This window comes from Notolepis coatsorum, assembly GCF_963971535.1.
Source record: "Notolepis coatsorum genome assembly, chromosome: 20".
NCBI classification, from domain to species: Eukaryota; Metazoa; Chordata; class Actinopteri; order Aulopiformes; family Paralepididae; genus Notolepis; species Notolepis coatsorum.
In genome coordinates, this window is record NC_140184.1 from 15,770,552 (window position 1) to 15,842,640 (window position 72,089).

Genomic DNA, 72,089 nt, shown 5'->3' on the forward strand with positions numbered 1-72,089 from the left:
TTGATTAAACAGCTTTGTGATAGAATAAAAAAAAATGCACAGTGCATTTCCATAGCTGTGGATGAGTCCACTGACACCACTGAGAAGCCTATGTTCTGAAGAACCATTCATGTTTTTTTGAATACTTGAAACCGTTTTTTTGTGGAATATTTGATGCGGCCCAGCCTCACCCAGACTCTACCTCCAGCGGCCCCCAGGTAAATTGAGTTTGAGACCCCTGGTGTAGATAGATGGTGCAACATGTGTAATTGTGTAATTGTGTAATTGTGTATGTGTGTGTGTGTTCTGGATGTAACAGTACTGTATATCTACTCCAGTGCCGTCTGACAGATTCGGCCATCAGACGCTGCATGCTTGCGTGTAACAGAGATGTATGTTATTTAGTTAGGCCTACTGGACATTTTCGTTGACATAAGTAGATTTTTCCTTTTTTGTTTATTTATTAAGTTAATATAAAGCGTTTTTGAGGTTGTTAAATACACGCGTTTGATTTCTTTAAGTGGCGAGTGACGTCTTTTTCATGCTTATTTGAGAAGGGTCCAGCTGCACAGCCGGAGAGCAACGCTCTCAGGGCCGCGCTGTGAGGGCCACGCTGTGAGGGCCGCTCAGCACCGCCACCCACCCAATGGCTGAATTGGTTGGAGTATTGCAGCTTGGTCTCTGTGCACGAGACTGTGAGGGATGAGCGAAAACAATCTAAAGTAAGTAACGTTACGTTAGCATAACTAACACTTGAATAACTACAAATTAATATAAATATAAGAGAATTTGACAACAAAATTAACCATATGATGCCGCAAGGGATTGTGTATATAATAATTATTGTGTACTAATGGCACTAACTTCAACGTAAACTTTGTAGCCTAAGTAACTTGCAGCCCTGCAAAACAAAGTGTTAGTCCAACATTAACGTAGTTTAAAGTTCTGTTATATTTCAATTGCCTTACTTTACATAAATATAAGGTAACGGTATACTTTTGCTATGCTATACAGTATACACTACAGTCTATGTGGGTATGATGGTAATTAAGGAATGGTGAATATTATGTTTAATGTAAATATGTGTATACTGGATATGAAAAGCAGTATTATAGGCCTATAGCAGTATTGTACAGCAGTATTGTACAGCCAGCAATATTATACATTATTATACATGACTATTCTATGCAAGTAGCATATGTCTAAGCTATTTTACAGTATTATACATGAACTATGTGCAATATGCATAAGACTATGAGCTATATGTGGGTATGTCAGGTGGTCTTGTGGTCAAAGTTATGTATGTGGAATAGGGGTGGGGATCACCAGAGGCCTCACAATACGATACTATCACGATACTTGAGTCACGATACGATAGTATTGCAATACTAAATATATTGCGATTTATTGCGATTTATTACCTTTTTTCAACTGCAAAGTAAAACTTTGTCAACATGTTTTATCTAATAAAATAAAGTTCAGTCTGTTCATCTGACTTCAATAATTTTTATTGCAGAACATGGTATTTTCTCAAGCAGACCGATGTAAACACTGTAATCTGTGTTGCATGTACCTGACAAACTGAACAGTTTGTATTACAGTCATATTCCAACTTAACTGAATGCACATGTGTGCATGTGTGGAATACTGTACTATTACAGGTATTGAAATGAAAAAAAATGTATACACATATTTTTTTTATGAATAATTAAATATCGATACTTGCCGTCCCTGTATCGATACAGTATCGCCACGCAAAGAATTGCGATACTACTACGTATCAATTTTTTCCCCCACCCCTAATGTGGAATCATATAAGAACGTTCAATTTGACCAATTAGGCCCTTTTTTTTTATCCACTTTTTCTCCCATTTTCTATATTTTTCTCCCATCCCAATTTCGTATCATCCAATTCAACCCTCCCCTGTCGCGGACGCTGTTTCTTGCCTCCCACAAGCCGGCTGCAATGTGGACTAAGTCATACATAGCACAAGTCCCCTCCGGTACTTGAGGTAACAGCAGTCGCATCTTTTCACCTGCGCAGCTCGATCTCTCAGTGGCGAGGAGTAACGCGTGGGAGGCTCACGCTGCCCCAGACACTTCCTGATTCTACTGCGCAGGCACACCAACCGACCTGTAGGAGTCGCTGTCCACAACGCCCGATCCCCACCCATCAGTTTCCCACCCCCTAATACGGCCAATGTGTATTAGTACGGACGACCAGCTAAACTGAAAGCAAATGTGGAGCGCTGGGCTCGAACTGACGAGCCCAGCGTCTCCAGCATTTCGTGGCGAGCGCCTTGCCCACTACGCCACGTAGCCGCCACTTAGGCCCTTTATTTTTCTAGATGCATATCACCATTAAAAATGGTAAACCTTGATGCATCACATGCTGCCAGCACTTTCATTGCCCTTTCTGCAATGCATCCTTATTCAAACCAACAAGGTTGAGTAAGTTGAAGAACCACTTGGAGGTCCATTTTAAGCAGGCAGTTTCCTATGAAGGTAAAGTTGTCACAGCGCGGCCCTGAGAACGTTGCTCTCCGGCTGTGCAGCTGGATACTATTGGCTTGTGGTGGACAGCGCCTTGGTGCTGAAGTGTCATTCAAACTATCCTTACTTAAATATGACTGTGACGGGCGAAGACGGCACCACAGTGAACAGTAACAATGCAATTAATTAATGTCTTGTTGTAATTAGTATATACCCAATGTCATGCGTCTTCTTGAAGCGGATTCAGCTTGTTTTGCTCCGATTTGACATCCGTTTAAAACCCTTCTACTCCTATGGCATATTTAATTCCGCCTGGATCTTTTCTTTTTATTGTGCGCTGTAGCATTGTCAAAGAGTAATTGCTTTTGCCCTTTTCCCTTTGTAACTTCATCCTTTATCTTTCAATATCTTATTTGACGTTACTGTACGATATAAGTGTGTATTAAAAGACGGAGCTGTTAAGGCGTATTGAAGGTTTGTGTCCCCGGGCAAGCTATATTCACGTATTCACGTAACTCGCATATATCCTCAACTATCCTTTATCTTTCAACATCTTATTTGACGTTACTGTACGATATAAGTGTGTATTAAAAGACGGAGCTGTTAAGGCGTATTGAAGGTTTGTGTCCCCGGGCAAGCTATATTCACGTATTCACGTAACTCGCATATATCCTCAACTATCCTTTATCTTTCAACATCTTATTTGACGTTACTGTACGATATAAGTGTGTATTAAAAGACGGAGCTGTTAAGGCGTATTGAAGGTTTGTGTCCCCGGGCAAGCTATATTCACGTATTCACGTAACTCGCATATATCCTCAACTATCCTTTATCTTTCAACATCTTATTTGACGTTACTGTACGATATAAGTGTGTATTAAAAGACGGAGCTGTTAATGCGTTTTGAAGGTTTGTGTCCCCGGGCAAGCTTCATGTATTCACGTAACTCGCATATATCCTCAATTATCCACAACTCGCATGCGGGGAACATAGGACCCTTATTTCAGCGGGGAACATAGGACCCTTATTTCAGCGGGGAACATAGGACCCTTTTTTTGTGGAGGAGCGTTCGGGAGCGGGCGGGACCGGGGAGCATAGAACCTTTATTTCGGGAGGGGGGGAACATAGGACAATTTTTTTTGGAAAAAGCGGGGAACATAGAACCCGGGGAACATAGGACCCCATTTCATGCATCACCTCAAAAGCCCCGTTGTAACTATAGATACTGTGGCTAAACAATGAAGACACTTATATGCTCTTTTCTTTGGTCATAGACCTGTTCATATAACCTGAACTCCTGAGTAAACAAAATAGGTTACCCAATTTACGAGTAGCCTAATGTTTTTGGTGTTACATGTAATGCCAGTCAGCTAGCTAACTGGGCAAGCGAACGTAGCCCTCAAAGGGGATGCAGGGACCGCTGACGATTATACTAGGATAGTCCAGCAAAGTTACGTCCTGTTCATCAAGTCTCACAAATAGCTAACGTTAGATGGAATACACTATACAGCCTTCCATCTAAAAACATAACAGTACACTTACCACAGCCATGGTTGGCAGTGTTTCACTTTCTCCTCTCTGTGCGATGCCGATGGATGGGATGGCCATATCCTTCAGAAAAAGTCTCATGGTGCGGCTGGGTGGCGCAGCGGACATTGCGCTCGTCACCAACGCAAGAGACACCGGGTTCGAATCCGGCTGTCGGCGTTGCCTCCGGCTTGGGCCGGCCGTCATACTAACTCAATTGGCAGAGTTAGCGGGTGGGAATTCAAAGGGTGGTAGTCTGGCCGTTGTGAACAGCGACTCCTACAGGTCGGTTGGGGCGCCTGCACAGCAAAGTCAGCAAAATGGCGGGGGCAGTGTGAGCCTCCTACACGTTACTCCTCGCCAAATGAGAGTCCGTGCTGGCAGGTAAAAAGATGTGACAGGCTGCCTCCACATGTATCGGAGGGGACAGATGCAAGGCTTCTATCCTCCCTACAACCGGCGAGTGGGGGGCATATGCGAGCAACGATCAGGACAGGACAGGACAGGGAGAATTGGCACGAGAGGTCAATTGGGATGGGGAGAAAAATCACAGAAAAAGGAGGAGAAAAAAGTAGATACAAAAAATGGTTCGGTTTCTAAGTTCCATTTTTTCATAATAGTCATCTTGTGCAAAATTCTCTGAGCAAACGCGCTGGTTCTTGATTATTTCTGTTGGTGTGTTGGGATCTTTTTACAACACACAGAGACATGATTCGTGTAGTTAGTAAAAAAAATAGTATGCATCTGCTTAGAAAACAAATTTATTTAAAAAAATGTTCACGTGGTAAAGTCACAACATGTTTAAAGGAACGTTTTGGAGTTGTATTTGGAGTGTATTTCATGAGTGTTGGGAACTAGGCTACATAGAGGAACCTACTTCCAGTGAATGATGCTAAGCTAGGCTAACGGTGCGGGTGTTCCCTACTCATATTGCATGCACAGAGAAGAAAAGGATATGTATCTACTTGTCTAACTCCGGGGTAGATGGCAAATAAGCAAATTTCCCAAAAGGTTGGCGTGTTCCTTTAACTGGTGGAAGGGGCTTTCAGCAACTAGATGGTATTGACATATACTGTAACTACTGTAAATCCTTGATAAATAACTTGTGAAACACTGATGCTATCACGTTTGGTATTATTTGAGCCAACAATTAAGTGAGTGACATAAAAGCCATCACTTGGTTGTTAGATTCATTTTGGACTTGTAACAATGCTGTCTATGATATAGTTGTCAGGCCTTTTCAAATTGGGAAAGTCTGCTCAAATTGAAATAGCAATACAGGTCCAAACAATCAACCAATATGTTAAAAGGGGAAAGGTAGGTATGACATCGCTTTTCATGATTTGAATTTATTTACAAAATAATACTTGACTCCCTGATCAAAGATCTTGATTTCTTAAAGCCAAGAAAGCAAGTCAGGGGGCAGAGTGTCATCGATTAAGCATGTGGTTCACAACACACAGCGGTTCTGTTGCCTCCAAGAGGCAAAACAAAACCACCACACAAATGGCCTTGTATCCAATCCAGAGAGTGCAACATACAGCACAGACTAAATAAACAGACAGCAGAGGGTTCCTCTGGATGATCACCTTCTCTAAACATTAAGACACAAACACCACACTCAGAATAACCAATAGCAGGAGAGCATTGCAGTCCAACAAGGGCTGTGCTTTTTCTTTTTTTTGCATCTATGCATGCTTGTGTAGTTTAGCGGTATCAGTAGTAGTAGTAGTAGTAGTAGTAGTAGTAGTAGTAGTAGTAGTAGTAGTAGTAGTAGTAGTAGTAGTAGTAGTAGTAGTAGTAGTGGCTATGTGGGCCATCCATAGTTGAGTAGGGTGTGCATTGTCTTTCGAATTCCTCATATCCTCTGATGAAAGCTCTCCGATGTTATTGTTTATTTCGTCAGAAGGGAACATTATACGTATGAACTCCCCTCTCTTATCCTCTTCCTTCTCTGTCAAACAAAGGAGATGAAACAGTACAAGCATAATGCACAAATGACCATGCTTATTTGGAGTTATATCCATTTGCACATTTGTCTGTCTCAGACAGACCTACTGGTCCACTCCGCAAATCAACTTGACATAATTTCACCTTTTCAACCCAGTCATCAGGAATTGTGAGCCTACTGCTATAACGTGTTCGGTTAATTATTTGATAAGGTACGTACTTAAAATTCAGAACCACAGGATAAAAGTCAATCGACAATCAATAAATACTATTTTGGTAATGCATGGAAGAAACACATTTAAGTTAAGTTAAGTTCACAATAATGTACTTCTGAAGATGAATATACCTCATCTTGTATTATCTCTCATGCAAATATCATTATGGACACAAAACACTCCATTCATATATATTAAGTATGTTAAGTATTCAATTGTGAACAGCTTCTGATTTGAACATCAAATTAACAGAGCATAGATCACAGAGCTATGTTTAATCTCCAAAAATGGACTGACAAAGCTGCACCTTTGATGGTTAATTATTTCCCTGTTACACCGTGCTGCGTCTCACTGAGTAGCAGTAGCCTTTGCTCCTCCTGTCAACATTGTTCAAAGTCAGCAATGTTCCATTAGACTACAGAGAAAGTCTATTGAAGTTACTGGACTTGCTTCCCTTCTGCTTCTCTGCTCTAACCTGTATATTTAACCAGGGCAGTTGACTACATTTTTCATTTTATTTACAACGGTAGCTTTGGGGAAGTAGTTTCAGGGGGTGAGAAGGTTAAACACTTGGCAACTGCCCCTGTACAACCACAGCGGCGAGGCGCTCCCACTGGAGCTGTTGGTGATTATAGGGATTTAAAGCGGTGATCCGTCATTCTGATATCCTAACAAGGTTCTTGAGAAGCCAACAAGCGCCTTGCTTCTTGGGACTTTTCCTCCCCGTATGTCCATTATCAACACTTTTACAAAAGAAACCTTTCAAATGCTGCTGGTGTGCGTGCTCGAGATGTTCTCCATGCGCATGCGTACCACTTTCTCAGCGGGGGGCTTCGTGGAGAGGAGGCGGCAGGTGAAGACCTGGTGGCAGGCCTTGCGAAAGTTCTCAGACAGGAAGGCGTAGAGAATGGGGTTGACGCAGGAGTTGCCGTAGGACAGGATGTGGGAGATTATGCGGAAGGCGAAGGAGGCGTCGTTCAGGGGGAAGGTGCCAAACTCCACCCACATGGCGATGATGTGGTGGGGCATCCAGCAGATCAGGAAGGCTGTGACCACCAGCAACACCGTTTTGGCCGTCTGGACAGAGGTTGGAAGAAGAAGAGGAAGAAGGTGGGTGAGAAAGAGGTGGGATTATGGGTGGGAGTATGGGGGAGACAGAGGGAGGAGTAGGGGGGAGACAGAGGGAGGAGTATGGAGGAGACAGAGGGAGGAGTATGGAGGAGACAGAGGGAGGAGTATGGAGGAGACATAGGTAGGAAACGTATGGAGGAGACAGAGGGAGGAGTATGGAGGAGACAGAGGGAGGAGTATGGAGGAGACAGAGGAAGGAAACGTATGGAGGAGACAGAGGGAGGAGCATGGAGGAGACAGAGGGAGGAGTATGGAGGAGACAGAGGAAGGAAACGTATGGAGGAGACAGAGGGAGGAGTATGGAGGAGACAGAGGGAGGAGTATGGAGGAGACAGAGGGAGGAGTATGAGGGAGACAGGGGGAGGAGACAGACTGAGGGAGGAGTATGAAGGAGACAGAGGGATGAGTATGAAGGAGACAGAGGGAGGAGACAGATGGAGGAGACAGTGTGAGACAGAGGGAGGAGACAGAGGGAGGAGACAGGGTGAGACAGAGGGAGGATACAGGGTGAGACAGAGGGAGGAAACAAGGTGAGACAGAGGGAGGAGACAGGGTGAGACAGAGGGAGGATAAAGGGTGAGGCAGAGGGAGAATACAGGGTGAGACAGAGGGAGAAGACAGGGTGAGACAGAGGGAGGATACAGGGTGAGACAGAGGGAGGATACAGGGTGAGACAGAGGGAGGAGACAGGGTGAGACAGAGGGAGGATACAGGGTGAGACAGAGGGAGGATACAGGGTGAGACAGAGGGAGGAGACAGAGGGAGGAGACAGGGTGAGACAGAGGGAGGAAACAGGGTGAGACAGAGGGAGGAGTAGGAAGACAGGGAAGGAGACAAAACCATTGGATGTAAATATTTGATACATGGAAATGTTTCAGAAGAATAGCTATGAAAATAAAGTAAGATAAAAGGAAAAGAGCAAAGCACCATTGCACTACCTATTAGGGATGTCCGATATTATCGGCCTACCGATATTATCGGCTGATATCGGCATTAAAATGTGATATCGGAAAATATCTGTATCGGTTTTCAATTTTTATTTATTTTTTATTTTTTACATTTCTATAACCTTTATGCAAGCAAGTAAGAACAAATTCTGATTTTATTTATTGTCAAAAGTATGCATAATGTTGTGTTAATTCCATAATCACAGCACAGGCCTACTTCACTCCCCCTCCTTTTCCCCTCACGTCCTTCACACGCTCCTCTTCATCCCCCTCTCCATCCACTGCACACTCCTCCTCATCCTCTCCTTCTCCAGTCACCCCTTCCTTTACCCTCATACGCCCAGCTGTATTTCATCCCCCTAATTCGCATGCGGTCAGGCACCCCACTCTCCACAGCTGCACTCAATCCTTCCCTGATGGGGGGACTACTTCTACACCTCGACGCTGACCAGAAGCTGTCGTGGTATTAATTACCACTGCCCAGGTACGACGTCTCTGCCGAAAGCTCTGCTAGATACCAACCGTGTATTTACTCTAACCTGTTTCTCGCCTGTGCCCCAAAGGACCGCCGTCCCTGCCTGGACGTCACCTGTCCCCGAAGAGGAACACTTGTTCTCCCGCTGCAACACAGCAGCTTCCAAGACAAGCACCAGGACCGCTTGCTCGCTCACTGCCGCCACGGCAGCCACAAGACAGAACATAACCCCGTTCTATTCCCCCCAATTCCTGTGTTGCTCATTTGACATTAAACACCCTTGAAACCGTTCCTATCTCTTCTCATGTATTCAGCAATTGGGCTGTGCTCCAGACCCCAGTTCTCACACAACAAGAGATATGTAATGTTAATTACCTGAAATTATTCCGTTTTGGGGGGGGGGGGGGGGGGGACCCTGCATATATCGGTATCGGTTGATATCGGTATCGGAAATTAAGAGTTGGACAATATCGTTATATCGGTATCGGTAAAAAAGCCAATATCGAGCATCCCTACTACTTATACCATAGCAGCGTATTGTTTATTTTGATTATTATTATGCTAGGGTACTACTAGTCTTCAAATCCAGATTTAAAATAGTATGCATCCTCCTACCCACCGTCCTAATTCTCCTGTACCATACTGTGCGTCTGGGGACCTTGACCCTGCAGCCTGTCCCCTTATAGTGTAGCTGGTACCAGTCCCCTCTCCTAGTCCCCTGCCTCCATTAACCTGCACATCATCTCACCACCTGTTCCACTTCCACTGCACTTATATAATCGACTACACTACTAGGAACACACGGGTATAACCCCTGCCCCAGACAACAGCCTCCCCATTACTCCTCCTTCCTCAGCCTCCAATATATATATACAGTACATGGTGCTCTAGTCTAAATGACACATACACACACATTACACTGTGCTCTACATAACACATACATTACATTGTGCTCTACATCAGCGGTTCTCAACAGGGGTGCCGCGGCACCCTAGGGTGCCTCAGAGAGCTGCCAGGGGTGCCTTGATATAAAAAAAAATTAAAATAAAAATTCTTTTTTTTTAATTCTTTTTGGATTAGAGACAATTATCACTAAAGTGCTATAAAGATAGCACTTTAGTGATCCTTTTCTATATTTAAAAAAAATACATGATTTTCAGATTTTGAGAAATGGTCAAACGTATCCAAATATGGTATTTTCATGGAAAACAGTGCAGCTGCAACAGAGTGTAATATTATTTTATAATAATTGTCTGTAATTTTATTTAAAGATGCTAAAAATATGCTATTTGATTTACTACTACAAGCAGTGTAATGTCAACAGTACTACGCCATTTAGACCTGAAACACCTGTTAATAATGCATTATATAGCCTGCATATACACACAAATGTGTTTCCCGGTTTCTTAAATAAACATTATTTTGAAAGCAAGCACTTTTGACATCATTGTAGCAAAAAAGACAGGACCGGAAAAGTCTTTATCGTATGTAGGGGTGCCCTGGAATATTTTATTGAACACAGGGGTGCCTTGGCAGCAGAAAGATTGAGAACCCCTGCTCTACATGACACATACACACATTACATGGTGCTCTACATGGCACATACACATACATTACACTGTGCTCTACATGACACATACATTACACTGTGCTCTTCATGGCACATACACATACATTACTTGCTGCTCTTGTGTAGGCCTATGCACTAGTGGTTTTCAGGAGTCTGAGGACCCCCAGAAGAAGGGGGAATAGTTTTATTTCACTGTTTCCCTCACTAGAAACTGTGCAAGGTGACTGTAGCTCATTGAAAACGACTTTGTGTTGCACCTGCCCTGTGGAGTAGATTTCACTGAGCTTCAGTCAGTCTATAGAGACAAGAGCTCGACCCCAATGACTTTGCATTGGTCTGTGGCTAACTAGCTGGAGCCAGTATGAGGAACCGCATGGAATGTGCAAAGAAGGACTCTACCGATTAGGCCTGTCCCCGACTAAGGATTTGTATAGTCGACTTTGATTGGCCGAAATGTGCCGATAGTCGACTGGTACTGTAGTCGACTACCCCCCAAATGCAAAAAAGAAAATCTTTCTTATTTAAAAAAATTTTAATGTGTGAAGAAGCCGACTGAAGGCTTCTTGTCCTCTGCGAAAGCATGCAATTGGTCCACTGATGGATACATCTTGATATGTCTAGTGCAGGGGTGGCCAACCAGTCAGAGACTAAGAGCCACAAAAATTACTGTGGTACCACAAAGAGCCACACCATATACCAGCGTTTCTCAACTTTTTTTTCAGTCACGGCACCCTTCATGTGTTTATAGGTCTCACCCTCTGGCCTCTGAAGTTGCTAATGTCTTTTTTATTTGGGCCTCACAGGGTTAAAAGTACCCTGTGAGACCCACGGTTGCAAAATTACAAAATCACTTTTAGCCATTTAAAAAAATTATGTTTATTTAAAAAATGTTAAAGGGGAACTATTTTACTATTTCTTTCACTATTTGGGCACTTTTACACAATTCCTGTGAGTCTATGGAACACCTAGGTTTTTTTCAAAAAAAATGCATTGTTTTGTATTTCTAATCAAGTACTAAAAACCGCATTTTTCTACCTCAAGATCTTAAGCCGTTTTGAGGCTGGGCTCCAACCACTGTGTGGCCTGGTGCCAACTGCCACATCAACTGCCACATTATTATGCAGCTGAGAAATCTCTGACATCACAGATATGCACATTTTCAGATGACTCAGTTCAGTGAGGGTGAATATTGTGAGAGGAGAATTGGAAGAATTCGCCAATATGAGAATTAGAGACATATATCCTATTAATATAAGTCCACATAGCTATGGTAAACACTGAAAAAAGCCATTTATAAGATAGTTCCCCTTTAAGCACATGTATAGTCAATTGGTCCTGTTGTTCAGCCTCACAATGCTATTTGATAGTAAATGTGTTTATATGTCCCACCCTCTGGCCTCTGAAGTTGCTAATTTCTTTTTAATTTGGGCCTCACAGGGTTAACCTCTTAAGCCCGAGATATACAGTAAAAGTGTATATTTTCAGCATTATGTTTGTTTACCAATTATTTTAACTGTTATTAGTGAAATATAAGATTATAGAAATCTCAGGGCATTGAGTCGGAAACCGGCGCATATTGACCGGAGGAAGTGGCACAGCCAAAAGTGAGTGTAGTCTTTTGAAGGAAGAGACTCAGGGCTTTCAAATTTCGAAAAACTACCCTACCCAGCTCACACCAGCCCCTGTCAATCATCTGACTTCTGGATTTACTTTTTAATTTCTCTTATTTTTTGGGATTATCTCCCACAAACCTGAACGTTATTGCCATAAAAAAGAACGCAGTTAGTTTCTCTACCTTTCTGTGAACGTCTTGCAAAAAACGGTGTTGCAATATGATGAAAAATGGTGGAGAAATTTACATTATAAAAAAGATGGCAGAATTCAGTACTGTATCTACAAAACCTTCTGTTTAATCATCTTCTCTTTATTCATTTGCTTAGATTTTTTCAGGTCTGGTCAATTTTAGCATGGTGTTATTTACAGTCAAAGATAACAATTTTTTTAAATAGAATTGATATTCTCCTTTGGTTCATTACAATTTACTCAAGCCTAGTAACAGACACACTATTTCTGACTCTGATCCATATATGTCCCTAGATTCAGATACCAAGAACATGCAAATGGACCATTTAAAAAAAAAATGTAAATGTTTATTCTACGTCCTTATGGAATGACTGACATAAAAAAAAAAAGTAAAAAAAAAAAAAAAAAAAATATGGATGGAAGAGCCGCACATTGACGGGAAAAGAGCCGCATGCGGCTCGCGAGCCGCGGGTTGGCCACCCCTGGTCTAGTGTGTGAAATCCTCTTTCAGTGCCTCTGTGCCCCTTTTCTTAGCCAGTTAGCCTCGCTGGTATGTGCGTCATTAGCGTTAGCCACGCTTCTAGGCCTCTTTGCTTTTGGAAAGAATGATTAAAAAATAAAAATGATAATAATAATAATAATCATTTGTATCTTTTTTGTTGTTGTTTGCATTCGACTAAGAGGTTGGCAGTCGACTACGGCTCCTTTCGATCGATTAGTCGACTATTCGACCATCGGCGTATTTAGACCACTTTTACTGGGGCACGTGCCCCAGTATTGATCAGTTGTGCCCCAGTAAAAATTTCCCCAGAAAAATAATAATTATTATTATTATATATATATTTTTTTACTTCGCTTTAAAATATTATAGTGAAATATTTTGCACTGTTGTCGCATTTATCTTGTTGAAATCCTCCAACAGGTTCTTTTTTGTAAGTCGACTGTTTTGCACACCCCTATGACAGCTAATACATGGTACATACCATGGTGCTCAGCTGTCAGCAGTCAGCTGGCCTCCCGCGCCCTCGCGCAGTTCCCAGGTAATCACACAGTGCCGCGGTTGCATTCTGTATGATGGCAACCCCGCCAGCTAAGAAAGTTAAAGCAAAGGAAATTTGTGCATTCCAGCCCTCGTGGACAGACGACTACGGGTTTGTGTGTCAGAAGGACCGTGCTGTGTGTACTTATGTTTAGAAAATGTAGTTTGCCGAACGTCAGGTGGGAAACGCCATTTTGAGACGAAGCATCAAAAAAGTTTCAAAAATGATAAAAAAAAAACAAGCTAAAAAGAAAAAGAAAAGAAAAGTCTACATGATTCCGAAATAGTGAAAAAATTTACTTTAGGAAGAACAAAGGCAGAGGCTCTGGTCAAAGACATCCTTGCTCCAAAGGCAGTGGGTGATGTTCTCAAGGCCTTAATATCAGACAAACCCCTCCCATTCTCCATACAGATGGATGCATCTAACCTAACCCTAACCCTAAAACCGAAATAAAGTAAAAGAAACGTTACAAAATCTGCCCATTTTCGCCCAAAAACCGCCCAAAACCGGCAAAGAGATAAATCTTGAGCGCGCCCGCTTGGCATCCCTAGGTGCCCCCCTGTGCCCCAGTACAGTGCTTGGTGTAGATACGGCCCTGTATTCGACTAATCGAGGTCTAAAAAGGTCTAAAAAAAGTCTAATTGAAATATAACCTATGATTCTATTTTTCACTTTGAGATGGTTACATGATGTTAGAAAATAGGCCAGTAGACTACAGTTTACTTTAATTAAATCAAATGTTTAAGTGATAATCTTGAAGATTTCCATATAAATGTCTATCTTGCCACTCTCTATTGCCAGTTGATGTAACACGATAGTGATTCTGCCTAAACCCAGTTTGTGAATGCGTTTATATTTGCTGTTCTAAACAGTGGTGTCTGGTAGTACATTCCTGGGGAAATCAAGGGGCACACAGGACATGATGATACATTATGTCACCAGCAGCAACTGTTTGAAATTAATAAAAGACTCTGGGGCGAATTCACAAAGGGATTGCGCTGCTTTTTCTGACGCTAAACCGGCACAAATAGCTCTGAAACACAGTTTGCTATTCACAGAGGAGGCGCAACGGGTGAATGAGGTGGTAACTGCGTTCCATCAGTATTGCGTCCGGTGCTCTTTGTGCGTATCTAAATGAGGTAATATGGCCGGAACATGTTCCCCTTTCTATGCAAATGAGCCTCGTAGGGTTGGGTACCGTTCACATTTGAACCGGTACCGGTACCGGTACCTGTGAATTGATACTGGTACCCGACTGGTACCTGAACTGTATTGTACCCATTCTGCAATCTGTTAATACAATTTTCATTCAATCAATCACTGTGCAGATTGATTGATTGAATGAAAGTTTTATTAACAGATTGCAGAATGGGTACAATACAGTACAGCTCAATACACATAATTGTTAAGGGGATGCAGACGCGTGTAGCTTTATGCCAAGCAAGCAGTGCAAAAATTTACCGTAGTGGCATGCAGTAATGCGCCTTTCATTTTCCGCCGCCCAGCGCCCAGGTCGCGCGGAAATAGGCTGTCTATTGCCATTCTCTTTGACAAACTCTAACCTTAACCAGCTCCTTAACAACGCCTAAACTTAACCGTTCTAACCTTAACCAACTCCGAAACAATGCCTAACCTTAACCTTAACCATAGAAATTATATTGCCATTCTCTTTGACAAACTCTAACCTTAACCAGCTCCTTAACAGCGCCTAAACTTAACCGTTCTAACCTTAACCAACTCCGAAACAATGCCTAACCTTAATCGGCGAAAGAATACACGTTAAAAAAAAATCATGTTAAAAAATATTTTCGATGGGATTCGAACTCGCCAGCAAACAAGCCATAGGATCCACAGCCATGTGTCCTTGCCAATTGAGCTATTGGTAGATACTGAATATGGGGCGGTGACTTATATATATTGAGCTCCGCTCGTGTCGCATGCGCGGGCACCTCGCGCGAGCACGCCGGCGCACGCACGCACCTGAGCGAGCACGCCGCCGCCGGTGCACGCACGGTAGCATTTGTCTGAAAAGAAGGGCGCTTTACCGCACTAGCGTGCGGTGACGAATGCGGAAGCATTTTTGCACTGCTTGCTTGGCATTAACGTACAGGCGATGCAGACCAGGGAAAGACTTTCGTCTTGTTTACATCAGGGTCCCCCATTTAAGTAAGGGTAAGGGTGCAACTTGCTCCGTGCAATCCATTCTTTGTGGATCTAGCCCTCAGCCTCCACACTCAGGCCTCTAAACACAGGCCTCTACACTCAGCCTCCACACTCAGCCTCTACACTCAGCCTCCACACTCAGCCTCCACACTCAGCCTCCACACTCAGGCCTCTAAACACAGGCCTCTACACTCAGCCTCCACACTCAGCCTCTACACTCAGCCTCCACACTCAGCCTCCACACTCAGCCTCCACACTCAGCCTCCACACTCAGCCTCTACACTCAGCCTCCACACTCAGCCTCTACACTCAGCCTCCACACTCAGCCTCTACACTCAGCCTCCACACTCAACCTCCACACTCAGCCTCCACACTCAGCCTCCACACTCAGCCTCTACACTCAGCCTCCACACTCAGCCTCCACACTCAGCCTCCACACTCAGCCTCTACACTCAGCCTCCACACTCAGCCTCCACACTCAGCCTCCACACTCAGGCCTCCACACTCAGCCTCCACACTCAGGCCTCCACACTCAGCCTTCACACTCAGGCTCCACTCTCAGCCTCCACTCAGCCTCCAAACTCAGCCTCTACACTCAGCCTCCACACTCAGCCTCCACACTCAGGCCTCCACACTCAGCCTCCACACTCAGGCTCCACTCTCAGCCTCCACTCAGGCCTCTACACTCAGCATCTACACCCAGCCTCCACTCGCAGCCTCTACACCCAGACTCCACACTCAGCCTCCACAACACTCACCACTGTATTCTTTATGGTTGACAGTCATGCTAACCATTGGTACCTGTATATTTATAAAGCCCTCCTCTGTAAATTACCACCTTATATCTCATCTAAGTTCCACTAGAATACTGGTCCAGGCGTGACGCACTCCAGTGACTGTCTGGTTCTTCAGGCATCCCGTGCCAGAACTGAACTTGGAAAGACTGCTTTTTGTGTTGATGCAATGGTATCATGCAATCTCTTGGAAACTGACCTTGAGTACTCTTGTCTCACATGGGGCACTTTCAATTTGTATTTTAATAACCATTGCCAACTTGTAATTGCTTTCCTTGACCTACAACTGTCCCATTGTTTTATTTATTTGCTACCATACTTGACTTTGTCTATTTTGCTGCTGTCTATTTTATGGTCATTTTATGCTTATTTCATGCCTAATCGTATGTCTGCACTTTATGCATTACTCTCGATCATTAATCCCTGTATTTTTTACTGCTGTGAAGCACTTTGAGCTGCAATTCTTCTATGAAAGGTGCTATACAAATACAGTTTATTATTATTATTATACTGTCCTTGATTGTACAATTTATTGTTTTACTTTATAACGATTGAATGTTTTATAATTTATGATGCCATCATGTATCCTTGGTGTCATTGAAAATGAGGGTCCTATACTTGCTGATGAGCAGGTTGGCACCTTGCATGGCCTCCGCCGTCGTTGTGTGAATGTGTGAGTGAATGGGTAAAATGTTAGGAACAAATTGTAAAGTGCTTTGGATAAAAATCACTATATAAATGCACCATTTACCATTGTATCTCCATATCTCAGCACAATACAGATGTGTAATCTGATAATCTCTCGGCTACCATGCCTTGTTATGTGAGAGGCGATGTGTTGCTATGTGGGCTGTCTAGTTGCTTGAGAATAGTCTGTGAACACGGTGAGTGTGGCAGAGGCTGTTTAGCATGTTATGTTTACATGTGAAACACACAAAGTAGAGAGAGAACAACTGTTTAAAATCAGTGAAATTAACATCTACTCTTTGGCAGTAGTGTCCCTTTCAAAGTCACATTGTTATACTTATCTTGATCACTGGTGTGTTTAGCAGTGGTAGACAATAATAAATAATTTCACTTTAATTTGCATGTCAGTTGTGTTCACAAGAAGTATATCTCTGATGTTATTTCGGTGATATTCAATGGTTTTCTCACGTTCAGACATTTCCAGCTTTTTTGATAAGCAGTTGGACTTTCAAGAGAATTCTGTTTGGAAATCTCTGAGAGGATGTCTGTCTGTGGCTTTTTGTTTACCCCAGAAGGTAAGAGATGCCTCTACCAACCTATTTATTTGAGATAATTATGACAACATGATCATTTTGGATTAACGAACCTACCACTAATTATTCCTTATTTCACTCAAAGGGGCCAATAGTGGCTTTAAAATCCATATCAAGGTTCCTATGGTGCATGATGCCAACTGATACATTAAAGTCACTGATTGGCCAAAGATGTTTAGTTCAAGCAGCAGAAACTACAGGCCAAGGGGAAACTTGGTTTAATAATTGATGTGCTTTGCCTGATGTGGTTAATAGCCATGACAAAGTCAAAATTCACGAATCTCCACAAGGGGATCACTATCTTATCTTAATAATGATCAAAATGGTGATGCAATCCAGAGAAAGCTTCATGCTCTCATTAATTCCCATAAACAATCTAGTCAGGTTGTTCTGAAGGGCCAGATTAACACTGAGAACCTGCGTTTATTATTTTGTATAACTTGTATATTGTTTATATATATAAGCTATATACCTTTAAGCTTCCGTTTGCATCATAGTATTATTCGCTCGCCTCATTGGGCACCGCCCTTGACATTGGAGGCGCCAGCAGACGCGCCCCTCAGACAAGTTCAAAGACGTGTCCGGGCAAGTTCAGACATGCCCATAGCAGGCGCATTGATTCCGGACAGGTAATTCGGCTGCGCTCTAGAAATCAGTCTGAGTATATATATTGTAGATGGCGCAAGCAGCAGTAAGCAGAGAAACGAGAACACAGTAACGAGTGTGCAGAACGAGTGAACATGTGAGCAGTGGAAGTAATGAGTCGGCAGTAGCAGAACAGGAGAAGCAGCCGAGCGAGATTGTAATACGTTCGGTACCGTTGTACACAGACCTACCCGCGGTGTATCGTTACGGATAGCTAGTAGCTACTTAGATACGACCATAATATTGTAGAGCCATTATTGGCGCAGTATAGTGACTTGTGTAAGCGAAGTAACGTGGAGAAGCGTATAGTTAAGACCATCGGAGTTTGGATCTAACTACTCCCTGAAGACCGTCATCGGGCTAGCTTCCAGTACAAACGAAGCTAGCTAGCTACCATCTCTGCCATCGGGCTTTGGATTAAGAGCTATTAACCCTGCTATCGGGCACTTGGATTACAAGGACTGGATCCGTACGAGACCCTCTTTTCTTCAGTGACCACAGGATTATCCGACTATTCTTCAATTCCTCCGGAGCTTACAACTCCACAGGGGAAATCATCGTCTCCAGCTACCCACCATGCTTTGCCCTGTATCGCCTTCTCTCACTCCCTGCAGAGCTCCGGTCGAGTATTCTTAACCTAGGAAATATTCATTCCCCCTGACTTTGATACTCTGACATTCTACTATTAAAAGAGCAACGTAATAATTCAGTTGTATAGTGATATGACTATTAAAATACTGTAAACTTGATATCCTTGTCCCCGTGCCGTCAATTGAGTGTCTGCCATATTTATCTAACTGTACTGTCTGGCAAGTAATAATATTTAGTAGTGGTTTAATCTAAACAATCTTTAATACAGTCCGGGGTGTGTAGCCCCTCAGCTACACAGGTGGTATTTTCTTTATTCACATTCCCTGCCCTATCGACCATATTCACACGGGAGCCATTTTGCTCTTGCTCAGGTTGGGATTCCTTTTCAATGGGGTGGAAAGGAATCCCAAGTTGGAAAGGAATCCCAACCTGAACATGACATAAGAGCTAAATGGCCACCGTGTGAATATGGTAAATTGGTTGAGTGATGCTATGGGTAGATCAGAAGTGGACGCACCCATCCAATGTTATACATTTACTATAAAGTTTTTTTTTATTTGCTATTATAACCTTTATAGCCTTTTTTCTCATTTAAATATTAAGCAAAACATTTAAATATTATAAAAAAAAATAATACTCTTGATTCCAAACAACATTGTGTAGAAATGTCTATTGATTTTGCAAAAGCATTTGATACAGTTGACCACTCGATTCTCAGAGACAGATTTGGTAACATTAGTGTTAAACACCATTCTTTAGCCTGGTTCTCCAACTATTTGTCTGGTAAAACCCAGTGTGTTAAATAAGAATACCACTTGTCGCAGCCCTTGTCTGTTACTAAAGGTGTACCTCAAGGTTCCATTCTTGCCCCCACATTGTTCTCTCTATACATAAATAACATTGATAGTATAGTAGAATATTCAAGCATTCATTTGTATGCAGATGACACAGTTTTGTATTCAGTTGGATGCTTTTCTGCGCTCTCTTAAAGGGGAACAATCTTATAAATGGCCTTTTTCAGTGTTTAGCATAGTTTCCTAGCTATGTGGACTTATATTAATATGATCTATGTCTCTAATTCTCATATTGGCGCATTTTTCCAATTCTCCTCTCACAATATTCACCCTCACTGAACTGAGTCATCTGAAAATGTGCTGATTTGTGATGTCAGAGAGACTCAGCTGCACCCCAGCAGCCACATCAGCTCAAAACGGCTTAAGATCTTGAGGTAGAAAAATGCTGTTTTTGAGTACTTGATTAGAAATACAAAACAATGAATTAAACAAAAAAAATAATTACAGAGGTGTTCCATAAACTCACAGGAATTGTGTAAAAGTGCCCAAATAGTGAAAGAAATAGTAAAATAGTTCCCCTTTAAAGACTGCTTCAATAGTATAAAGGCCGCCTTCTCTAGTCTTGTTTTGAACACATTGAAAACCAATGTTATCCAAAATGTGGTTTGGAAAAAGGTCTGTTGTCCCTCCTGGAAATATCACAACAACTAGTGGCTCAATTCTGGATACAGTCGGCTATATAATACACTTTATTTTTCTTAGCATGTGTTACATCTTCAATCAACAACAAACAAGACTTGGCTTCTTGTACAGGAATTGTTCCTGCTTTACTCACTCTGCTAAACGCTTCCTAGTCCAAATGTCCATTCTCTGACTATGGCGATGTCATTTACATGCATGCAAGCAAGAGTGTCCTTGATCGCCTTAATGTTTTGTATCACTCAGCAATTAGGTTTGCTATAAATGCCCCCTTTTCAACACATCACTGTGACTTATACACGTCTTGGCCATCGTTACACTCTCAACGAGAAATTCATTGGCTTACACTCATTTACAAAACCTTCCTTGGTCTGACTCCTCCTTATTTGATCCACTTGTTAAAATTGTCGTCTACTCCCAGTCCCTATAACACCTGGGCCCTGTTTCATGTACGTGGTTCAACTAAGTCGATCAAGATGTCCATTATCCAGCTTCAGTTAACCCGATGTTCGAAGCTGGGATTTTCCTGTTTCACAAAGGTGGATTCAGTCTCGTTAACTCAAGCCAGACTTGCGAGTCAGGCTAAATGCGCGCGGCCGTTTTAGGTGAAAAGCCAGCACGTATCGATGGCAGAGATCCTGATTCTCAACGGCATTGATTGATTAATTGATTTAAGACTTTATTGACAGATTGCAATACGGCTCAATCGCCTCGCCGACAAGTTAAATGCGTTATCTATAGGCTAATTCTAAGTCCCTCATTATCTCAATCAATCAGATTATATTTCTTTAAACTTGCCTGCTGGATTGAATAATCAAATGAGATCTTGCTAGCGAAAATTATTAGTTAACTGTTATACAGAATTACGATACGGCTCTCTTACCCATTGATTGATGTATAGTCAATCTTTTACTTATCTTCTCTGTGGTGTAACGGGTTCTTCTTTTGACTTTCACACGGACGACCGGGGTTCAAGACCCTAGTCTTTTCCTTCTTTTTGCAATATAGGAATAATTCAATTTGGTGCACGTTGAGAGCTATATAAAGAATGACATCCTCAATGCATGTAGATTTATAATATTTTAACTTAAAACCAGGCTACTTTGGCGTATAATCATTAATATTATATTCAAAAAAATCATATTGGAAACACCGGGATTTGAACCCCGGTCTCTGGATTGGCAGGCTTGAGCACTACCGCTGGGCCACTGGGCCAGATGGGATAAATTCATTGTTTATACATTAATGAACGAGAGACCCGTGTTTAGAATATCCTTTGTTTTGAATGAAGTTTATCTCTTTATCCTCATTCATTAATGTGACGTCAACGGCTCATTCAATTTCTCAAATCCGTCAAACAGCGCATCTCATCAGACATCTTAATCCCAGTTACAATTAAAATAACCACATCATGTGTACATCGCACGAGCGAGCGCCACCGTCGCCACGGTATATATAACGTGCATTATTTAGGACAAAGTGAATTTAATATCAGCATTTTGGGTCTATTTTACATTTCAAAAGCCCCCTCTGGAAGAATGGAGCACAAAAACGTAATTCAGAATGGTATAATGCAGATCGTAGACTGTGGGAATAGTTTCAGGAAACGGGCTGTCACTTCTTTGCGGGGGCGTGGCGATAGTTCAGGCTAACTTGAACTTGAACTCTGCTTTCGACCAGGCTCAAACTTTTGGATATGTTGTCATGGTGATTTGGAAAATCCACGTACATGAAACCGGAAAGTCCGGCTAACCCAGTTATCCAGCTAAAGTTATCCGGCTAACTCAGTTATCCAGGTACAAGAAACAGGGCCCAGAGCTGCTCACCATATCTCGCTAAATGTTCCCTATGTTAACACTTCCTTTGCTTAACCCTCCTTCCAATTTGCTGCTCCCAGCAGTTGGACCGAGATGCAAAAGACTTTGAAAATCTACAAATTGATCCCCCTCACTACTCTATCGCAGAGTTCTTTACACACACCTGCAACTGTTACCCAGCCTTTTAACTATAATGTGTCTGTTCTGCTATGTATTACATACCTTGTCATTTTATTTGCTTGTTTGATGTGTGTTTTAATTATTCCCCTTACCTCTCTAATGTATGTACTGTATCGTCTGTCTCTTCTATACAAAATATTTGTTACCCTTTGAGGGGACCTTTTGTCCTCTCGCCAGGCCATCATTGTAAAAAATAATTTGTTCTTAATTGACCTGCATGATTAAATAAACATTAAATAAAATACAGATATTTTTCTTGAAAAGTGTGACCATGCATGCAGATAAAATAATAATAATAATTATAATTATTATTATAATAATAATAATAATAATAATAATAATAATAATAATAATAATAATAATAATAATAATAATAATAATAATAATAATAATAATAATAATAATAATAATAATCAGCGTCGCATTATTGTACATCATACTGTATATGATGGGAATATTTAAGGTTTTCAATATTGGCTATTGGTTTTTGACTGCTAATGAACTGGCATGGAGTTTTGCGCAAAAAAAAGGAAAGATATTCCACCAACGTGCAATGTCCCTTTAAATGCTTCTCTGACCGTGTTCATGTTTTCATATCACATTTACAGTGATTTTCTACAGATTCCAGGAATTGTCACAACATGTCTTTCACTGGAGGAACTCCAATACGCTCTCTCCTCTCACAAGGTTAAATGTTGCCATAGATACCACCATCTGATCTACCCATAATAGTAACACACTGCTTTCCTTTAGAGACCGATCTTCCATCATCATCCCCTGGTATGGAATCAGACCTCGCCCACTGCATCTGTGTTGCAGTCCGACGTAGGAACGCGTTCCTTATTTGATTGATTGATTGAATTTATTTGATCATTCATAAAAGACACATGTAAAACTGCCCCGCAGGAATACATACATTTAAAAAATCATCGAGGTTAAAAAAACACAATAAAGCCACAAGGCTTATTTCCATTGTGGACCTCTGGGGGTGGGTGGGGTATGGAGGGCAGTTGGCTGGCAGAAACAGTACAAATACAAAACAAACCACACAATTTAACTACATTAAACAAGTCAAAGCCAAATACACAATCAAATTCAATTAATCTACAGCATTCCTTTTAGTCCATCTTTAATAATAAAATCAAATATCCATCTGTAAACACACACTACACATCAGTTTTAACAACTCATCCTATCCTTCCTAGCTTCTATTATTAATTTCCTTCCAGGTTACTCTCTTTCTCTTCATCTGCAGACACGGTTATTTGTTACGCCACTGCCAGTCTATAAAAGTTATTAATTATAGGGATATTAAAGGGGAGGAGGGGTGAACGGATCAACTCTGGACTCATCAGTATTCCATGGGAATAAAGAAACTTTCAATTCTGAAGTCTGTTCTAAATCTTGACCCTAAGACTGTGTTTTTAACATTGGTAATTGTGTTGCAGAGCAGTGCAGTGCTCTTATATTAGGTAAACCTATTGCACTTTTGGACACAGACCCACTTGATAACTTCCTACTAAATCTACCCTGAATGTTCAAGGTTCAAGGGCAAAGTATTGGACCCCTGATAATGCCTGGCAATTGACCTATCTCAAGCTCTGCCCTCTTTTATTGATCCTCCAATCACAGCTGTTGTCTTGGGAAAGCCACCATTGTGATTGGAGGATCAAGAAAAGAAACAACCTGTGACATGAGCATGCCCTCCTGACTGAGTCAACATGACTGTGTCAGCCTTCAAGGTCTTCTTATGCATTCAGGCAGCTGAATCACTCAGACGAAGAACTACATAAGTCTGTTTGAGGTTTTCAGTTGAACAAAAATTTCAAACTTAATTATCTAAAAGGTGATAAGTTGGAGTGCTGTATGCATTAATTGTCGAAGACAGTATGTACTGTCTGTTATTTTGTACCTTGCCTATTCTACTACCTACTATGGTAATATGTCTATATACCAGTGGTGCAGTCGTAATATCAGAACTGCCTGGACGCCACGTGCACGCGCGCTCCGGCGGACCCGCGCACGCGCGTGCATGTTCCCTCGCTTGCGCACAGAACAGATGATTATTATGCATAAATAGTAGGAAACATGTTTGTATAGGAAATTACTAGTTTTAGTTTAGTTTTTGTAAATATTGCCTTGAAATAGAGAAGCTGAAAAAGGTAGCAGGATGTAGCCTTCAATATATAAAGAAATTATATTGTCAACATATGGTTGAAAAACAAACAATGTTTTAAATGTAATTGTAGTTACAATTTCTTTAATTGAATTAACTTAAACTAGAAAAGTAAATACAAACTAAATTAACAATGTAACTTAGTTTACAGAAGGACAGTTTCCTTCTGAGGCACAACTTAACACTTTGAGTGCCACGCCGGGTTTTCCTTTTTACCCCCTGAATGCCACCATCGGCGCCAATGTTAACCTTAATATCGCCTAATCTATGTTTTAAATTATGGCTATGTGTCTAATCTGCCCATCGCATTATCAAAGACTATTTCCCAGTCAGTGCTGTCAAGGCAGATTGGTTTTTTATCGCGTCATTTCCGTTTCAGAGCATTTAGAAAAGCACCCGTTTTGAGATAAAAAAACAGCCCATTCTGGACCATTCTATGAAAATCGTCTTTTACTGGAATATTCCACAACGTTGATATTCGTCTGCCTTTTTATGAATCGTTTTCAAATAAACGCTAGATGATCAATATTATACGTGCATGCAAGCACATTCGGGCCGCGCACGGATAATCGCCGCGTTGATTTCCTCTTGGACTTTTACAGTGAAACCGAAAGAGCCCATTTCACAAAACAGCTTATAACTTCATCAAAATTAGTCTGATTATCCTAACACTGATAACATAGAGTCCTTACCTGACATCAGATGGTATCCAACTGGTATATTCCAATTCCTGATCACCATTCGAAAAAATCGATAAGTGTATAGATCCAACGCGATACAGTAGAACTCCATGATCAGCGGGGCTCAGAGGCTCCAGAATGAACTGTGGTAACCCCGGCTGGATCAGTGGACTGGAAAATGTGGAGTACCGGATTTTTTCCCCCGTCCATTTTCATTGAGTCCATTCCAAAATCCCTTATGTCATCAGAAAGACGATAGGGGGGCGCTTTTTTCCACATATGATCTCCGGCGGTGCTCGTGTATACTCAGGTAGGCTCGCGTGATGCTATGATTTCAGATCGCCAAAAAAAATTAAAAAAAAAAATTCAACCACATAAAAATAACCTTGAGATATCTCGTGTGTGGCAGTTAAAGTGTTAATGTCTCATCCTTCCAGTCGGGACCATTTGTCACATAGTGAGAGGTTCCACAGCTCAAGCAAACCCCCACCAATTGGTACAGGGCTTGTATTTTGGTTAGGCTCTTCTCGTTCTTTGTTATGCTATCCTATTATTATGCAAAGTGTGAGGTTTGGTTCTTTCCCCACCACGGGCTTCTTGAAGTACTGTGATGATTGGTCCGCTGCTCACCCACTCGCTCTGTTCCTTTAAGATTTTCGGTTAATTAATTGCATTCTCCTCTCCACACGCTTCTTCCTGTAGATGCCGTTTGATTGGTGCTCCCCCAACCACACGCTTGTCAATCTCATCCCGCAGCTGTCACAGCTTGTCATTAAGCATCCCTTTTGCTTTATATACCCGGATTCCCCATTTAGTGTTGTTGGATCTTTCTGATATATTCTCTGCATTTGCCGTTACCTTCCGTTCGCTGCTTTTCCCTGTGCTTTGCCTCCCAGGACTCTCGAGGAGTATTCCGTTTGGACAACCCGTTCCCCGTTACGAAGCGCTCGCCCTGTTTGATCTGCTCGCTTCACGCACAGCGCTCTGGTGAGTTTTTGCAAGACAGTCTTTGGACTCAATCATTTTTCGTGTGTGTAATGTACTGAAGAGATCCTGTTTTTCGTTCAGACTGTCTCTCACCCCTTTTGCCTGTTTTGGATATTCATTGGGATTCATTATTGTTTGGACATTGCTCACTGTGTGTCTCACACCGAAGATTCTGTCACTTGGATTTATTGTTTGGACATTGCTCACTGTGTGTTTCACACCGAAGATTCTGTCACTTGGATTATCTGTTTGGGACAAGTCACTTCACCTGTCACCTGTCAGTTCCCAACTGTTCACTGAGCTAACCCGCTCTCTCTCTCTCCCTGTTCCGCTACCACCTCGGAGTACTGCCGGGAGGATTCTGCAGAGCGGCTCTGACGTCACGGACAGATTCCTCAAACATAACCCCCCCGGGAGAAGCTGCAGAGCAGCAACATTCCTCACATGCTTGTTTCCCAGTTTGTTTCTGTTCTCAACCAAGTTCTTTCTGTTACTCTGTAAAATAAACAAGCCCTAGTTTTTGGCTAACTCTGAAACTACTCTCTCTGTGCCGTTTGCGTTTGGGGTCGGTGTCAAACCATAACATTACGATCCAAACCTATATGACGACCCCAGCCGACACAGAGAGAGTCATAACAGCATTAGCAGGCCAGATTGAGTCAACCAAGGAACACAGCCTACAGCTAGATGCGGCTGCAGCTGCTGTACAGGAACTCCGAGAGCAGGTCCTGCTTATTCAGGGGTCCCTGGGGGCTCTGGCTAGCCAGCAGGCTAGTATTCTCCTCCACTTACAAGCGCTGAGTGAAACCATTAACACCTTGCTTATAACCCCACTTCCTTCAGCAGCCTCGGCCGGAGCATCACCCGCAGCCCTGGCAGGCCCCGCGCTTCCCGATCCCGCACCTCGGGAGCCCCGTCTCTCCGAACCACGGCTGTTCGACGGCAACTTCGAGGATTGTGCCACATTCATCATGCAATGTGAGTTGGTTTTTCGTCATCAACCCAGTCGTTTCACTTCAAGAGGAGCCCAAGTGGCCTATATGACTAACTTGCTCTCAGGCCGGGCAGCCCAGTGGGTCACTTCCTCCTTGGCAATGGAGGCAGACTTCTGTTTCTCCTATCCAGACTTCGTGGCTGAGCTCCGCAGGGTGTTCCACCACCCAGCCCGTGGTCTGGACCCTGGAGCCCGGTTGGGTACCTTCCGGCAGGGCAGCGGCGGGGTTACCGGCTACGTGCTGGAGTTCAGACTGGCGGCTACGGAGAGCGGTTGGAACGACCAAGCACTTCGTCTTACCTTCATGAGGGGGCTCAAAGACGCAGTCAGGGACCAGCTCGCGACCCGTGAGGAACCTGAGTCCCTCGAGGACCTGTTCAGCCTCGCCATTCGCATCGACGGACGCCTCCAGGAGAGAAGACGTGAGAGAACCCGACGGGGACCCCCAGACGTACCCCCCGAGTACCACGACCTCGAGGAGGTTTTCAGTACCCCAGACGTACCCCCCGAGGACCACGACCTCGAGGAGGTTTTCAGGAGGTTTTCAGTGAGTCCAGGGCTCAGGTCTTTCCGCCTCACCGGCCTTACGACTGTGCCATCGACCTCCGCTCAGGGGCTCCCTTTCCCGGCGGCCGCCTCTACAGTGCTGACCGTCCTGCCCCCTCCGTGACTGGTGGGTTTGTTCCCTCCCGAGCCGTGACCGAGGAGGAACCCATGCAGCTGGGACGCAACCGCCTTAGCCCGGCCGAACGGGAGTCCAGGCTCAGGTCCGGCCGTTGCCTCTACTGTGGCCGGGATGGACACCGTGTCTCCAATTGCCCTACCCGGCCAAGAAGACCAGGCTCGCCGTGACCCTGAGAGATCCTAGTGAGCCGTTTTTCCTGTTCCCCCACCCGTGCACCACCTAACCGTCTGGCGGACGTCACCCTAGCCTGGGCGGACCAGCGGGCGACGGTGGGTGCACTCATGGACTCTGGTGCTGATGAGAGTTTCATGGACGTTGGATTTGCCACCCGGGCCAACATTCCACTTGAGGACCTCGAGCGGCCCTTGGAGGTCTTCGCGCTGGATCATCGCCGCCTGGCTGACGTCACTCAACGCACCTGTCCAGTCCTTCTCACCATTGCTGGTAACCACGTTGAGAGGCTCCAGTTTTTCGTCACCAGCTCTCCTCTTGTCCCTGTGGTCCTGGGCAGGCCCTGGCTCGCGCTGCACGAGCCCCACATCGCCTGGTCCTCCGGTACCATCAAGGGGTGGAGCTCCTCCTGTCGTGCCCAGTGTCTTCAGGTGCCGTCCAGCCCCCTCGCCGGGTCCCAGTCCCCGTCTCCGGCCTCCCTCGCCGGTCCTCTGTCCCCGTGCCCGGCCTCCGCTGTCGGGCCCCAGTCCCCGTCTCCGGCCTCCCTCGCCGGTCCTCTGTCCCCGTGCCCGGCCTCCGCTGTCGGGTCCCAGTCCCCGTCTCCGGCCTCCCTCGCCGGTCATCTGTCCCCGTGCCCGGCCTCCGCTGTCGGGCCCCAGTCCCCGTCTCCGGCCTCCCTCGCCGGTCCTCTGTCTTTGTCCCCCTCTCCAGTGCCCCTGATCGCCGGCTTCCTTCGGTCCCGTCCGGGCAGGCCGGGGCCGAGTGGGTCGCCGGGTGGCTCCCGTGGAGGGGGGAGTACTGTGAGGTTTGGTTCTTTCCCCACCACGGGCTTCTTGAAGTACTGTGATGATTGGTCCGCTGCTCACCCACTCGCTCTGTTCCTTTAAGATTTTCGGTTAATTAATTGCATTCTCCTCTCCACACGCTTCTTCCTGTAGATGCCGTTTGATTGGTGCTCCCCCAACCACACGCTTGTCAATCTCATCCCGCAGCTGTCACAGCTTGTCATTAAGCATCCCTTTTGCTTTATATGCCGTTACCTTCCGTTCGCTGCTTTTCCCTGTGCTTTGCCTCCCAGGACTCTCGAGGAGTATTCCGTTTGGACAACCCGTTCCCCGTTACGAAGCGCTCGCCCTGTTTGATCTGCTCGCTTCACGCACAGCGCTCTGGTGAGTTTTTGCAAGACAGTCTTTGGACTCAATCATTTTTCGTGTGTGTAATGCACTGAAGAGATCCTGTTTTTCGTTCAGACTGTCTCTCACCCCTTTTGCCTGTTTTGGATATTCATTGGGATTCATTATTGTTTGGACATTGCTCACTGTGTGTCTCACACCGAAGATTCTGTTACTTGGATTTATTGTTTGGACATTGCTCACTGTGTGTTTCACACTGAAGATTCTGTCACTTGGATTATCTGTTTGGGACAAGTCACTTCACCTGTCACCTGTCAGTTCCCAACTGTTCACTGAGCTAACCCGCTCTCTCTCTCTCCCTGTTCCGCTACCACCTCGGAGTACTGCCGGGAGGATTCTGCAGAGCGGCTCTGACGTCACGGACAGATTCCTCAAACGTAACCCCCCCGGGAGAAGCTGCAGAGCAGCAACATTCCTCACATGCTTGTTTCCCAGTTTGTTTCTGTTCTCAACCAAGTTCTTTCTGTTACTCTGTAAAATAAACAAGCCCTAGTTTTTGGCTAACTCTGAAACTACTCTCTCTGTGCCGTTTGCGTTTGGGGTCGGTGTCAAACCATAACACAAAGTCTAGGTGATAAGTGCCGGGTACTTGGCGCACGGCGCAAACGAGTCCAGTGAAAATTGTGAATGCATTTTTGTGCGTGCGCGCGTGCACATCCATGCGCGTACTTCTGCTCAGAAAAAACTGCTAGGACGGCGTGGTACCGAGTGGGACCACCACTGCATCACTGGTCTATACTACTATGCACTCAAGACTGTAGCACTCAAGTTCGACACTGTTTGACAAACAATCATTACCCTTAGCTGCCAGAGTTGTACCCTTCCTGCTGACTTGTTGTACAGAACTTGTAAGTTGCTTTGGATAAAAGCGTCAGCTAAATTACTAAATGTAAATGTACTGTAGATTGACTTTATAACGGCAAACGGGCTGTTGGGCTGTTTTAAAACAGACTTATTTGCACACACTCACTTTAAACACACACCTTTAACAACTTTAGACACTTTAAACACTTTTTAACACTACACCATATTTTTTATATATTTATTACAAACATATTTGCACTACATCCCTACCTAATTTTTGCATTTTGCATTTCTAAATAGTTAGCATTTTGTACTTCATTGTTTGCATTTTGTACTTTGGGTTGTACTCTCTACTTGCACATTCTCAGGGAGCTCATACAGAACCAAGCATTTCACTGTAATGTACCTTAAAACAAAACTTGAACTTCTTAGATTCAAGGGTTCAACTGAAGACTCAAAGCAGAATCCGAGCCTTCGAACAACACCTAATAATGTTACATTCATATTATAGTCAGACTTGTTATTAATCTCTAATTGCCATCAGTTGACCTATTGGTAAATGAGGCATCAAAACAGAGTCGACAGCGTTCACACAGTTTCACGTTTGGAAGAACTTGATGACTGATGTCAAATAGTAGCAAGAGGGAGAGAAGGATGAAGAGATGAAGATGCAGAAGTAATGAAAAGAGGAAGTCATACCTTTCGCTTTGAACGTTCTGATTTCTTGGCAATATTTTTCAGGTTCCTATGGAGATGGAACAACACCTGAAAAAGAACGAGCGATAGCCGAACAGAATGCAAAGGAAGAAAGAGAGAACTTTGAAACGTGATGTGAGTGATTTCATTACATAAACCACTGGTATTTAATTCACTCAAATAGTACATTCTAAACTATTAAAACAATGCTGTTAAAAAGTGTTGTACTGCGCAGGTGTGGCCCCCATGAATGGCTTCTGCTGCACTCATGCCAGCGACATCAACAATACATGTAGTCTCACGCCAAGAGCATACCACTGGCTTTACAGTGTGTACATAACTGCAGTCCTGCTTCCAGTAGCAGTTATAAAATAGACAGAAGCTGCCACTGTGAGGCTAATGAGAAAGCGCCTTACCCTCTGACAACAGATCATTCTCCTACCTACGCAGAGTTGGACGACGTTCCACCTGCGTTCCGCTGTCAAACATCTCTGCCCAAAGAGGAAATAAACTAACCAGTGCTACCTAGACTCTTGTTATTTACCATTAACATATTGAATAAATAATATTATATTATTGTTCCCCCTATATTTTAAGTCTCTTTTATGAATGAGAACTGAAACTATGTTGTAAAAAGTTAATTCATTTAATTTCACGGCGCGTGTGCAGCCTTGTTTATTTACTGTGTCCATGGAAACGATGATGAACACAGCCATACATGTATAGTTTCCTGTTTACTTTTCTTTTTTTTTTTTTTTTTTTTTGTCTTTTTCCCCCTCCATTTTCCTCCGATTTTCTCCCATCCCAATGTTAGTCGTATGCCAATTCCCAGTCCCTTCCTGGTCGCTGCGCTTTACCCCCCACAGTCAGATCATTTGGGAGAGTGGAGGCTACCACGTGCTTCCTCCGACACACGTCCAGCCAATCACCGCTTCTTTTCACCTGGCAGCGCGGATTCTCATTGAGAGGGCGTAGCGTGTGGGAGGACCACACTATCCCCCTCACGTCCAATCCGCGCTTAGCAGGCGCCCCGACCGAACTGTAGGAGTCGCTGTTTACAACGACCCGGACCCACCCCGCCAGCTTCTCCCACCCTCTGATACAGCCAATTGTATCAGTGCAGACGGCCAGCCAAGCTGGTGACAACCCCAGAGCTGTGAGCTGGATTCGAACAGGCGAACCAAGCTCACAGCTCCGGGGCTGGTGACGAACGCAATCTCCGCTCGACCACCTAACCGCCTAGTCCTGTTTACTTTTCTGATAACTACAGTACATCACTGCATAAATGATAAATGTTCAAACAAGCTTAATTTCTGGTTATTATATTATATATACTATACATGGGCGGCGGGTGTATAAGGCTGGGGCAGGCTGTGCCTTCCCAGACCAGTCGACACATTATTTTTATTTATTAAAAAAAAAAAAAAAAAAAAAAAGGGGGTTTTTAGCCTTTATTTTTTTCCCCTGTGTACCTGTGTGTGTGTGGGGGGGCTGGGGTCCGTCAATGGATAGGTGTGGTGACACTTAACATTCCAGACGGCCTGAATACACTGAAGACTGGCAGGAGCCCCCACCCACCCCCACCCACCCCCACTTCAAAACATGGTTAAAAAAGAACTTGTCAACAACATCCCTGCAGAACTCTAAAACCATATGCTTGCCTGTACCTAATATGTAGAATTATTGTTTGTTTGTACATTGTCTGTACATGTCTGATGTAAACATTTAGCATTTATATATAAATAATATTGGGCATACTGCAGAATTAGGCAGCCTGTCTGTGTGTGTGTGGGGGGGGGGGGGGGGGGGGGGGTGTCGGAGGTGTCAATGGGTAGGTGTGGTGACACAGTTGACATTCCAGACCGCATCCAGTACTGTCTGTACCAATCACATCGCACGCACCCGTTTGTATAAACATTATACAAACATTATAAACATAATTTAGCTGCTGCTGATGCATAATGAATGAATGGTGAGTTGTTTAAAATGACAACATACATGTGTTAATTATTTTATTTGATTGATCCGAGAGACAGAGAGAGATTGCTCCAGAGCATCTCAGAGCATTACATTTTCAACTCGACCTATTAACGTGAACTGCGAACCACAAGGCACCAGCGCCAGCGGCCGCCACTGTTGAAATGTATATAATATATATGCGCAGGCTGCTGGCTAGTGTGTGTCTTGTGCTGCAGCCGGCTCGCTGGCCGAGGTGTCAACGACGAAGGTGTCAATCTGTGGCAGCGTTTAACATTCCAGGTATACAGGCAGTAACCAATCACGCATAGGCTCAGGTTAAATAATGTGGCCAATCACATCATTCACATGATCATCCTGAATCTGATCCCGCAGGCAGAGTAAAGCAAACATCTGTGTTCTGAATTTCAGCCCGCCGATCGCTTTGTAGAGAAGCGAGGAGGCATAACTAGCGATCACCTGAGGCTGTATGTTGTTTTATCTTGGCAAACAAGGGCTTGCTCTAAGAGGACATGATGAGAGTCCGAGTTCATCAAATCGTGGAAACTTTTTAGAGCTACTGTATGTACATTGTTTTCAAAGCATGATGAGATCTAAATTACGAAAAACTTTCACTTCATTGCAACTTGTGATTCAATTCTCACCAAGACGAAACGTCGCATTTATCTGCATTAAGGTAAGACAATGGTTCATATATTATTGGATGCCTTCATTTGAACACTTAATTTGCACTATATATAAATGAGTGGGGCTCGCTGTAGTATAGCCTAGTAGTGTGTGTGTATATGAAATCAGAACCTGGACAGTTTGCGTGCAACCAAAAATAAAAGGTCAAATTTTTCTCCCGCTACGTGCGAGGGGGCGTTCCTAATACAGCCTACCTAGACCTTAAGCCCATCCGCCGCCTATGATACTATACAGTATAATTTACACTCAATTCAAAGTCATAGCAATGATCTTTTAGTGCAAAATCTCCAACCCTATATTCCCTTAATGGAACACTTGGAGTATTAGTGCCCACTAGCACCAGTGAGGATGAGGAAAACGCTGGATTCTATCCTGGAAGACCCCTTCCACCCCCTCTATGAAGAGCTAGTCAAGATGAGGAGCACATTCAGCCATAGACTCATGCCCCCCACAACATACCACTAATTGGGCCAGTCCTTCGTGCCAGTAGCCAACAGACTCCCAACTAGTAAACACTGCACAGACTCTGGCGCGGTGTGCCATTACTATGTGTCCTATTATTATTATCGATAGAGAAATAGATTGCTTATAGTGTATTGCCATTCTATTATTATTCTATTATACTGTATTTTCCCCCTGCCTGTACCCCCCCCCTGTGCTGCTATGACACGTGGGGGATTAATCATTAATTAATTAATGTGGCTAAAGTGGCAATTTGTGTGACAATGAGAATTTCTAACCTAGATGTTTTTGTGGACTTGGATCTGTTCAGCCGATTACAGCTGAAAGGAGAGAGGACTTTGGTCGCAGAGTGGAATTAATGTTAATTATTAATGTTAGAAATAAACTAATAAAGAAGTTGTATAATATGCTATAGGTGACAGTGGTTCAGGAGGTAGAGCAGACGTGTGGTAATCAGAAGGTTCCCGGTTCGATTCCAGCTCCTCCCGGGCAGCATTTCGAAGTGTCCTTGAGCAAGACACTTAACCCCTAACTGCTCCCGATGAGCAGGTTGGCACCTCGCCATCCCGCTGTTGGTGTGTGAATGTCTGAGTGTAAATGGTAAATGGTGCATTTATATATAACTTTTATCCAAAGCGCTTTACAATTTGTTCCTCACATTTTTACACCGTTCACTCACACACCGAGGGCGGAGGCAACCATGCCAAGTGCCAACCTGCTCATTGGGAGCAGGATTAAGTGTCTTGCTCAAGGACACTTCGATGCGCTGTCCGGGAGGAGACGGAATCGAACCGGGAACCTCCAGATTACCAGACGACTGCTCTACCTCGCAAGCCACTGTCGCCCCCAAGTTATAAAGCGCTTTGGATAAAAGCGCTATATAAATGCAGTATAATAATAATAATAATAAGCTAATAATACTTACAGAGACTGACAGAATAATTGTAATGTCAGGTGACTTGGAGAATATGTATGTGTGTATGTGTATTTGTTGCCGGCTGCATTGAAGCCGATGAGGTGAGGTGAGTTACCTCCATAGTCAGAATGACGTTTTAATAGATTTGGCACTCGATATGTAGATAAATGTGCATTATGTAGTACAACATCATTTTAAACTCAGAAATAATTATTGATCTCTCTCATCGGAGAAAATGTGCCATTGAAGGTATTGCCGTTTTTTGCGCAGTTACGTATGTCTTGTTGTCTCTCTTGGGCAGAGATGTGTTTAGCTTTAGCAGGCTGTGATGTACAGGTGTCGAGATAGCTCTGCATAGGAGTGTGACAATAGATGTGACAATACTACATAAATACACTAAATCCCAATGTTTGCTTGTCACTGGAACCCAAGGCTCACACTTTCACTTTGAAAAGAAAGACTGGTTGTCAGCCTGAAAATAAACGAGAGTGGAGTTGAGAGCAATGGATGAAGAGCAGTATGCTGTGCTGTTGGGTCTTGAGGAAAAGGCAAATCCAAGTATAGCCTAAATTTGACATTTTCAGGAGCAATAGTGTGAATACAATACAAATATGCACTATAAGCGATGCTGGCAACATACATTTTTATGGGTTAGGTTAGGTTTTTCAGGAGCAATAGTGTGAATACAATACAAATTATGCACATAAGCGATGCTGGCAACATGATTTTTTTCTAGGCTTATTGGACTAAAAACAGCAATGGACTTCCAACATTCCGAAAACATCATTCTCACATAACCATTCATTCAAGTATTTCCATGAGGAAGCTTGGAAGAACTTTGGAGGGAAATTGGTTCAACAACAGCTAAGTCGAAAAGCCATGTCTCAACTTTGTGGAAACACCAATAAAATCACAGATCTTAAAATGAGCCACTTTGCCTTTGGGGGCTAATATAATAGGATATGCAAGGTACAAAGACCATTACGCACTATAGGCGCGACACATTGCCCTTTGCTCATTAGTCCATTACTGCGTAATGAAAGCCATGCTGTTACTTAATGAAAAGATGAAAACAGACACTCTTTAAAAAGCAAGTTTGAGCTTGTCGTCTTACCTTTGCATAGCAGCATATGATTACCACCAAGGGCAACAAATAACCTATGAACAATATTGTAATTTTATAGATTTGTTTTGAATGACCGAACCATTTTTCCCAACAAAATGTACTATTTGGAGCCGTTGGGTGGTTCGTTAATATTTGATGCTGCGCAACTGGCACGGCGAAAATGAAGGAAAGTGCCCAAATGACGCACACTCCGACGAAGGCGTTCCTCCTGTTCCGCACGCACGGGGACTTGTTGGAGAGCACCACGGCGACGTATCTGTCCACTGACATGGCGACGAGCGTGAAGATGCTCACGAGCATGGTCACCATGACAACATAGTGACCGAATCTACACACAAACGCTCCAAATATCCACTCTGGCAGGGAGTAAATAGTTGCGTGAAAGGGAACGCAAAAGAGAAGGAAAGACAGGTCCGCTATACTAAGATTCAGGATGAAAATGTTTGTGGTGCTTCTGGAGCGTTTTACAGTCTTCACTTTCCCAATGACAACCATCACCAGCGTGTTGCCAACGACACCGAGAATAAATATGAATCCAAAGATCACAGGGACTATCACAGCCTCCGGGCCGCTCTGGTCCTCTTCGGCGCCTAGTGTCCAGTTGTCCAGTATTTCGGACCAGACGCACGTCGTGCCGTTGGTCGACAGCGGCATTCTTCTCTCTCTCCAAAAGGAGTTGCTAGTGTTGTGATTTTGTCCAGACCCTCGCCTGGAGACTCATGCACTGCCACTACTGTACATGCTTATTTAGTTCATTAGTTGTATGGCACCTTTGCATAACATTCCAAAGGAACTACCGGCAACTCAACGTGCTACTAGTGTTACCGCCCCTCATGTTATCATATCTACTGCGGTATATGTTTCTGATAACGCGCACTTGGATGAGAACGAGAGGAGGGAGGGGGCGGAAGAAATGAAGGGGAGGGGGCTGGTTGTGTGACACTTTTTTTAGAAGCTTCGAGTAGCTGTATAATGTTGTTATAGTGTACACACAAATGAAGTTAACTTTTTATGCCAAAAAGAGAGAGTTATTATAGCTACTGTATTTGTAGTGTTTGGCTGTTGCCATAAGGCTACTAGGCGGCATGATGACCGTATCAAAGTGTTGATATTCACACATTGGGGTTTTAATGTACAATGTACCCCACCCAACCTACCCCAATGTACAGTTTTTTGGACTCTTTTTGTATCACAAACAGTACTGTATTTGCAAATCTGGTATGTCATAAATGTATGTAGCAGTAGGCCCTACTGTCTATCTGTATGTCATGTATGTCATTATGTCCTGATTAATTGAAAATGGGGGACCCTGATGTAAACAAGACGAAAGTCTCTCTGGTCTGCATCCCCTTAACAATTGTGTGTATTGAGCTGTACTGTATTGTACCCATTCTGCAATCTGTTAATAAAGTTTTCAATCAATTCAATCAATCAATCAATTAATAAAACCTTTTAATAGTTCAAGTTCAAGTTTCAAGTTTCTTTAATAGTTGTCATACAGAAGTACAGAATACTTTTGTACAAAATGCTTCTTACTGTTGCGCTCCAGAGACTGTGCATGACAAGATAAGTATGAAATAAAACATAGTAAAAATTAGAAGTAAAAAAAGAGGTCACAGTGTTCAGTTTTGACATATGTACAATGTTCGTAGACGTAGTTACCATACAATATACAATACTGTGCAGTGTACTAATATACAATACAATATAGTGCAAGGCATAAATGGACGAGGTGCAGTTTAGGTACAATTCACAGTAGGTGTACGAGTTGTAGTGCAAATCCTTTATCAATAAATATAAAGTGTAAGTGTGTTTGTGTGATCTAAAGTGTGGAGAGTGGGTGCTGCAGTGTGTTGTTTGTTTGAGTGAGTGTGTGCGTGTGGGTGTGTGTGCTGTGTGCATTTGATGGTTGTTGCATAGTGATTATTGTTCGTTTAGCGATTATTTTCGTTTAGCAGCCTGATGGCCTGGGGATAGAAGCTCCTTCTGAGTCTTTCTGTGCTCGCCATAAGACTCCGGTATCGCTTAATAAACCTTAAATGTATGGTTTTCTGTGGTTACCTATTGGATTCCTCTATTGGTAGGGTGAAAGCTGAAGGCAGTGCAATTTCCCATGTGACATTTAGGAATATAAATAATGATTAAAAGGAGGAACAGGCTAAAACAAGGATTAGGATTTTCACTCACAGCCTACTTCATTATTATTATTTTTTTGATCCACTTTTTCTCCTTATTATCAATTTTTCTCCCATCCCAATTTCGCATTGCCAATTCTCCCCTTCAATTCTCCCCTCCCCTGTCTTGAACGTAGACTATGCTTCCCACTGGTCGGCTGTAGTGAGGATAGAAGCCTTGCATCACGTGTCCCCTCCGGTAAATGAGGAGGCAGCCTGTTGCATCTTTTCACCAGACAGCGCGGACTCTCAGTGGCGAGGAGTAACGCGTGGGAGGCTCACGCTGCCCCCGATACTTCCTGTCTCTGCTGTGCAGGCGTCACCCAGCCGACCTGTAGGAGTCGCTGTCCACAACGTCCAATCCCCACCCATCGACTTTCCACCCGATAACGCTGCCAATTGAGATAGTATGACGACTGGCCCAAGCCGCAGGCAATGCTGACTCGGGGAGTCGAGACCGGAGTTTCTTGCATTGGTGACGGGCGCAATCTCCACTACGCCACCCAGCCGCAGCCTACTTCATTATTAAAAGAGCATACTGTATGTGTATCATACAATTATTTCCACATTTCATGAGCATCGCCAATTCAGCTTGCATAAATGTCTGTTGTTGTTCATCTTATTTATGCATTAGAGGTAAACAGTAATAACTAAGTTAGTAGATTGTTCACACTTGGTAGGTCCTATCGACTGCAATGCAGTCCAAAATGCATCAAAAACTAATTCCAAGCACTGATAGCCATTAGTTGGTGGGTGCATAGGAATCATTGCAAAATGTTGGCCAATGATATATTGCAGCATGGAGGCTTATTGTGTTTATAAAGGATGTTCTTATGGAATACATATGCCCTCACTTCTACCACATGGCTGATAAAAAGGCGCACCTTTTTCCACCCACCATTGTGAACTGTATACACTGATAGGCTGGTCCTCGCTCCATACCAGGCAACTTCATCATTGGCTTCTACTTACTGTATATACACGACTCTAAAGGGAAGACACCTCAATACCTCTCCAGCCTCCTGCACATTTCCTATAACAACTACCACCTGAGGTGCAGTCATCTCATTACTCGAATCCCAAGGCCCGCACTGTCTTATTGATTGATTGATTGATTGAAAACCTTACTTTGGATGCCAGCCACGACATAACACGTGTTATCAGCCCGCCCCCTGAATACCCACCACGACAATTAGCGTGACATTTTTTTTATTAGCGATCTGAATTCATATTTCACCCGATAATCTAGCGTTTATTTGAAAACGATTCATAAATAGGCCGAAAAATTTGAAAGTTTTTGTGTATTCTAGAATATTCCGTTTATTATGAAATATTTTTATTTTCCTTGAAAACGAGGGCTTTTCAAGATGCTATAAAACGGAAATGAACCGATAAAAAAACAATCCGCTTCGACGATGTTGACTGGAAAATGAGTCATTGATAAGCGACGGGCAGATTAGACACATAGATAATTTAAAACATAGATTAGGCGATATTAACGCTAACATTGAAGTGGATGGTGGGCATTCAAGCACTAAATCGTGCGCCCCCTGCTGGCACTGAAAGAGAGATTGCAGAATGGGTACAATACAGTACGGCTCAATACACACAATTCTTAAGGGGATGCAGACCAGAGAAAGACTTTCGTCTTGTTTACATCAGGGTCCCCCATTTTCAATGCATCATAACATTTATGACATACACAAAATTTACAGTAGGCCTACTGTTTAAGAGACAGAGTTTCTAAAAGAGAATATATACATTTGAGGGGGAAGAAACTGTACATTGGAGGGGGTTGGGTGGGTGTGGGGGGGGTTTGGATCTTTACCGGGGCCAGTTTCAAATTGCAGCCTCCCGTAGGTGCTCTTTGAGAGCGGTAGGGTTTCTTATTATTTTACGGCTTTGGGTAGGGCGTTCCACATTGTTGTGGCATAATTGCGAAACATATTTATTCCCTTGTTTGAGCCGAATCTGGGTTGAACATGATTTGTGGAACTCCCTCTGGTGTTGTGGTTGTGGTATTCACTGACCTTTGGGAAGTATTTAGACAATTACATGGGTATCTTAGCCGTGTAGTGTATCTAGTAATGCTAGTAAGACAAAGTTTATGTTGTTTTCAAGAGCAAGGAATATTAACTTTGATGATGTGAGGATATCTACTGTCAGTGGCTCTTGTATAGAGAGAGAGTCACTGAGTATAAATATCTTGGCCTGTGGCTTGACGAGAAATTAACATTTAAGTTCCATGTGGACAATCTTGCCTCTAAACTGCGACAGAAAATTGGTTTCCTGTACAGAAACAGATCCAATTTTCCTCTATTTAGTAGAAAAATTATTGTGGAATCAGTCTTCTTATCAGTTTTGGACTATGGTGATGTAATTTATAGGCATGCTGCGGCATCAACTCTTAAACCTCTGGATTCTGCATATCACTCAGCTCTCAGATTTATAACTGGTGACAGATATGATACTCACCATTGTGTCCTGTTTGATAGGGTGGGTTGGCCTTCTCTTGCAGAAAGGCGCAACAAACACTGGTATTTATTTATTTTTAAAGCCCTTATTGGTAAACAACCTGTTTATATCTCCTCACTGTTAGATTGGGATATTGGAACCTATTCAACTCGATCGACTGACTGGATGGTTCTTAGGGTTCCTCAAATTTGTTCTGAGCTATAGGGAAGTCAGCCTTTTCCTTTGATGCCTCTAACTCATGGAATGTCCTTCAACTCACGCTGAAATTGGAGGTTCTCCCTTCCCTTGGAATGTTTAAACGTATGATTTCAGACCATTGTGTGACTACCTGTAACTGTTTTAGTTGATATTTTAAAATTATTTTGAAACGTTTAAAAAATTTTGGATCACAGATTCTCGAGGCTATAAACCAAGACACATTTTGTGGCTTTTGGTGTGAGTTATTCAGCATAACAAATACATTAGATAGTTTCTGTCCTACCGTCTCTTACCAAAACTGCACCTAACAAAGAACCATTCTGAACATAGGCCTACAATATTGGGTGGTGTTCAGTTATGGAAACTGTGTCCCAAAATTTGTTGAGGGACACACAGAAATAGTTTATATGGGGAAATTACATATAAAAAAAAAAGAAAAGTATATAAAAAAAAAAAAAAAAAGTATACCAATAACATACAGTAAAATACCACAACAATAACCAATCAGAACCAAATGAATTATGAATTATGTTACAAGTGTATTTATTGAAAAGCAATGTCCAGCTCAGACAGTTGAGCGGAGTTGTTCGATCCGGAGGAGGCGCAGATGTCCAAGCGCCGGTCCGAACGGGGGCTAGACTGTGGGTCGGGGGATATCAGCTTCTTAGTTGGCAGCCAGGATCTGGTCCACCCAGCCACGGAACTCGGTGACGCGAGCGTAGACGGCGGGGGTGGAGGTGGAGCAGCGGCTGCTTCCCCAGGAGACGATACCGACCAGGGTCCACACGTTGTCCTTCTCACAGACCAGGGGGCCACCAGAGTCACCCTGAGAGTGACACAGAGAAACGTTTAATATCCATTTATTGCACAAGATAAAGGCAATAAAGACAGTTACAGTCCGTGAGGTCATACGCAGACATTTGTGGACATGAATGACCATTTGTGTGGGAAATAGGCCCCTACTGTAAATGATGAAGAGAAACACATCCGTCAGAAGGAGGAGAGCGTCAGGAAGACAGAGGCAAAGAAACAGAGTTAGACATAGACAACGGATGGAGACGAGATCTTACCATGCAGGAGGTGGCACCAGCACCGCCGGCGCAGATCATGACGTCGGAGATGCTGCTTCCCCAGTGAGACTTGCACTCCTGGTTGGACAGCAGGGGCAGAGCAGCCTGCTGCAGCTGGTTGGGGGTGCTGGGAGCTGCACAGAGGAGGAGTGGGGAGAGGTAGACTCATTTGAGACAGAGTGAATTGAACCTTTGGGCTTCTGTGTTATGGTCACATTTCTATGCTGTCGCAACTAGTTTCACAGTGGTATATGAATGACAACATTTTACATGTAACATCTTGAAATGAAAGCAGTGTATTATTATGAACAATATGACCATTTCCTTGTAGGGCTGGGCGATATGGCCTCTAAAGGATATCGCGATATTTGTTTCGGCTATATCACGATACACGATATATATCGCGATATTTTGACATTTCCTCTAAAGCACTTAAAAATGCTTGATTTAACCCTTTGATGCATACAGTCACGCCAATATGATGATTATAATAGTCCCTGCTACATATGTTTGCATTAAACCATGAAGATGCTTTCAAAAATAATTAAATTAAAAGTTTCTAAAAATTACTAAGAGTAGTCTACTGACTAATACTTTTTTTTCCTTTTTGATGTATTAGGTTTGAGTTTGAGCGTCCTAAGTTGCTGTAGTTGATGATGTAACACCAGAATGGCATTGTCAACACAGTTGGAACGTGGAGGAAGCTGCATAAAGCGATATAAAGAAACGAATTGCCAATCAATTGGAAGTTATCTTTGAACCTCTGTTGTCAAGCCTCGTCAATATACCCCCCCCTTTCCTCACTTATGGAACTGGTGTTGCGGAGTCACGCTTCGTTAGCGTTAGCTTAGCGGCTAACGTTAGCCAGTTGGTCACATCAATTAAATTCAATTGCATGTCATTGAAGGTCCGAGCTGGTCTGTGTCTAATGAAATGACAATTGCTCGTCATTGAAGGTCCGTGCAGGTCTGTGTCTATAATGAAATGAGAGGAAAGTGCTGCGCTAAAGCAAGTCTCATCTCAGCCGCGGCGGCTAACTGACATGACAACATATACTCAATGTTCACGATATAGTAATTTACTACATCTTGTGCAGAACAAGCCACGATACATCGAGTATACTCGATATATCGCCCAACCCTATTTCCTCTTATCTCTCGGCTGTGATGATTAGTCAGACCACTGGAGATCATGATGCTTGCCGTGGCCACTTCATGTGCTGCTGTGACTCCATTCTGCTCCATGTGACTATTTATCATGTACTGAAAGAGAACAGAGGACACGGTAGAAGCATGTGTCTCACCGTTGTAACGCATCAGGCCCCAGCCGGAGGTCATGCAGGTCATGTCAGGGGCGAAGACGTCGCTGGACTCGGCCAAACACACGGGGGACACGGTGGTGCCCAGGCGGGCGGGGGTGGCCAGCTTAATCAGAGAGATGTCGTTGTTGATGGTGCTGGGGTTCCAACGGGGGTGGGTGAAGACCTGGTCAGAAGGAGAGGATTATACTGGACTGAGTAGAGAGTTGAACTTGTTTCAGATAGGAAGGATATGGAAAAAATAAATGGGGAGCATTTCATAGCTCACCTGGCCGGGCTTCAGGATCTGGATGTCCTCAGAGTTGCCGTAGCTGCTCTTGTCATGCTCTCCAACGATCACACGGTGGTAGGTCCTGAAACAAGACAAGAGTATTGTGTCTGTCAGACGATGTCTGGTGATTCTCCTCAATACTAAATCGAACCGGGAATCTTCTGATTACCAGACGACGGCTCTACCTTCTGACCCACTGTTGCTACCTGTTGATTACATATTCAGCTGCACCAGAACTGTCTTCAAGTCTATGCGCTGGCATCATACTTTAACATGTATAGTCGATCCGATGCACTGACCTGACGTTGCAGTGAGCAGCAGTGACCACCCAGTTCTCATTGATCAGGGAGCCTCCACAGAAGTGGAAACCGTTGGATTGCTGAGTGAGAAGGAAAACCAGTCAAATTGAGCAACCAAGTCACACTTTCTTTCCCTCACAGGACTTATATTTACACGTTGATACATAATACACATAGACATACCTTGAATGTTTGACTGTCTAAGAAATAAGATAAAAATGCAATGGAATGAAATAGTCACCTGGAGGGACACCTGCCAGGGCCAGGAGTGGGGGACGGCCTCCTCACCGTTGACGATGCGGGAGTAGCCAGTCACCTGAGGAGAGATGGCGGGGGTGCCGCAGCCTGTAGGACGAGGATGAGAGGAGAGTTTGATTTAGTTACACTCAAAATAACCTCCAGCACTCTAATATTTGCACCTTTAGTGGGGTAATTCCAACAGTATATCTCCAAGAGGCGGTTTTGAGCTAGGATGCGACAGCAATACACTTAAACTGTGAAAGTGTGGATTGAGAGTGGTTCGAGTCTCATTTACTTACCATAAGCGGCGCTGACAAAGGCAAGGCAGGAGACAAACAAGAGGAAGGCCATTGTGACTATCACTGTGATGGTCTGAGAGGACCGGGGGTCCTTATTTATTCCCAAAGCCGTGTCACACACCCACCAATGGGAGGCCAGAGTTTGTCCAACTCAGCTAAGATTCGGGTGTGGAAAACATCACATGCCCTTGTATCAGCTGGTTATCAGGGCTAAGCCATCTGCCTGTTCCCAGCAAAGTAGCAAGCTTGCTTAGCTAGCTGTAGAGCAGGTATGTTCAAAGTCCGTCCCGAGAGCTAATCATGGCCCACAGAGCAATTTTAAAAGGCCCATATTTTGTTTCTCAAAATGTACTTTATGTGGCCCATACCTTACGATCCGACTATCGTAGGAACCAAGTGCACCAAGTAGCGACAGCACAGCCAGAACTAATGTTTCATGAACAGATGGTAAACAAGCAAACGGATGGTTACCTAGCAACAGACATTTCCTACTATGTAGAAGACATGGCCAGATCAAAGAAACGTGAAGTCTACATTGACGGCCGCTTCTTTCAGGAGTGGTGGAAAGTTGAATACTTTTTCAATGAAAGCTGAAACAGTTGTGTCTCATTTGCCAAGAGACCATCGACGTTATGAAATAGTTCAATGTGAAGAGATATTATGAGACTAAGCATAATTCATACCAGCAATTGTCCTACAGTGTACACTGTACAGGTGGAGAAAGTGAAACAGCTATAGAAACTAGCCTAGCCAGCAGTGGAATTAGTTGAAGACTGAAGATGGTGGAAAACATTTGCTCTGAAAAGAAGCAGGAGCTTGACATTTTTACAAATGTTTGCTCGCAACTCTATGGCACTGAGAATCGAAGAAATGTCCTCAAACATCAAGAGACAAGCAGGGGGCAGAGGGGCGGATTTAGATTTTCATCGTTGACCCCCCCAAGAAATGCATGTGTGTGTGTGTGTGTGTGTGTGTGTGTGTGTGTGTGTGTGTGTGTGTGTGTGTGTGTGTGTGTGTGTGTGTGTGTGTGTGTGTGTGTGTGTGTGTGTGTGTGTGTGTGTGTGTGTGTGTGTGTGTGTGTGTGTGTGTGTGTGTGTGGTGTGTGTGTGTGTGTGTGGTGTGTGTGTGTTCCGTGTGTCGCCAATTGCACATGTGGTTCTTCGGCTGTTCGCTGCATGACAATGTAGCAATGTGTGCTACAAATAAAGACTTCTTCTTCTTCTTCTTCTTCTTCTTCTTCTTCTTCTTCTTCTTCTTCTTCTTCTTCTTCTTCTTCTTCTTCTTCTTCTTCTTCTTCTTCTTCTTCTTCTTCTTCTTCTTCTTCTTCTTCTTCTTCTTCTTCTTCTTCTTCGTCTTCGTCTTCGTCTTCGTCTTCTTCTTCTTCTTCTTCTTCGTCTTCGTCTTCTTCGTCTTCGTCTTCGTCTTCGTCTTCTTCGTCTTCTTCGTCTTCTTCGTCTTCTTCGTCTTCTTCTTGTTCTTCTTCTTATATATTTTTTATTGCAAGGAATAGAGAGGTCTTGCATTGAGCGTTACATTCCACCCTCTCCCACCTGGATGAAAGTAATACCCATGTGAGAATGCTGTTCATCGACTTCAGCTCAGCAGTCAACACCATCATCCCCTCCAAACTCATCTCCAAACTTGGTGAGCTTGTGGAAACCAAGGACCTCGACATCAACCCCTCTGTCTGCAACTGGATACTAGACTTCCTAACTAACAGACCGCAGTTTGTTTGCAGAGCCCCCTTCTCTACTCCCTCTTCACCCACAACTGCACTTCAATACATGGCACCATCAAGTTTGCAGACGACACCGGTGGTGGGCCTCATCAAAAACCATGATGAGTCGGCCTACAAGGAGGAGGTCCACCACCTAGCAGCGTGGTGCGCCGACAACAACCAACTCAACACCAAGAAGACCAAGGAGCTCATTGTGGACTTCAGGAAGACTAGAGCTGGAACGCACGCCCCTTTCCACATCAACGGGACAGAGGTTGAGTGTGTCTCCAGCTTCAAATTCCTGGGAGTCCATATCTCAGAGGACCTGAACTCTGACGCCATTGCCTACACCCTAAGCTCTGTTACCCAAACTCTACGACTCTGAACTCTGTTTGCTACTAAATGTAAACCTACTGTACTTACTGCTTTCACTCTCTACAACTGCTCTACACTGTAATCATAGTAATCATAACTACTAACTACTAACCTCCAGTGATGGGAATAACGGCGCTATAAGTAACAGCGTTACTAACGGCGTTAGTTTTTTCAGTAACGAGTAATCTAATGGAGTACTCTTCCAATCTCAATAACGCAGAGGCAATATGTTCTTCCTTGTTTAGTGGGCAAATTATCCGCTCATCTCCTCTGCAAGCACTGCTCCACTGTCTGTGTCTGTCTACTCTGGTCCAATCACATTCAGCGTCCCGTCAGCGTTCCCCCCCCCCCCCAGAGTAGGGCGGGTCTTCACGGAATGCGTGTTGTCTTTCAGCGGGTCCCAGTCAGAGCGAGTTGACAGCGCATCTACAGTAGTAGTCTAATCTGCAGGTACTGTAGCTAGTAACCTCATTCCCAGTTTTATCCCTGTGAGATAAATATAAATGTAGCTAGTAGCCTAGTTTCGCCAGCAGTCAGTTAGTATAAAAATGTGGCATGTTCAAAGAAAGTAAAAGAAAAGTCGACAGTGAAAATCGCTGCAATTCAAAGGTGCATGGACTGAAAAATATGCGTGCATCCTCCCAGCACCAAGAAACGGTAGCTCTTGTGTAGAGTGGCAATTTGAAACGCCACTATGAAACAAAACACAGTTATTTTGATGCAGCCTTTCCTCAGAATTCAGTGCTAAGAACCACAAAAATAAATAGAATGAAATCATATCAAGCTGCAAGCAGAATTATTGTTAAATCTATGTCACAACGAGAAAAAGCAACAAAGTCCTCACTCAGTGGCATGGGTGTTGGCTAAACACAAGAAGCCATTCTCTGATGCATAAATAATAAAATAATGTATGACTGAAGTGATGGATACCATGTTTGAAGGCTAACAAAAGCAAATCCTCCTCAGATAGCACAGCAACCAGAATAACTGAAATACTGGCTGATGATTTGATTAAACAGCTTTGTGATAGAATAAAAAAAAATGCACAGTGCATTTCCATAGCTGTGGATGAGTCCACTGACACCACTGAGAATGCTCAGTTGCTGGTGTTTGTGAGGTTTTAGTGAGTTTGTGAGAAGATTGGATCAGTTGTACTTTTTTTTTGAATACTTTAAACCCTTTTTTGTGGAATATTTGATGCGGCCCAGCCTCACCCAGACTCTACCTCCAGCGGCCCCCAGGTAAATTGAGTTTGAGACCCCTGGTTTAGAATGATTCGATTAGATTCTTATATCTGTATGTTGTGTATGTCACAAATGTCATGAATTGAAAATGGGGGACCCTGATGTAAACAAGACGAAAGTCTTTCTCTGATCTGCATCCCCTTAACAATTGTGTGTATTGAGCCGTACTGCTGTACCCATTCTGCAATCTGTTAATTAAAATGTTCAATCAATCAGTATATATTTGTTATTTATTTTTGGTATAGTGCTTAACACTTTAATCGCCGAAAACGCTGGAACTCGTCTTTCCCCGCCATGCTCATTCTGCCGAAGACGCCGTAACTCGTCTTTGATATCAATATTTCAAATATCTGTGATCGAAATCAGATTTCTCCTCCGGGGACCTGAGATATACTGCTGATCTCCTCTCAACTCTCTAACGGTTCAAGAGCGCCATCTGGTGGCCGATCGGCAGATCGCCCAAACAGAAAACCGGAAACAGGAAACTGGTGCTCATCCAAATTCGGTCCGACCACTCGCTATAGCTCCCGGGACTCCATCTTGACACACTGGATAATCGATCGCTCACCTTAACTCAATAAACAACATGATTTGGACGTATATACTATTATACAACCTGGAAATGGATCCGGTATTTCTCCATCCCATAATAGAAAAAATTCCGTTCCACGCTCATCCCCCAACGGCGCGAGGAAGCCACGGTGAGTTTCAGCGTTATTTTCTAACGTGTTCCATATAAACTGCTCTGATGATCATATGACCCACACTAGGTGAATGATATAACGTTGCCCACGGAATTATAAACGACCCCCCGCCCATCCGGTCAACATCAGATGATACGTAGTAACTTCTAGAAGTACTTCCAGTTGACATTTTTTATCTGGCACCGATCGCTACCAAACTGTATTTGATCATCAATATAATGCATTTGGGGCTATAAATCAAGTTCTGAAGAAAGCTGCAGAAAACGATAAAAACATACTTATACTTTAGACCATATTTTAGTATGAATATGTGAATGAAAAAGTATAACGTTGCTACACCCTGAACAATAGATATAGGACATTGAATGGGCCATAATAATGTCAATTGAGCAATACAATTTAAAAAGTTATAGCCCTGCAAAGAAGGGGAACTTCTCCATAGACAAATAGAGCTGGCTAGGGATGGTAAATTATGAATTTAACCATGGCGATCAAAGTGTTAACAAGCATAATTTAATGTTGCCCAGTTGTGGCCTGTTGATATCAAAAGTTCCAAAACATCTATTGTATTTGTATGATCCACTATATAAACATAGTAATTATAATATCTACATACATGGCATTTGATTGGAGGCTAGTCTCACTTTGTCCCACAGCAACATTAAAATAGTTTAGATTTGTGTATGTTGTTTATGTAAAAAAAAATATTGAAAGTAACGCAATAGTTACTTTCTGAAGTAACTAGTTACTTTTATAATTTGTAACTGAGTAAGTAATTTAGTAACTTTTTGGAAGAAGTAACTGGTAACTGTAACTAGTTACTTTTTAAAAGTAACTTGCCCAACACTGCTAACCTCATACGATAGTCTGGTCGTATGAGGTGTATATATATATATATATATATATATATATATATATATATATATATATATATATATATATATATATATATATATATATATATATATATATATATATATATATATATATATATATATATATATTTGTCTGAATATACCTATATATAATCCTCCTATATACCTACTTATACACCTGCCAATAACCCATATATGTACAATATGCTATATATATATATATATATATATATATATCTAGCCACATCAGTCTGTACATACTTGCACATAATCTTTTCAAATATCTGTAGATACTATATCTACATCTGTACATATCCCTTACCCACTCTTACTAGTTACGCTGCTGGCCCAGTATGACTATTACCATAGTTATACCTGTATCACTGTACATATTAATATTACACATCTGTACATACTGTACATCTGATTAGCACTACACTCAGTAGTACTAATTTATATATTGTATACCCAGGTTAATCACCTGTACATTGTATATTTCTATTGCATTTTATTGTTTCATTTGCACTCTGGTTGGGTGCCAAACCTGTTTTTGTTGTACTGTACTTGTGCTAAATAATGACAATACATTTTAAATTAAACTAGTGTGTGTGTGTAGTTCTCTCTCGACCAGGATGGCGGCATGTAACCATTGGTAACCACTTTCAAAAGCAAATGCCCAATTTCTGTGCAGTGGTAGAGTAGATAAAACATTGGAAAAGCATGATATTACTGTTCTACTGTGAAGCTGCAAAAAACCTATTAACTTGTTTTTTCATATATAATTCAAACTGTGTGGGGAAGAACAATAACCATTGAGTATGTAAGGCCAGAGAATAGAATAATATATAATAATAATAATAATAATAATAATAATAATAATAATAATAATAATAATAATAATAATAATAATAATAATAATAATAATAATAATAATAATAATAATAATAATAATAATAATAATAATAATAATAATAATAATAATAATAATAATAATAATAATAATAATAATAATTAATAATAATAATAATAATAATAATAATAATAATAATAATAATAATAATAATAATAATGAGAAGACTTTGAATAAAATTGTCTCATTATGCAGTATATTTGTAGATTAGTAGGTTTTCTTTCTTCATTTTCTCAATCTTTTTTGGGGTCACTCAGAATAGCCCTCCCTTCCATTCAGATGATCCAATCTGGCCATCTGTATGAAAGGTTTGACACCCCTGCTGTCCAGCCATCAAGTTTCATGTGGAGTTTTTAAGAATCTCTGGAGTTTTTCTTATTGTGACAGAGTATGAAGGACATTTGAAAAGAGAAAAGTGCTGGTTCTTCTTGGACTGGAGACGGCGGGATGTCACTGTTTCTCAAACTACTGAAGTGGATTATGCTCTTTCAACACAGAAATGCTCAGGAATGGCTAATGACTTCTGCAAAACCTACATAAACATTATCTTCCTGTTGTCTAGTGTTAGTCCTTGTATCATGGAATAAAAGACAATAAAAACATGTCTCTGTTGTTATTTCTTCATTTTAGATGGTGGGGCTACATTTTGTTCACATTTGGATCACAGATCATCAAGGCTATAAACCAAGACACATTTTGTGGCTTGTGGTGTGAGTTATTCAGCGTAACAAATACATTCGTTTCTGTCCTGATTGTAGCCGCCTCTTCTGTCTCTTGCCAAAACTGCACCTAACAAAGAACCATTCTGAACATAGGCATACAATATTGGGTGGTGTTCAGTTATGAAAACTGTGTCCCAAATCTAATGAAACTAAAATGTTGAGGGACACACAGAAATAGTTTATATGGGGAAATTACATAGAAAATAAAGTATACCAATAACATACAGTAAAATACCACAACAATAACCAATCAGAACCAAATGAATTATGAATTATGTTACAAGTGTATTTATTGAAAAGCAATGTCCAGCTCAGACAGTTGAGCGGAGTTGTTCGATCCGGAGGAGGCGCAGATGTCGAAGCGCCGGTCCGAACGGGGGCTAGACTGTGGGTCGGGGGATATCAGCTTCTTAGTTGGCAGCCAGGATCTGGTCCACCCAGCCACGGAACTCGGTGACGCGAGCGTAGACGGCGGGGGTGGAGGTGGAGCAGCGGCTGCTTCCCCAGGAGACGATACCGACCAGGGTCCACACGTTGTCCTTCTCACAGACCAGGGGGCCGCCAGAATCACCCTGAGAGTGACACAGAGAAACGTTTAATATCCATTTATTGCACAAGATAAAGGCAATAAAAAGAGTTACAGTCTGTAAGGTCATACGCAGACATTTGTGGACATGAATGACCATTTGTGGGAATAGGCCCCTACTGTAAATGATGAAGAGAAACACATCCGTCAGAAGGAGGAGAGCGTCAGGAAGACAGAGGCAAAGAAAGAGAGTTAGACATAGACAACGGATGGAGACGAGATCTTACCATGCAGGAGGTGGCACCAGCACCGCCGGCGCAGATCATGACGTCGGAGATGCTGCTTCCCCAGTGAGACTTGCACTCCTGGTTGGACAGCAGGGGCAGAGCAGCCTGCTGCAGCTGGTTGGGGGTGCTGGGAGCTGCACAGAGGAGGAGTGGGGAGAGGTAGACTCATTTGAAACAGAGTGAATTGAACCTTTGGGCTTCTGTGTACAGTTATGGTCACATTTCTACGCTGTCACAACTAGTTTCACAGTGGTATATGAATGACAACATTTTACATGTAACATCTTGAAATGAAAGCAGTGTATTATTATGAACAATATGACCATGTCCTTGCATGACTGTCTTATCTCTCGGCTGTGATGATTAGTCAGACCACTGGAGATCATGATGCTTGCCGTGGCCACTTCATTTGCTGCTGTGGCTCCATTCTGCTCCATGTGACTATTTATCATGTACTGAAAGAGAACAGAGGACACGGTAGAAGCATGTGTCTCACCGTTGTAACGCATCAGGCCCCAGCCGGAGGTCATGCAGGTCATGTCAGGGGCGAAGACATCGCTGGACTCGGCCAAACACACGGGGGACACGGTGGTGCCCAGGCGGGCGGGGGTGGCCAGCTTAATCAGAGAGATGTCGTTGTTGATGGTGCTGGGGTTCCAACGGGGGTGGGTGAAGACCTGGTAAGAAGGAGAGGATTATACTGGACTGAGTAGAGAGTTGAACTTGTTTCAGATAGGAAGGATACGGAAAAAATAAATGGGGAGCATTTCATAGCTCACCTGGCCGGGCTTCAGGATCTGGATGTCCTCAGAGTTGCCGTAGCTGCTCTTGTCATGCTCTCCAACGATCACACGGTGGTAGGTCCTGAAACAAGACAAGAGTATTGTGTCTGTCAGACGATGTCTGGTGACTCTCCTATACAATACTAAATCGAACTGGGAATCTTCTGATTACCAGACGACGGCTCTACCTTCTGACCCACTGTTGCCCCATGTTGATTACATATTCAGCTGTACCAGAACTACCTTCAAGTCTATGCGCTGGCCTGGCATCATACTAAGTTAGCCGGTTAACCTGCAATGAGTCTCCTGGCCATTTTAGTTTTCGTTTTTGAGGACTGCATACTTTTTTTGCAAACCAAAGCAATATACTTTATACGTATAGCACATGTATGAGCCTGGTCTCCTTTGAAAGATGACATTCTGAAGTTTCTGATTCCAGAAGAGAAATTCACTTTTAGTGCTAACGTAATAGAGTAACATGAGTCTATACAGAGTCTGAACTTGAGTTGTAGAAAAACGTGTTACTCAAGTTTTTCTGTAGTAGTTAGTAGTCCAGAGTTAGTATTTCTCCAGAAGGTGGTATGGCTTGCAAATCCATACGGACCCATAGCCCGAAGCCTTATGTAGTACATGTCCAAATTTAATAAAGCTCCATTGAGAAATGAGTGATTAGGAGTGATTCTGGTAAACTGTGTACAAAAGAAAAACTCAGTTTTCTCATAGACTTCAATTCAATCGGCTGTTTTTCTCTTCCTGTTTTTGCTTGTTAGTTTTTCACCTAGATCCCTGATTCATACATCCCCAGGTGGGGTATCATTGGAAAGCCACACTCATTGGCTACAACCCTCCACAATCATTTTCGAGATCGGATCTAGATTGACGGAACTACTGCGCCAAGAGTCGGGAGTGGTATTTTGTGCAATACCGTGTACTTTGCACAAGCCTCAAATACCGGAATGTAACTCGAGAACCGCTGAACGGATTTTGTCGGATTGTATCACTATCGACAGGCAACAACTAAGCCTTTAATTCGATATATATATTGTATTACAAAATATGCACAACCGAGCCACTAGGGGTCGCCAAAGTGCCAGTGGGCAAATCATCCTAAAAACGTCCCATATGCGGGACAGCGCATGCTAAGATGTTTTTAACATGTATAGTCGATCTGATGCACTGACCTGACGTTGCAGTGAGCAGCAGTGACCACCCAGTTCTCATTGATCAGGGAGCCTCCACAGAAGTGGAAACCGTTGGATTGCTGAGTGAGAAGGAAAACCAATCAAATTGAGCAACCAAGTCACACTCTCTTTCCCTTACAGGATTTATATTTACACATTGATACATAATACACATATTAAGACATGCCTTGAATGTTTGACTGTCTAAGAAATAAGCATAAAAATGCAATGGAATGAAATAGTCACCTGGAGGGACACCTGCCAGGGCCAGGAGTGGGGGACGGCCTCCTCACCGTTGACGATGCGGGAGTAGCCAGTCACCTGAGGAGAGATGGCGGGGGTGCCGCAGCCTGTAGGACGAGGATGAGAGGAGAGTTTGATTTAGCTATACTCAAAATAAGCTCCAGCACTCTAATATTTGCACATTTAGTGGGGCCATTCCAACAGTATATCTCCAGGAGGGGGTTTTGAGCTAGGATGCGACAGCAATTATACACTTAAACTGTGAAAGTGTGGATTGAAAGTGGTTCGAGTCTCATTTACTTACCATAAGCGGCGCTGACAAAGGCAAGGCAGGAGACAAACAAGAGGAAGGCCATTGTGACTATCACTGTGATGGTCTGAGAGGACCGGGGGTCCTTATTTATTCCCAAAGCCCTGTCACACACCCACCAATGGGAGGCCAGAGTTTGTCTAACTCAGTAAAATGTTGGGGGTGCAAAACACCACATGCACCTGTATCAGCTGGTTATCAGGGCTAATCCATCTAACTGTTCCCAGGTCTGCACTGGAACTAGTGGGACAAAGATAGAACACACTGACCTTCAGGGGTTTCCTTTACTTAAGCTGAGTGGTCAATTAATACACGTAAAAAAACATACAAGTAAAAAAAAAAGTGGATAGAGATCAAAGAGCTTTAGTCTTCAGTTTCACAACAGTTCAAACAGTTGGGGTAATTTTCAATATACCTGCTGTAAAATAAGGCAGTGACATTGTAAAACACTGAACATTTAATAAAGCTGAAAACATGGCCTTCCTGTGGATCGTCTCCTTGTTGACTCTGCCGACAGGGTGATTATGGCACCAGATCAGTTGTTTTGGACCACAGATCAGCTGTCTTTTCTTCTTCTTCTTCTTCTTCTTCTTCTTCTTCTTCTTCTTCTTCTTCTTCTTCTTCTTCTTCTTCTTCTTCTTCTTCTTCTTCTTCTTCTTCTTCTTCTTCTTCTTCTTCTTCTTCTTCTTCTTCTTCTTCTTCTCCTTCTTATTATTATTCTTTGTAAAAAAGAAATGACATTTAAGTGATAATAACATTGCATTATATTTTACGTTGTATGATCTACATTTTTTGGTACCTCAAAATAACATAAAGAAATCATGACATGATTTAAACTGCCCAAAAGCCCATGTTATTATAATACATACAGTGTCATAGATGCTGATGTATTGAAGTGGAGAGTGACGTGTGAGTGAATTAGTGAGTGAGTTAGTGACAATGCCGGTAATAGATTAGATTCAAATGTATTGTCATTATACAGCACAAGTACAGTACACAATGAAAATAAGTTTGGCATCCAACCAGAGTGCAAATGTGAAAGTAAAGTGGAATAGTCATGTACGGTAACTGAGTAATTGTGCTAATCAGATGTATGTACAGAGTTGTAGTAGTAATAATATTCAGTGATACAAGTATAAAGACACTATGGTACTGGTAGTATAGGTCATATGCTGGCCAGCAGCGTAACTAGTAAGAGTATGATATCAATCAAGAGTCAAGTAGTATAGGGAAGTATAGGGTTTCTAAAGGTACTGCAGCAAGCCTATAGTGACAATGGGTAAGATTTATAGACTATATTATGGAACATTTATTATGTCTAGTTTTTGTATTCATTTGGCAAAAAACGTGGTACTCCTTGGCATTTAGCCAGGGTTTGTAGTCTTATTACAATCCAAAACAAGCTGTTCAGAATTATTGGCTTTGATTATGTCACACTGGGGACACAAGCAATGAATTAGCTTTGATTAATCAATTAGCTGTACTTTGTGGAGCCAAATGCTGCTTACCAAATGGAGTACTTGTGTTTAATGTGGGGCAGTCAGGCAGATGCATCTCAACATTGTTTGTCAATATTTTGTCTGTTAGGCAATAAACTTTATGTTTTGATTTGTTGCCTGTATAGAGGCTTGTGACATTATATCAATGCTTGGGTTGGTATCATTTGTTACAACGATATGGTTCAAAATATAACATGTAATAAAATATAACATAATAACAAAAATCCCTCCAATAAATGGGGTGAAAATAAAAAGAGATAAAAAAGTACAAAAAACACTAGAAAACAGAGGACATAACCTACAGTAAGTGTCCTCAAGGGCAGCTACCATGCATGGGAAATGGGCACCTGCTTTCAACAGTATGACCTTGAACATTTAAAACCATTTTAAATTTTACTTTCTTCATAAAGCATAGATGTGATGCAATAATCACATACTGTACAACTAATGTGAAACTCCCATTAATTTCCATTTTGTATTTTAAAGCTCTATCAATTCATTTGTAAATAAATCTCCAACCTCATTCTTTAGGTCATTTAACAAAAAATATTATTATGTTTAATTTAGTTCTGTTTTCATTGCTGTTTGAGAAGAACATTGAACATTCATGGACTGAATAAAGTGAACGGATGACTGGTGTACCACTGTAAGTATAATGTGACCAACATGATATAAAACATTGTGTACAATAAACAGACATTCTGATACAGTAATGCATTGGTAAAATAAAAGTACATGATTACTTTTACGAGATTAAATTATTCGCGACTCACATGGAAAGTTTTTTTTTTTAATAACGTCCCACCCAATCCCATCCCACATGCAAAGTGTAAAATGTTCCACAAACAGCAGATAAGATGCCCTGACGTCTGTATAAAAGAATGTCAGAGGGCCTGACTGAACCAAGCTGAAATCATGGCCTTCCTGTGGATTCTCTCCTGCTTCGCCTTTGTTAGTGCTGCCTACGGTAAGTTATGGTACTGATACTGGTAGGGTTGGTTTCCTGAACAGGAAAGGAGTGTTATTGGACATCTGCATTGCAATGGTTTTTAATCCAAGGGTTGATACAAGGGTTGATCCATAACTAAAAACTCCTCTTCCACCTCTTTTCCCTGTCCTGAGTGGCCATCATAGCTCAATGCTTGATAGATATGACTGAACAATAAATATTGTTTTGTGTCTACAGGCTGTGGTGCCCCAGCCATCCAGCCCGTCATCACTGGCTATTCCCGTATCGTCAACGGTGAGGAGGCTGTGCCCCATTCCTGGCCCTGGCAGGTGTCCCTACAGGTACGGTAACAGTAGAACAATAACTCAATCCCTGTCTATCTGTAAACACATCATCTGAACAGGTGCCTGTATCTCACTTGGCCAGTGAACAGATCAATATGTACTGTATTTTTTCTAAATAATGATTCCAAACATTGATCTTAATTCTCAGGACTACACTGGTTTCCACTTCTGCGGAGGCTCTCTGATCAATGAGAACTGGGTTGTGACTGCTGCCCACTGCAATGTCAGGTACAGGCCAGTGGTAACTTTTTCTATTTTATAGTAAAACCATTAAACGTATTGTACTGAATACCATCAAAACACAGTTCCTGGAGCTGAGATCAGAGGGTAGAAGCCTTATGTATGGCTCCCTTGATGTAAATGATTAAATGTATTTTATTATTTTAAGATATCCAGTACTAAGTCAGTCATGTCACAATTCCACCCTGACAGGACCTCTCACCGTGTGATCCTGGGAGAGCATGACCGTTCCTCCAGTACTGAGAACATCCAGACCATGAAGGTTGCAAAGGTACAGTATGTACTGTAGATAAGCATTCCACACATAATATAAATGAAAAGTGAATATCAAGTATTATATTTTGCATCAACAATGTACACTAATTACAATTTTTTTTTAATAATAATAATAATAATTTATTAAATTTATAGAGGGCCTCTCAGTAACCCGAAGTCGCTTTGTTTTGTTGTGGTTGAACAAGTTATAATAATCAGACATTATACAAATGTCAGGGTTATCATACTCAATCTAGTTAGCCCAAAATATCTTTATATCCATTGAAATAATAGATTACTGTATTTGCAGATCTCTCCGTAATATTGACTTCTTCCTACAGGTGTTCAAGCACCCCAGATACAATGGATGGACCATCAACAATGACATCCTGCTCATCAAGCTGGCCAGCCCTGCCCAGATGGGCGAGCATGTTTCCCCTGTGTGTGTCGCTGAGACTGGTGACAACTACTCTGGTGGCATGAAGTGTGTGACCTCTGGCTGGGGTCTGACCCGCTCCAATGGTGAGCCAAGTGTGGATTGAACAAAGAAGTTGTATTAGTGTCCTTTTGGCTATAGCTGCTTTTTCCCCAGTGGCTATTATAGCTGTAGCTATCAAGCTGGCTCCAAAAAATCCAAGAGTTTCCACTTTGGCTTATCTGTTTTTTTGACCAGCTGGCTTTATTTTACTGGCTAGAATAGTATCTTATGAGCACCATTCCATTTGCATGCAAGTTATGTTAGCTCTACCCAAACACTTGATAGGTTGTTCCTGTGTCAGTGGTTGAAGAAGTACACAGTTTCTAACTAAACTAAAAGTAGAAATACCCAGATAAAATAGTACTCTGTAAGTCCTCCATTCAATATTCTGCTTACAGGAATACGTCAACATTATTGGAAATGTGCTTACTGTCTTCTCCGGAGTCAGACAAGAAGATATAGATACCAATTTCCTCTATGTGCGTTCAGTAAAAAGTTATCCGGCTGCAAGCTAGCCTCAGCACAAAGGAAAGGAAGTGGATACGGACCAGCTAGCCTAACTGTTGCCAAAAACACCTCTCTCAAGCTACGTAGACTAGTGGTTCGTATCCACTTCCATTCATTCATGATAAGCTAGGCTAGCTTGCCGCCGGATATAGCTTTCTACTGAACACACAGAGAGGAAATCGGTATCTATCTTATTGTCTGACTCAGTAAGTGTGTAAGTAAGTTCCCATACTGTTGGTGTGTTCTTCTAAGTAAAAATGTAGAATTATATGATATCAAATGTACTTAAGTATCAACTTAAGTATCAGCGACTTCGGGTCCTTGAGAAGCGCTATATAAATAAAATGAATTATTATTATTATTAAAATTGAAAGTACACATTTTATATAACATAAGTGTATTCCAGTCTTTGGAAACATTCAACCCTCGATCCACTGATCTCTCAAGGCTATGTTCAAGTGTTACTGTATGTCAAGCTGCTGGCTCTAATAACGTCCTCTTGAAGTTGGCAGGCTTCAAATTTGAAATGCCATTATCATAACTTATACTAAATATTTTTCTTCAAAGTAACTAGCTCTTTGTTCATGTAAAATTCTGACAAAATGTCCCTGTACTGTCAAAGATTATGCTAAATCGTCCACTTCCAACCATCTCTGAATCCCGTCACAGAGCCATTGCTGTGGTCATATGATTATAGACAAAGTCAGTGACTATATAGCAGTGGCACTGAGAACTCAGCATTTATGCTCTCAAAGCATTATTCTTTCCATGTGGCGACATGAATAGGGCTCAGGGCTGAAGAAAGGAAGGTTGTGGGTTCAAGTCCCAGTCAAAGGGCTGTCGTAAAGTAGCGATATTGTCCAGTAGGACACTCGGGACATGGCCGTCTTTGACATCAAGGCCACCTAATAATCTCTCTCCTCAACTGCCTGATATTAAACCTAGTCTCCCAAGCGTTTCACCCACTGTGCACTGGCAACTTGAGAAGATGTTTGTCCACCGGTGCTACACATTGGTGTTCGAGGAGACAAGTTACATTGTAAAGTCATTTTGTGTCCTAGTACTAGGAAACACTATACAATGCAATTTTTCATTCATGTGAAAAATAGTGCAAAGGAAATACAACAGATATTCTTACATTCAAAACTCACTTTTAAGCTTCTATTTTTCAGCTCCTGATACCCCCGCCCTGCTCCAGCAGGCTACTCTTCCTCTGCTGACCAACGATGAGTGCAAGCGTTTCTGGGGCAACAAGATCAGTAGCCTGATGATCTGCGCTGGTGCCTCCGGTGCCTCTTCCTGCATGGTGAGCTTGAAATCACACAAGAGACACAATCCCAAATGAAAATTAGTTGTTGTTCCTCTTTCAGTACAAATATGGTACATTATCAGAGTTGATTATTACATTTTCCCACCAAGAAGCAACAGCTAGCCAGGCTTACAACAGAGTGTGACAGAGGAGTTTTGTCAGACTTTGGTCAACATGTTACTAGGGAAATTAACAGGTATACTGGTACTGTAGTGAAATTAATGTTCCTTTCTTTGTGATTCAGGGTGACTCTGGTGGTCCCCTGGTCTGCGAGAAGTCTGGTGCCTGGACCCTGGTTGGTATTGTGTCCTGGGGCAGTGGAACCTGCTCTCCTTCCATGCCCGGTGTGTACGCTCGTGTCACCGAGCTCCGTGCCTGGATGGACGAGACCATGGCTGGCAACTAAATCCACCACCATGATCGTTTTTGGTTTTACCTTCCTAATCAATCAAAATAAATGTTTGCTACATATGGGTCATGGTTTATTCTTTTTTTATAATCAACAGTTTATATAAAGTCAACAGTTTTCTGACTTCATGACTTAATATTAAAGGTGCACTATACTATGTAGGAGAGATGTTTGTTTACATATGGAGAGCAATTTAGTTTACAAAACATACTATACTTACTTACTTACTAACTATCTAATTCTTGGATTTATGGATTATTCTATTCTAATCTATGTCACCGTGAATCAAAACAACATTTATTTGAAGCACTGTCAATGATAAATATTTGTTGACAAAAAATAAATTGTGACACACTTTATGTCCAGGAAAGATTTGGGGGGGTCAGTGCATAGAGGTTGGTACCAATTCCCATATAAGGTGTTAGCCATTAGTTTGGCATCCAACCAGAGTGCAAATGTAGCAGTAAAGTGAAAGAGAAATATACAATGTACAGGTGATTAAACTGGGTACAAAATATACAAATGAGTACTGCTGAGTGTAGTGCTAATCAGATGTATGTACAAATGTAGTATAATATGTACAGTGATACACACACATTTTACACTGTACATTTGAATATTGACAAAGCCTTACTTGGTCATTTACTGTACAACTAGGTTAGGACATTTGTAGCATTATCGTACATGCTATCATACAGAGCTATTGGTTATATGCAGGTGTACAGGCAATATATAGAGGGGTTATATGCAGATATATGTCACACCATGTAAATATTTGAGTATTCTTATTCCTTCGCCTAGTTTTTCTGGTCATGCATATTTAATTTATTAAAAACTTGCAGGTGATCAAAAGTGATTGCAGGTGGAGTCGAAGGTGCAAGAAAGTGGGCTTCTTAACATATATTTATACACCCCTAGCCCTCCCCTGGGTCCTTAGGGGCCCCCTACAGTAGTTGTATAATATGGGTTCTGATGAAGCAATTTGATTAGCTGAGAGCCATAATTTCTCTTACTTGCTATAACATCATGGGTAGGAGTTGCTTAGTAATACATACAGAGTTGTATTTTGCAATTTTGGAACAATGAACAAGAGTGAGCTTACATTTCCAGCAAAATAGATAAAGCTTGGCATCACAAGCCAGGTGTTGTGTGCTATGCACACGCAACAACGGTTTTCCACAGACTCTCAGTGGCACCAGCAGCTTCAAGCTAGATTAGAAAAAAATTATAATAATAGAAAATATTACAGAGGAACGAGGAGTATGGACACCTCTTGGTTATTAATATTCTCATTTGTTGTTCAAATTCAGGTCTTCCAAGTTTGGAATGTCTCATCACAGGACCTGGGACAGTCACAGAGTCATTTTCTCAGAGCATTTGATGGCTGTTGGGATATAAAAACAATTTCACCAAATAGTACCAAAATGGTTCTAAAGATAATTGTTTACCCCACCTTTAACTTTACATCAAAACTTGATATCTCAGAATTAATTCACAATAGGAAATATCAATTATTTATTGAGATAATGCAAAAGAGAAATGTAGATTACAAAGCACATAGGGAATTCCACTATGAGAACAAGAGCTTGTCAGCTAAATTTAGAAATAAAAAAAGAGAGGAAAATAGTCGTAATGATAATAGTAATACTAATAAGAATAATACCAATAATGATAATAATAATAATAATAATAATAATAATAATAATAATAATAATAATAATAATAATAATAATAATAATAATAATAATAATAATAGAAATAAAGAAGAAAAATGAAAGAAATACAAAGAAGAAGAAAAAAATATCTAAAGAAGAACAAAATTATAAAACTAGATAATTAAATTCAATAAGGAGTAAATGTAAATACTGACACAGCACTCCACCTAGGCGCCCCATCTGTTCACCATCAAAAAACTACCTGTAGGACTGCCATCAAGAAACAAACTGACCTTTTGCTTCGTTTGGACCCACATAATTATTAGTAATCATATTTTGAAAGTTGTGCGTCAAAAGAGATAAAGAAAAAGGCTGGCATTTTCTCAGCTGCTCCATGACCCCGCCTCTCCTCTCCTACTTTACGTGAAGAGCAGCCTTCAATTATGCCAAGGAATATATATATATATATTTATAGATATCATTTATCTGTTCAAAAGTTGTCATGAGTTGTCATTGGTTGTCCTGGTATGACAAATTGCAAATGCGGAGATACTTACGCACATCCCAATGCTTTTGTTCTCCAGACACACACCATTCCAAATATTATAAAAAATATGTCCACTACTCAAGAATAAACTAATGATTACAAGTATATTTTCACGGCAGACATGATGGTCATGTCAGTTTAACGTGCAGACACGGAAAACTATGTTATTGGAACCGGGTGGTATCCGCTCCATCCTTGTATAGAAACAGCCCCCAAATTTCTTATAGGCTATTTATCATCCTTATGAATAATTCATTAGAGAATAGACTTTAGAAATGACATCTTGAAAATGGGTCAATTTGTAGGAGACGTGAGCATTTCTTTTTTTAAGTATTAAGTATCATGCTTAATGTTTTTCAGCCCTGTAAAAATATTAGATTAGATTAGATTAGATTCAACTTTATTGTTGGAGAACACATATCAGTATACAAGCTGCTTCAATAGAACACACCTGATTTAGCAAGTTCAAGTTTCACGTTTCTTAGTTGTCATACAGAAGTACAGAATACTTTTATACAAAATGCTTCTTTCTGTTACGCTCCAGAGACTGTGCTAGACAAACATAGATAAGTATAAAATAAGTATAGCAAGTATAAAATAGAAGTCAAGTACGTAGACAAAAGTGTTCAGTATATACAAGTGCAATGCAGAGTAGAAGTAACTGAGTTACAATACAATATACTATACAGTACAAAGCAGAAATGGGATGAGGTACAATTTAGGTACAATTTACAGTAAGGTGTAATGAGGTATGGGTTGTAGTGCAAATTCTTTACCAATAAATATAAAGTGTGTTTAGGTGTTCTAAAGTGGGTAAAGTGGGTGCTGCAGTGAGTTGTTTGTTTTAAAGTGAGTGTGTGCGTGTGGATGTGTGTTACGATTCTGGTTCTTGACTACGGTCGGGAACCTCCCACCTTCTCTGTCATCTGTCACTTGTTTACTGTCACTTGTTTTCCCTGTCATTTAGTGCTGTCAATTAGGGGTTGGCTCTGATTGGCTGTCACGGGGGTGTGTGTGGAATGTTGGTATTTGGTGGCTATATAACATTCCTTTCCTCTGCTTGTCATTTGTCAGGTCTTCACTTTAGGCGTTCGGAGTTCGGACACTTCCCGAGTACTCTCGGTCTTCGAGGCCGGTGGGCGGCTTCTCACTTGCCGGCAGGGCCTCCGCACGGTCTCAGAATACGCCATCGAATTTCGGGTCGTGGCTCGGGAGGCGGCTTGGCCGGAAATTCCTTGTGTGGTCCTATTTCTAAAGGGACTCTCCGCACGGATGCGAGACGAGTTCTCTGTGCGTGAGATCCCTGAGCAGCTGGAAACGCTCATCAACACCGCCATACGGATGGACAACCGACATCGGGAGAGAGAGAGGGAGCGTGAAGATACTACCCAGGTACGTGTCCTTTCTCCTCCCGTTGTTGACATCTTCCCGCATTACACGAGTGGGCCACTGGGTGATGAATCCATGCAGCTTGGGGCGCTGTCGCTCTCAGACGACGAGCGGCAGCGCTTAATCGAGGAGCGACGCTGCTTCCGGTGCGGCCGCACCGGTCATCGTTTCGGCAGCTGTCGGGAACAGGCTGGCTCAACTCGGCGCCAGTCGGGAAGGGGAGGTGCTCCGCCGGGCCTCGAGAGGGCGCCAGCAGGTGGGCTCACCCCAGCACTACCATCTGACTCACGTACATTTCTGGAGGTGGCGGTTAACTGTGGGGGTAACGTTAGGGGAACGAAGGCTCTCATTGACTCAGGGGCGGCGGGCAATTTCATTCACTTGGGGTTGGTGAGAGAATGGGGAATCCCGGTAGAAGAGTTGGGGGTTCCCATTCCTGTCTACGCCCTGGACGGTCAGCCCCTGGGCAGTGGGAGCGTCACACAACGTACTGTCCCTATGCACATCCGGGTGGCGGGTGGGGGGTGGGAGTGGGTTCAATTATTTGTTATTGTCTCCCCCTATTCTGTTATGGTGTTGGGTCATCCCTGGTTGTCTTCATGTGTACGGAATATTAATTGGAGCACGGGCAAGCTCTCAACGGAGGTCGACGTGAAGTCGGTCGTCGGCGAGAGTTTGTCCACTCCCTTGTCTCCCTTCCCCTCTTCTCTTTTTTCTCCTTCTTCTCTCTCCAGGGTGGTGAGAGCGTAGCAGATTCTGTTCCACCCTCTAATCCCGATTTGATAGGGGTTCCTGAGATCTATTGGGACCTGGCGGACGTTTTTAGCAAGACGCGTGCTAAAGCACTACCGCCTCATAGATCATACGACTGTCCCATTAATCTTCTACCCGGTACCTCCCCGCCTCGCGGGCGAATGTTCTCTCTCTCACGCCCCGAGACCTTGGCCATGAACACCTACATTGAGGAGGCATTGCTTGCGGGGCACATACGTCCTTCCACATCCCCGGCCGGCGCTGGTTTCTTCTTTGTTGACAAAAAAGATGGGGATCAGCGCCCGTGCATTGATTATAGGGGATGGACACGGCCTTTGAGTGCTTACAGGGGGCACAGGTCTTTTCTAAACTTGACTTACGTAATGCATACAATCTGGTCAGGATTAGAGAAGGAGACGAGTGGAAGACTGCATTTAATACACCCAATGGTCACTATGAGTATTTGGTCATGCCCTTTCGTTTGGCTAATGCTCCGGCAGTCTTCCAAGCCCTGGTTAACGACGTGCTGCGAGACTTGATTGGGGTGTCTGTGTTTGTTTACCTAGATGATATCCAAATTTTTTCTCGCGATATGGTGCAACACCAACTGCATGTTCGGGAGGTGCTAGACCGTCTCCTCAAGCATCAACTATTCGTTAAGGCTGAGAAGTGTGTGTTTCACACTGATACCGTTTCCTTCCTGGGCTTTGTGTTGACGAAGGGTGATCTACGCATGGATTCGGCCAAGGTGAGTGCAGTCTTGGACTGGCAACGGCCTTCGTCGCTCAAGGGGTTACAACGTTTTTTGGGCTTTGCAAATTTTTACAGGCGCTTTATTCGCAACTTTAGCGCCTTAGCCAATCCGTTAACAGCTCTCACTAAGGCCTCTCTCCCTGGCTTTGAATGGTCGCCTAGGCTAGGGCAGAGTCGGCCTTCTGCGATCTCAAGCGTCGGTTTACATCCGCTCCTGTATTGATCAGCCACAATGCAGAGGTTCCGTTCATTGTGGAGGTGGATGCCTCTGACATCGCTGTGGGGGGGGGGGTGCTCTCTCAGAGGTGCTTAAAGGATGGGAAGGTGCACCCGTGTGCTTTTTTTTCTCGCCGTCTGTCATCAGCCGAGCGCAACTACGACGTGGGTAATCGGGAGTTGTTGGCTATCAAATTGGCACCGGAGGAATGGAGACATTGGTTGGAGGGGGCGGCACATCCTTTCATTGTTTGGACCGATCATAAGAACTTGGCTTACATCCAAGGGGCTAAACGCCTTAACGCTCGCCAGGCCAGGTGGGCGTTATTCTTCACACGATTTCGATTTACCATCTCCTATAGGCCCGGGTCCAAGAATATCAAACCCGCCGCGTTATCGCGCCAGTTTGATCTTCCTGGCTGGGAGGAGCAGCCCCATCCCATTATTCCACCGGCCTTGATTTTGGCACCCGTGTCTTGGGGCATAGATAAGGTGGTAAGGTCGGCGCTGACACGGGAGCCTGATCCTGGCGGGGGCCCTTCGGGGCGGTCATATGTGCCCAAGGCGGCACGCTCACGTTTGCTGCAGTGGGCACATGCCTCATCCCTCACCAGCCACCCTGGGGCCACCAGGACCCTGGAATTTATCCGTAGGAGGTTCTGGTGGCCGACAGTGGAGGGGGATACGCGTTCCTTTGTGGCGGCCTGCCCGATGTGCGCGCGCAGTAAGACCTCTCGCCGTGCACCGGCAGGTCTCCTCCGGCCACTTCCTATTCCTAAACGGCCCTGGTCGCACATATCCCTGGACTTTATTTCTGGCCTCCCCCTTTCGGACGGGTTCACCGCCATTTTGGTGGTGGTGGACCGGTTCTCGAAGGCGGCTCATTTTGTTCCTCTCCCCAAGCTTCCATCGGCCCGGGAGACTGCTGATCTGGTGATACAGCATGTCTTTCGGGTCCACGGGCTTCCGGTGGATATCGTGTCGGACCGGGGTCCTCAGTTCGCTTCCAGGTTCTGGAAGGCGTTTGCCGCCGGTCTCGGCGCCTCCATCAGCCTTTCATCTGGGTTTCATCCGCAGTCGAACGGGCAGACGGAGCGCGTCAACCAGGACCTGGAGGGGGTCTTGAGACGGCAACGTGGAGTAGGAGGTTGGCATGGGCTGAGTACGCGCATAATACCCTCCTCTACCGGTATGTCTCCCTTTCAGTGTCAGTATGGTTTTCAACCTCCTTTGTTTCCCGAGCAGGAGCAGGAGGCGGAGGTGCCCTCGGCCCAGGCACATGTGGCTCGCTGCCGCAGGACGTGGAAGCGGGTCCGGGCGGCGCTGCAGAAGGTTTCGGTTAGTACCCAGCGGCAGGCTAACCGCAAGCGTCGTCCGGCTCCGGTTTACCGTCCTGGGCAGCGGGTTTGGCTTTCCACCCGGGATCTCCCTCTCCGGGTGGAATCCAGGAAGCTGGCTCCTCGCTTTATAGGACCCTTTAAGGTGGTACGGCGGGTGAATCCTGTGGCTTACAGGCTACGGCTTCCGAGTTCTATGAGGGTTCATCCGACGTTTCATGTGTCCCTGTTGAAGCCGTTCCTCTCATCGCCCTTGGCCCCGCCACTGCCTATGGTTCCTCCGCCTCGGTTTATGGGTGGTCAGCCCATTTACACGGTGCGGAGGATACTGGGTTGTAGGCGGAGGGGTAAGGGGTTTCAGTTCTTGGTGGATTGGCAGGGGTATGGGATAGAAGAGCGTTCTTGGGTGCCTCAAAGGGATATTTTAGATCCCAGCCTGATCGATAATTTCCGGCGGCTGAATCCCGAGGCCCCCAGGTGAACGTCTGGTGCCGTTCGTCGGGGGAGGGTACTGTTACGATTCTGGTTCTTGATTACGGTCGGGAACCTCCCACCTTCTCTGTCATCTGTCACTTGTTTACTGCCACTTGTTTTCCCTGTCATTTAGTGCTATCAATTAGGGGTTGGCTCTGATTGGCTGTCACAGGGGTGTGTGTGGAATGTTGGTATTTGGTGGCTATATAACATTCCTTTCCTCTGCTTGTCATTTGTCAGGTCTTCACTTTAGGCGTTCGGAGACAACGCGGGCGGTTCCTGTTCTGGACCACCACTAAGCTCCATTATCTAATTATCTCGTTCCCTTGCCTTGGCATAGTATCCTAGTATTACTCTTTGTGTTCTTTACTATTAAAGTCGAACCTGTTCAAGAGTATACCTTCTCCGTCTCTGTGATTGCCTACAACAATTGGAACTCACCTACCTCCATCCTGACAGATGTGTGTGCTGTGAGTGCATTTGATGGTTGATACATAGTGTTATTGTCATTTAGCATTCTGATGGCCTGAGGATAGAAGCTTAGAAGCAGGTAGCAGATAGAAGCAGGTGAGGCAAGGTGGGGTGTGCGCAAAGCCTGCTGTTAAAAACGGTTGGTAAATAGTACAAACAGTGGTTCTTTGGCTTGTAATCATCTGCAGACTGCAAGAAATGACTAAATAATTAAAAATAAACAAGAAAGTAAACAGGCAAACAAGTTTATGTATACTGTAACACTGTTATGTAATACTGTAGTGTAAATATATTTTTCAGTTTCTGATTGTTCAATGTCCCCCAGATAAAGGGGGGGGGGTTCAACTTCAGACAGTTCATAAAACGTACTAAGAATTTAAATAAAGAGAGAGCACAGATAAGTACAGATGATAGCCGCACTGCCATGTTCAATTGAGTCTCATAAGATGTTGCAGCAATTTCTGGGGGTTGATATAAAATCCCTCCAATAAAAGGGGGCATACTGTAGAAGAAGAAAAGGGTTAACAAGTACAAAAAGAATATACTAGAAAGAATACAGAGGACATGACCTCAGTGTCCTCAGCTACCTCATGCATGGGAAATGAGCATCTGTTTTAAACAGTATGACCTTGATTAAAAAAGACAATTACCTCATTCCTGGATTGGAGCTCTAGACCTTATCATAATCACTCTGGTGAATGGTTTACAGTTCCTAGAGTTTACATTTAATTAATAAAATCTGCTTTTAGTTTCTGTGCCCCAAAAACATGGAATGTTTATTAGTATTAGTATTGGTCAACTGGTCAACTGGTCAGCAGTTAATTTTAATCATTTTAAATGTTTAATTGACTGAGTTTCTGTTTCTATATTGTTTTCTTTTTATTTGTATTTATGTTTTTTATGTCTCTATGTCATTGTAAATGAGAGCTTGCTATCAATGATCCTTCGAGAATAAATAAAGATTGAATGAATGAAAATATAATTTAAAAAAGGAATGACATTTCCCACATGCTCAGAATAATTCACATTTTCTTTAAAAAAGTGTTTCTGATCCACTTTTTCTCCTCCTTTAGTCACTCATGCCAATTACCCCCTCCCCTTCCTGGCCGTTGCGCACATGTGCCCCCGGAGGCACCGCTGACAGCCGGATTCGATACCAGTGTCTCTGCGGTCAGTGCGGTGGTAGACAGACGCTTAGTCCGCTGTGGTACCCGGCCGCCCATTTTCTTCAACATTGTAAACAAATGTCCAATTTAGCTTCTTCATAAAGCATAGATGTGAAGGCAATATGGTTTGATCCCCAGGCTTTGGTATCTTGGAGAGAATTGGAAGAAAACATAGTAGCCCCACAGAGACTGAAGGACATAGCACACACTAAACTTTCAATCAAGCACTGTGAGCGGAAATTTGGCCCCATAATTACCCATGCAATCAGAACATGGCGGGAAACACAAAAAAAATATCCTAACCCTCAAAAATGGCATAATCACACTCCCATATTCAATAACAATGCACTCTTAATGGGAAAACGTCCTATAAGATTCCCTATATGGGAAGAGCAAGGCATACACTCATTAGGGGATATTTTTAATAACCAGGGCTTCTGTAGTTATGGAGAAATATGCACAAAGTTTAACCTCACCGAGTCCACATGGCTTTTTTACATACAGTTACGCCTATGTTTGAGGTCTCACAGTGTTCCATTACACATACCAGTTGAACACCACAGATACCACACATTTTTCTATGAAAGAGAAACATTGGGAGGTTTTGTATCAGGTTTTTATTATCAATTACTAACGTCCTCGTATGAAACCCTTCAACTAGACACTGTCTGGAGGAGGGATATTCCAGACCTGGAAAGTGACTTTGATTGGCAAGAAGCATGGGCAAATGTCCGTCTTACATCAAGGAACCCGGACCATCAACAAATCAATCTTAACTATATTCACAGGACATACTTGACTCCTATAAGACTGAACAGAATGGGCCTGAAACAGGACTCAAAATGCTCCCAATGTACAAATGGAGACGAAGGGACATTTATGCACATGTATTGGGACTGCCCACCAGTTAAGGCATTCTGGAAAGATGTGACCCATCAATTATCAAAACTCGTATCTTGGAATATACCAGTACACCCCTCTGTATTGCTTTTAAATTATGTTTTTGAGTTTGCAGTAAATCCACAGCTAAAGAGATTGGTCTTATCGGGTATCACAGTAGCTAAAAAACTGATCGCATCACGCTGGTTTCAACCGGAAAAAATGTGCCGGAAAGTTTGGTCTCTTACATATCTCGATGTGATATATCAAGAAATATCTACAGCAAGAATTCTGGGTCTCAACGAATCCAAAATGTCAATGTGGGTAGAAGTGGTGGAGAGAATAAAAGCTAGCTTATAATGGTAGTGTCTGGTTAGGAGTGAGGGATAATGGAGGTACTATCCAAGGAGGGGTCCGGGAGGGGGGGTTCGAGCTGGAGCATATGTGTGTAGGGTTTTAGAAAATAGGTATTAGGGGTATGTCCTATATAAACATTTATATAATTGTTAATTTCGCTGGATATACACTGTATACGGTTAAAATGTTATTATAGACTTTTTTTTTTGTCTTGTTTCTGTACTTGCATGTAATTTTAACCACCTTGACTGTTAGTTTCATTATGCATTATGTGTTGAGTACTGACTTTTAATAATTTTTGTTTTGCAATAAATGCCGATGTACCACCCTGGGCAGAGGGTATGGTTGTCCGCCAAGGATCTTCCGCTTCGATCCTCGGCCAAGAAGCTTAACCCCCGGTTCGTCTGCCCTTTTGAGATCCAGAAGGTGCTCAGTCCCGCGGCGGTGAGTCTTAAGCTTCCAGCATCCATGCGCATTCACCCCGTCTTCCATGTGTCCCGGGTTAAACCTGTCTCTCTCAGTCCCCTGATGCTTCCTGCTCCAGATCCGCCTCCTCCCGAGATGGTGGACGGACACTCCCAGTGGAAGGTCCGTCAGCTCATGGACGTCCGACGGCGGGGACGGGGGTTCCAGTACCTGGTGGACTGGGAGGGATACGGTCCGGAGGAACGGAGCTGGGTCTCCCGCCAGCTCATCATGGACCCCGCCCTGATCACCGACTTCCATCGGTCCCATCCGGGGAAGCCGAGGCCAGGCAGGTCGCCGGGTGGCTCCCGTGGAGGGGGGGGTACTGTGAGGATTGGTCCAATTCCGCACGCTTCAGGGTACCAATTACCTTCGCGCACCTGAAGTGAGTTCTAATCAGCTCGGTGGAGCCCTTATATACTCTGGTGTTCCTAATGTTCTGTCGGGTCGTTTTGGATTACCACTGGCTGCTGCTTGTTTCCTCCCGTGTTGTACCTCATCTGTTTTTCTCCAGGACGTTTATGGAAGTCGCCACTGTTGCTTTTCTCTGCCATCCGTTGGATCTGTGCCTCGTTGCCCGCTTTGCGCAATTGCGCCTGGGTGAGTTTTGGAACGTACTTTTTTGGATACTCTGTTTTTCCTCGCATCTTCCTGACTCAGGACCTTTCTGTTTTTTGTGTGTTTGGGTAACACTGAAGATGTGCCGTTTTTGTTTGTACTGGACTCAGCTAAACTTGTGTGTTTGGTAAACACTGAAGATTTGTCACTTGTGTTTATACTGGACTCAGCTAAGGAGGACTGGACTGCCTTGTATTCCGTTCGCTTGTTTGTTGACAATTCTCTCTCTCTCTGTTCCTCCCCGAGTGGATCTTCAAGTAGCTGCAGAGCCGCAGAGTCAGAGGCGCAACGCCACAGTGCCGTCTCTGCTCTGAGACGAGCTGCAGAGCCGCAGACAACTCTGCCCAGAACATTCCCCACTTGTGCTTTTTGTTGTTTTTGCTATTCTCTGTTATTGGAAATAAATACGCCCTGGTTTTTGGCTAACTCTGAACTACCTGTCTGTGCCGTGCTGGTGGGGTTGGTAACAAACCATAACACTGGGGATAGAAGCTCCTTCTGAGTCTCTCTGTGCTTGCCATGAGACTCCGGTATCGCTTGCCTGACCACAGCAGTTCAAAGAGGCAGTTGTTTGGGTGGCTGGAGTCTTTTATTATTCTCTTAGCCTTGCCCATGCACCTCTTGTTGTAAATGCCTTGGAGAGTGGGAAGCCCCCCTCCAATTGTGCGTTCGGCTGAACGGGCCACTCTCTGTAGTCTGCTGCGGTCTTGTGCAGTGCTATTCCCAAACCAGGAGGTGATATTGCCAGTCAGGATGCTCTCTATTGTGCATGAGTAGAAGTTCTTGAGGATCTTCTGACTCATGTTGAACTTCCTTAAGCGCCTAAGGAAGTAGAGGCGTTGCCGTGCCTTCTTGATAACACTGTCAATGTGTTTGGTCCATGTCAAATCCTCGGATATGTGGACTCCGAGGTACTTAAAACTGTTCACTCTCTCAACCGGTGCCGTGTCGATGCTGAGGGGGCTGTAGTCCATGACCTCCTACCTCCTAAAGTCCACAATCATCTCCTTTGTTTTGCTGACGTTTAGGGAGAGGCTGTTCTCTTGACACCATCCCGCTAGAACCTTAACCTCCTCCAGGTAGGCCCTCTCGTCGTTTGCAGAGATCAGGCCCACCACTACTGTGTCGTCATCAAATTTGATGATTGTGATG

At 43.2% G+C, this 72,089-nt stretch overlaps 4 protein-coding genes across 4 annotated transcripts; 1 reads left to right on the plus strand and 3 right to left on the minus strand.

Annotated features, from left to right (window-relative positions):
• Positions 1-6,926: 6,926 nt before the first annotated feature.
• galr1b (galanin receptor 1b) lies at positions 6,927-36,301 on the minus strand (the record flags this gene model as incomplete). The annotated part of the gene is made up of 3 exons (XM_084337676.1): positions 6,927-7,241; positions 30,483-30,548; positions 35,636-36,301. 3 exons carry the CDS (start codon positions 36,299-36,301, stop codon positions 6,927-6,929), a joined length of 1,047 nt encoding a protein of 348 aa, XP_084193802.1.
• Positions 36,302-41,158: 4,857 nt separating this feature from the next.
• On the minus strand, positions 41,159-44,043 carry LOC311246914 (chymotrypsin B-like; the record flags this gene model as incomplete). The annotated part of the gene is made up of 7 exons (XM_084337159.1): positions 41,159-41,320; positions 41,565-41,698; positions 42,868-43,048; positions 43,151-43,235; positions 43,453-43,532; positions 43,694-43,797; positions 43,992-44,043. 7 exons carry the CDS (start codon positions 44,041-44,043, stop codon positions 41,159-41,161), a joined length of 798 nt encoding a protein of 265 aa, XP_084193285.1.
• Positions 44,044-50,948: 6,905 nt separating this feature from the next.
• Positions 50,949-53,913, minus strand: LOC311247136 (chymotrypsin B-like; the record flags this gene model as incomplete). The annotated part of the gene is made up of 7 exons (XM_084337451.1): positions 50,949-51,110; positions 51,352-51,485; positions 51,848-52,028; positions 52,131-52,215; positions 53,315-53,394; positions 53,561-53,664; positions 53,862-53,913. 7 exons carry the CDS (start codon positions 53,911-53,913, stop codon positions 50,949-50,951), a joined length of 798 nt encoding a protein of 265 aa, XP_084193577.1.
• Positions 53,914-56,281: 2,368 nt separating this feature from the next.
• Positions 56,282-59,854, plus strand: LOC311247172 (chymotrypsin A-like; the record flags this gene model as incomplete). Its single annotated transcript, XM_084337508.1, has 7 exons — positions 56,282-56,333; positions 56,553-56,656; positions 56,808-56,887; positions 57,092-57,170; positions 57,496-57,676; positions 59,312-59,445; positions 59,693-59,854. The coding sequence occupies 7 exons, from the start codon at positions 56,282-56,284 to the stop codon at positions 59,852-59,854; spliced, it is 792 nt and encodes a 263-aa protein (XP_084193634.1).
• Between the last annotated feature and the right edge of the window lie 12,235 nt (positions 59,855-72,089).